The following is a 61662-nucleotide window of genomic DNA, read 5'->3' as shown; positions in this document are numbered from 1 at the left end:
TGTTCACCTAGCGACCATCTATTCCCCAGGCAGGCAGTGAAGCAGGGCCTGTGCTTCCCACTGGGGTTCGGTAGGGGTGTAAAATTGTAGTCATGGGTGTAAGATTATTGTCTTTCATCCATTTGTCCCTCCTGCCTTATGTTCTTGAATGAGAGCTGACTGGTTTCTGGCTGTGTCTGTCAAATCAAGGGAATCAGCAAGATGCATGGAAAATTAGCAAGCTGAAGGTAGAACCTGATAATAATAGTCAATAACAGAATGGATATAAGTTGGAATGATTGACTTCAACTTTCAGGAGTGGTGAGTAGGTTAAATCATGATGTTTTGCCTTTTCTTCCACAATAGTTCCACAGATCTTTTTTAGCTCTAACAATGCTGTAAAAATCTCATATTTTTGTTTCTGGTCAACTACAAAAATATGAAGATCATCGGGAAAATGAAAACTAAATGAATGTATGCCTGGAGAAAAAAAATCAGGAAAAAAAAAATTAGGCAACCCCCTACTGTCCCCAAAAATGAGGCCATCAAACTCTATGAGCTCAGGAACTGTGTCCAGAAACTGAAGTGTTAATGTATTAGGGTCTTAGCAAGAAATACATAGCCCGAACTTCTGACATTCATTCAGGTTTCTAAACATCTGCCTCAGTCTCAGAGGATCTTGCTTGTCAGACCTCTTGTTTCAAGTGACAACCTGCTTGCAGCTTCATGGCTCAGGGATATGTAGGATCTCCTCTCCCACACCAGTATGACTGTCACAGAGTTATAAAACAAATGTGATTTCACAAATGTTATCCTCAGCAATTCCAGCTCTGTTTTGTTGAGGCCTGCCTCAGTTTGGACAGGCAGAAGATCGAAGTGAAAATCAGCCTAAACTGGCTGAGAAAGCCTGACCTAGCCTCTGACTCAAGGCTAGGTTGGAGCGGCCTGAGGACTGCTTTAATTGAGGGAAATTTGTGATGGCCAGCCAGAGGCTACTGGCTAATGATTCTCTAGGCCTAAAATTAACCTACCTGCTCATTTTTGTCACAAAATGGTCAGCTGGAGAGACTCAAATATTAAAGCAAAACCAAATGGTTCCATGACAGAAAAGGTCCTGGCCCTGGAGCTTTGAATGTGCAGAGAACTGCATAGATTACCTGTATGGGTATGGTTCAAGGCTGCTTAAGCTAACAACCACACTAAAATGGTACCTGCATGTTTCACATGCTTAACTGATTTTCTCGGTAGAAATGGAATCCAACCTCTCTTCAAGTGATATGCATATGTACATTGGTTGAAATGTAGTCAGCACTTTCTTACAGTTTTTGTAGTCTGGAATATGTATATATGTATACATATATATATATATAGAGAGAGAGAGAGGAGATTGGCCTCTCTATATCTGATTATAAAATCGGCACTTATTTTAGCTTAGAGATGTTGTATTCTTGCAACTGCTCTTTTTCCCCAAATATTCTGTATTACACATGTCCTAATCTTTCTTTAGCTACTCTTCCTTCAGCTGTTGAAGCCTGGACCCTGGATGTTGACTTGCTGTCTTTATTCAAACTTTCAGAAAGTTAACCTAGAAAATGTTAACCACAAAGAGACCCATTAGTAGGCCACAGCAAAGACATAAATGAGAATATATTCTCTTCTGTAAGATGTCATAACCCTGATCTTTCACTGTTTCCAACAGTGGGAAATTTGCCAGTGACTTTAATTATGGAGATTTGACACTTACATCTTGAAAATAGATTTGGTGGTCTTTTTCACACTTTTTTATCTGTAAGGTCACACCTACCTAAAGCTGGCACACCTCTACAGTCAAAGGAATGAAAAAGAAAACTCTCTCTGTTGCATGAAATTAAAAAAATGTGGAGTCCTATTCACATCACCTCCTTCAAGCCATATTTGTGTGCTTTAGCAAGGAAGCCTTAAGACTAATGTCAGATGGATTCCTGGGATGGTTATTACATTCCCCATACCATGGGATCAGAAGAGTCTGTGTAATTGCCTTTGGCTCTGAGACAGAAAACTCTATGGCATCGTATCAAGAAAAGGAAGAGGCAATAACAAGGAAAACGAAGAAATGACTTGGCCAAGTCAGAAAATGTGAAGTTAGAGCCAAGCCAAAGCCAGCCCTGTGACACATTTCTCAACTGTGAGAAGGCCTGGGGCAGCTGGCATGTTGCTCACCATGGGCTGGAGGGTTTGCTCTGCTGCTGGTCTGGGGGTGCCTGTGCATCTCCTCCAGCTGCCTTCACTCAGGGAAGGGGCTTTGGGCACCAGTCCTAGGCGAGGTGGAAGCTGAAAGTCAAAAGGGGAGAAAAAAAAACACTCAATAGAGTTTATGGGGGTATTTGATTGAATTTGAATTACTCTGACAAGTGTGGGGTGTCAGGACTTTCAGTGCATGTGATGGAAAGAGTGGATATTTGATTTTGGGACTTGGTGGACTTCTCCAGTCTCTGCAAAGGATGATGAGACCTCTAAGGATCAGGCCCATGGCTTTCTGTGGGTGAGCCGGTGAGAGGAAGCTTTGGTGAAATCCTGCTGCTCTGTGAAAAGAAATGCTATTAAACAGGAGAGCTTTAGATAACGTCACTACTTGCTGTAGCACTCTCCAGCCTCTCTCTGTAACAAAAAAATATCCCTGTCAGAGATTGGGGACTAACTGGGGGATTATGGGTTCTCATGCTGAGTGTTTTAAGGGTCTAATCCAAAGCCATCTGAAGTCTTTATGTTGACAGAAATGGTCAGTGGATCCAGCTTTTATATGACAGTGCGTTTAATATGAGTTATACCAAGAACTTCATAGTGATGTGTTGAAAACATCATAGCATCCTCTGAGGCTGGGTTTCATGAGGAAACTGCCTTCCTAGCTCAGTTGCTTTAACCTATAGCTCATATTGTTTTCTGTACTGAAAAGGGAAGAAACTATCTGCAAATCCAGGTTCTGTGGGCTCTGTATAAAGCTGGGGAAAAAAATGAAAATTTGAAAACCATTCCTCTTAATCTTCTCTCAGCTAAATCCAGCTAGATCATACTTCTGTCAGTCTGTGAGCATGCCTACTGGATCACATGCAGGTGAGACCAGCCTGAAGACAAGCAGAAGTAGAGAAAGGAGATGGAGGTGGGTGTCACAGTACAAAGGAGGATCGGAAGGCAGTCTGAGGGTGGGCTGGCACCAGAAAGGCTAGGAGAGGGACTGCATCCCTCAACAGTGGCATGTTTTGGTAGGAATTAGCATGGTACAGAAATGAATGTGGCATGGAATAACCAGGCTAGACATCTAAAACAGCCTGTTCCCACCTGAGTAACAACCTCACTACTCATCATTTTAAATGCTTTTATTGTGCGGCACAAGACCTCACTGGCTGGCAGAACTGAGATGGAGAAGCCCTCACAAAACCCACCTTGCCATTACTAAATGCCTGAGGTTTATGGAGTCTGAGAAATCAACATTCCCCCTTCTCTGTGGCTGATCCTTTGCAATTCTTGACAAATAGAGGTTATGATTTCAAATCCTGTCCATTTATTTATACCAAATACTAAAACCAAACAAGCTAACTCCAAGATAAATAGGAAAGCATTGTTATAAATCATTTGGTCATGCCAAATGAGAAGGGAAAAATGTCTTCGTATAACGTACAAGCTTTTTTCACCTACCCATTCTCTTTTCTCTGCCTGGATTCCTCCAGGAAAAATGTAAGTCTTCCATGTGAATGTGAGGTTTTTCTCTTGCTGTACATTCACAGATTCAAAATTGGTCCGTATTGAATCTTAGGGAGCCAAAAATGCTAGCATCTGCATGTGATCTAGCTAGCCTAGCTTGCACTTCAGAGAAAGGATCGTACCCAAGGTTGCATGCACAAACATGAGAGGACCTCTCCCATGCAGACAGGGCCTGCCTTCATTCAAAAGAAAAAAGGTTCCTTCTTAACCTGAGTAACCTAGCGGCATAGAGTCCTTGCCAAGACAGCGCATGAGGTTAGTGGGACTGGGCAAACTTATACTCTGTCATAGTCTTTAGTCTGATCTGCCACTTTGGGTGGAAACTACAAACTGCCAATTCAGTTTAAAGTTCTGTGCAGTCACATCTAAAAGATGACAACATGTCCCTTTTCTCACATCCTCACCTGCTGATCCCCATATTCTTATGGTATTTGAGCTTCACTGGGAAAAGCAGGAACTTCAAGGTCCAAAATCCAAATTAAAGTCTGTCTTCTGTGCTGATGCGATTTTTTTCTTCCCAGTCAGCTGATGAGAAAGATCCTGTAAAGACCAGCTGTATGAACAGAAGAAATATATATGCCGTTAGATATTTTCCTTTCATATAATAGAAATATAGAAAATAGAATAGACCTAGGGGTTTTCAGGGTGTCTCTGTTTGACTATAGTAGACTTTCAGCTGCATGTGCTTTTGGCAGACCCAGACCACAGATCATTGCAATGTACACAATGTACAGCTGTCACTTATTACTAGAATTCCCCTTTGATATGTTAGTGGATCTGTGATCCTTCTGAAAACACTCATTTGCACAGCAACTGCAAGCATAGATAACTGAAAGAAATGGTGAAAATTAGCAGCATTTACATTATGTCTGACCAGTCTTTAAAACAGGAAGTTCAAAAGTAAATTATGAAAAGATGGTGTGTATATGCATGAATTAGGATCCTTCAGAAAAAGAAATAGAGATACCTGTCAAATAACTTTAAATTCATAAGCTTTTTCCACTTGCATTTCCACAAACTGCTCCAGTCTCTAGTGTGGAACAAGCTGCTGCAGCAGTCATTTAAAATTCTGCTAAATCATTCTGTGACTCTCTAACCAGTACTAATAGCTTTTAAGCTGACTGGCAGCCTCACACCAATAGGAAGCATTGCATGGGCTTCCAGGCCATTTGTGTGTGTGGGTGAGAGAGAGAGCACGCTGTAGATTTAATTTACTGCCCTTGGTGGCTTTCAGTAGAATATATATTAATCACTTGTGACTTCTAGTTTAAGGGGGGATGTTCATCTGGAGTAAAGGAAAATCAAATGAAACTCATAAAGATGAAAGTTGTCTTGATTTCATTTGCTGATTTTAAACAGCAAATTGTTTCTTACCCATCCTTGCATGATAATTGGTAAATGTACCGAAATGGGTTATTTGAGTTTCAATGGACTCTCTGGGTAATCACACACTAACTGGAGTTCAGAATGTGCCCTGTAGGTACAATTGCTAATCACATTTCTCAGATAATTTCTGTATGGGAGAAACACATTATATTTTGAAGCTGGCATCTTGCAATGAGAAGGCAGGTCCTTCCCTAGCTGTGTCTGGCAGGGGGGTCCCAGAGCAGGAGAGAGGCTATAGCGCAGCCTTGAAAGCGTAAGCCATCAGCCCAACTGCAGCGAGCAAGAAATGCGAGTAAATTGTGTGAAGTGAATGAGACTCCGTAGGTCTGTAGGCACCATTACTCTACAGACGAGCATCACTTCATCTAACATTAGGCTTTGAAAGTTGCACTTTAATCCGATGAGTAGTGTGTTGCCTAAAGAGAGACAGAGGCCTTCAGAGAGCAATTTATCCTATGCAGTGCTAAAGATACGCATTTCCAGAGTGTCATTTGTCTACTTTTCAGTAGGTAGGATAGCTCACCTTCTGCAGGTGCCCTTGAGAGAAGATGGGGTGTAGATGGCTGGTTTAGACTTGCACACCTGACTTTTAGTGGATCACAGTTAGGATTAGAGTTGCCCCACCAAAGAGCTTAGTTTGATCCAAGAAGCTCCAGGGCAGAATAGCCTTGGGAAGCAGTTTGGTTGTCAGAGGCTAAATCTGGAGTGAGGATGAAGCTCCTTGAGGTCTGTGGCAGTGTGGCAGAGAGCAGATCCTGCCAGTAGTCCATAGATTACAACAGAGGGGGAAGTTTAGTGATGCTTGTTATCGAACAGCTACAGAAATCAAGGAGCAACTGTGTTAAACTTATTGAGTGAACTGGAGTAAAAATAGTTTAAGTGAGATCAGGCTCCCACTAAGGAGCCAGCCGCTTTGGCCCTGGGAGCGCCCCATGCTCAGGACTGTGTTATCGGTACCCGCAGGACTCTGGGCAGAGCTGCAGGACCCAGGGCAGCATTGCTGGGAGAGGGGCATCTGCACATTTCCATCTTCTAGCCCAACAACAACAGGGAATGCACTACATTTGGAGCACCTCTACCACAAAAAAGGAAAAAAAAATAATCACCCGAGCACAGCTGGTGTCTCTATCCTCCTCTCCCATATAGCTGCTGTTGCCATGGTAGCAGTCATTTCCACTGGAGGATGCTCTGAACAGCCTCCTCCTCCTCACTGGCTGTTAACACCACTCCAGGCCCTGCTGGCTTCTCCTATGGAGGAGTCAGTCACAGGTTTTCTCACTGCCCTCTCCCGAGAGCACTTCATCCCCACTGGCATGGGACCTCTCCAGCACCACGCAGCGGCAGCACAATAGGCTATTGTAGTCATGCCAGGTGCAGAGTTACTTCCCGAACTCACAGTACAATCCTGGGCATATCACTGCTAAACATATTTTTGCACTTTGCATGTATAATAGCAGTTAGCAGTGTGACAGCATTTTTTTCATGGCTCCCCTGTTCAGCTGCAGAGAACAAGTTTTCTATTCCTCTAGGTGTGACAGTGCTGAAATCTGCCTGCGTTTCCTCATTTTTATATCTTCATCAGATGGTGGGAGTCAGTAAAGGATGTGCACTTTAATTCTCCCAGTCCTTCATTGTGAGTGCAGTGACTGTTTGCTATTTGAATTGCTAAGCTGTATTATTGAATTTGGGAGCTCTGACAGCTCTCAAACACTGACATGCCCATACTTAAAATATTTTGATGGAGTCTGCTCTGCAGCATTTAGAGTGTACGTGGCATGGATGGTACTTATGGACCACCCAGCCCATGCCCTGTTCAACGTAAAACAAGGGAAAACAAGTGTTTTTCAAGCTATTTCTACAAATCACTTCTAACTTTTTTCTTCTTTGCTAACTTGCTGAAGGGCTGAGCCAGAGCTCAGTATAAGTGTAAAGCAGACATATAGCTGTGGATACCCAGGGCCTTAAGGGCCCTACCAGGCAACTGACCCAGCGCTGGTATCCTCTTCTTAGTCCCTTCTCCTATGGGTTGTTCTCACGCACAGGGGGCTAGAAGAGGGTGACCCAAAAGCCCTGATGGCATCTGTACAGCAACCAAAGGTAAGTCCATATCGGAGAAATTCTCAGACTTCTTGTTTTCATGTTGAAATGTATTCGTCTGTCTGCCCCCATGAAAATCTTCAGCTTTAATTAAGAGTAATTATAGAATTTGATGTTATAAACCCTGACTTGGTTTAAAATCAATATATTTTGGAAAATATTTTACCGTTTGAATCCAGACTAAAGCTAGACTGTCCATCCTATGCAAATTTCAGACTAAAAAATACCCTCAAAACATTCTGAAATTCCCTCTGGAAGGGTTTTTTTTTTTTTTTTTTTTTTTTTGAAGGAAACAATTGCAAACTATCAAAAATGTCTCATATCAGGACTTTCAGAAGGAAGCATCACTGGGGAAGTTCAGGCTCAGGTTCTCAAGGCATCCAGCTTCCCCCTGCGGGACCCTATTCTGCTCGAGGACCCCTGAAGCTCTGGGAGTCCTGGCTGAGCTGTGGCCATGAGAGCTCTTGAGCTCACACTCCCTGTCTGGGGAACTAGAAGCTTTTTCAGCCCCCAGGACTTTGATAATTTCTAAGCTTGGCAGAGAGAGGGGAGAGGGTGAACTGGCAGGAAAGCAGATGGTGCTCTGTTGAAGCCCCGCCTCTGCTCCCCTGCAAGGTGAGTAAAAATCACCATCCCTTTTGCTGAACTGGCAGTTTCCAATGGAAAATTGTTTTGTCAGAATTTTTCTGACCAGATCCCTCCTGTGCGATTTTAGTGTCGGTTCTCCATGCCCCGACCCTTCCCTGTGGACCTGGCATCCTGCCCAGACTGCAAGTCTTATGGACGAAAGCCCATAAGACCAGTCCATGAGATAATCTTGCAGACCTCCGTTCCAGAAGCCTGGGGATGTGGTACATTGCGGGAATACGGGGGGAAGCAGCCTAGAGTTTCCTAACGGGAAGTGGGAGTTATGAGATGCTCGTCCTCCTGGGCCCAGGAGTCACTGCACCAGCACTGCCAGAGAAAATAATTTGGGGGGCTGGACAGGGATGTTGTTCAAAGGTTTCATTTTCTGCCTGAATGGTGAAAATTTTTCAATTCTGGAGTAGTTGCTTTTTCTTGGGGAAAGGCAGGTATTTTTCATGACCATTTTCATGTAGCTGATAATCGGACTTTCCATCAAAAAGTAGAAACAAAACAGTTTGGATTAAGATTAGTTTAAAATAACCATATGGAGGTGGACTGGATATAGCTTTCACAAAACAGATAGTGAATCTTTAAAGAGAAACTTTGTCTTTGCAGCAGCCAGGGCTGTATGTCAATAATATTGTCTTGTGTTGAAGCTAAATAGGATTTAGACGTTATCTGTGCTGGGATTTCTGCTGCCAGTTCCAAGCTGAACTATGCCATATTGGTGCAAGCCATAATTTGCATTAACACTTTTTTTTATAGTGGGCACTCTATAAGTGTTGCTACATCAATTCAGTAGTAGATGAACCCCACTGCCAGTAAGTAGTCGTTTGAATAGGAACCCCAGAAATACTGAAATGTCTTAAGCCAGAAGCCTTTATTGCTGCCCTTCACAGTGTTCAAAGGAAAAAGAGGCTCCACAGTGTAATGCCTGTGGTCACATAATGTTCCACCACAGTTGTCACAATAGGGTTTTCTCCCTCTATCGTCCAGAAATTCTCCCGGCAGTTCCACTGCACATTGTTCTGCATCTCCTGCTGTGTGCTGTTAGGAAGCGGTTTTACCCCAGGAATGGAAGGGATGGTGGTGGTCCGAAGGGTGCCAGTGTATCCTCTGCCTCGCTCATACAGGACTGGTTGGTTGATTCTTAAAGGAATTATTCTGAATGTTTCTAACATACTCCATGTTCTGTGGATGGGTGATGTAGCAAAGTATTACTAAAGTTAAATGATTTAGAGAGCTAAAGCACATACAGAGTCTCTCACGTCACCATGACACCAACATTATTGTGGTGCATTTGAGAAAAATCAATAGCATTATTACAAATATGCTGATACTGAGAATTGCTAACATATACGGCAAATTAAATATACATTAAACTCATTGATTGTACAAATTAACCATTTTATTAATAACATTAAAATGAGTTTGATAAGAGCAAAATTAAAGAATAGCCCACTTCAACTGATGTTTTTAATTCTAAATCAATAGTATTAGTGATCTTATCCTTATTATTAGGACACTTTCTGTACTAATTCTGCTTTGGAGGAGAAAAAGGAGGGAAGCAATCCAGCATATTGTAAATAGTTAAGGAATCTTCTGCTTCTTTATCAGTCTTCTGGACTTTCAAATTTAGATCCATCTGAGGAAAAGACTGGAATAGGCCAGATCATCTGGGAATCAATAAAAAGGAAGACACTTTTAGTAGCCTAACAAATAGCAAAATCTTCACCTGAAAGAAAAGAAACCTACTCATAAATTCTCAGCTAAGGCAGAAGTGTTCATGCACAAGTATGGAAGCAAAGGAGGTCTCAGAAGAATTATCCCAGGATAAAGGAAATAAGCATACAAGGTATTAACATTAAGTGTTCTCCTTTGGATCAGCCTTTCAAGCAGTTACATTTTAAAATAATAACTGAAAAAATATGGCTCATAAAAATCAGCCAGCCTGCTTGTGAACACAGTTTTAAGACCCAACTGATTTATTTTGTTTACTTAACTTTGTTATATTAATTGGTTGGTAATAGTCTGCTAAAGCGAATAATGAGCCACTTGATGAGAATAAAGCATATTTGCAAACCCGTAAACTGTTAGATTACATTTAGTCACTAAGATCAAGTCAGCCCAGGCAGATTACACTGGAGTATTGAACATTCAAGTATTTGAGACCAAATCCTAAACTGGGGGTAATAGCATTACTCTGCATAATAAGTAAGACTTCTGCATGAATCCAATCAGCTAGTCTTGGAAGGAGCAATGGTAACCAGTAGCTGGCGTGGGAGATCAGACAGAAGGGAGAAATGGGAGTTAATACAAATGTTTAGTTTCTTACCTGAACCGTCTCAATTGTTATGATGCTGAACAACACTGGACATGGCAAAAGTTCTGTTCTGAGCCCCTGAATTGTGGTTTAGGTCTTAGACATTACCATTAATTATTGAAACTCAGAAGGCTGCAAAAACATCTTGATTCATTGGCAAACTGACAAACATATGGTGTGTTTTGCAATCCTCTAGGTTTCTGTTCAGAGGAGGAGAACATTAATTGCATACAAATTCTACTGGGAGTTATTAAACCAGACGTCGTTAACATTGTTAGGTGTCGTATCTGGGAAGCTCAGTGCATTTTAAAATCCAAGTTCCAAATTAGAGCATTTTTAGAGCTTTAGAGGATGAAAGTGCTGAAGTGTAATGAACTCAAAGAGCACTGAAGTATCTGACAAATTTGCTTGTTGATTGATAGTCTGGATGGCATGTAAATATTTGTCGGCATGGGGAAACTGGCATCAGAATTTGTTGTTCCATGTTGCCTGTGGTCTCCTACCGATTCTACTTTGGCTATTTGATTGTCAGGCTGACTTCTGAAATCCTATGAATGTCAAGACTTCAGATCTAGACTCACTGAGCAGAGAGTTTAATCAACACTGGCAATGGGCTTTAGATAAAGGAGGTTGTGCTGTGATTATTGACACAACACAGAAAGCCTCACCAGCGAATGCTGCAACACATCATGTTAAAAGTAAGCTACAGATGCAGTACCCACTTTTTCATCCAGGTTATGGTATGGCTAGTCTCTGCAGTCTGACTCTCTGTTTTGGAGATTCTACAAAGTTTTTGTTTAAAACTGTTCATCAAATGTCACACTAAAGTCCAGCAGTGTCCTGGGATCTACTGTTGCTGCTGCTATGGTCACTTCTTCAGTATTTGCCATAGCCAGAGATGCATCATGAAACAAGTATCACCTAATTTAAGGTGATACCTGTTCATCAAGATGGTGGCTCTTGTACTTTAGATTTTCTGCTTCTCTCTTCCTGGATCACAGGAACATACTCTAATTGCCTGAAGACTTGATGAAGAAGCATGCTGTCAACCCAGCTCTCTGTGGATGGATACATGTCAGAATAAATAATTACAGAGGGACAAATTTACTTGGGCTGATGTGAGGGCTTCTGATTTGACAAAGGGCTCATGCATGGCGACATACCCAGAAGATTTGCTGCGCTTGCATAAAAGAGGCTGATAGAGCACTCACTGCAGGCCAAAACTCCCAGGAGGGTTATTCTGTTGAGGCATGACTTCAAAATCTGGAGTGTTGGGAGCTGTGAAGCCCCTTCCTGGTCAGGCCAGGTGACCTGTGTGCTTGAGACTAACTCTGCATAGGAAATCACTAGCACACAGCACAGAAAAACACTGGGCCATGCCGTAACACAGGGCTGGAGAAGGACCTGTCTCCTGCACCAGCTTATTCCCCCACACCAATGCCTGTTATTACCTTCCCAGTTTTCAAATGCCTTCAGTGCCTCCTCTCTTTCAGAAGGGTTAAATTACACGTTGTTTAGTAACTCGTACATAGCCCTAGCAATACCCTTGCTAAAGGCTATCACTGCTCTGTTCAAGCCTCATATTTCAGTGCCAGTGGCCAAACTCCAGAAGCAAAGCAAATCTCATTGTACTTATGTGTGCACCCGCGAGAGCACTCTTCTGCAGCAGTCTTTGAAGCTGAGACTGCTGGGTGGATTTCCTTGCTTTCATCTTCCATCTCACATTCTTTATGTGTGTAAAATAGTTTAAAACTGAGCCCCAGTGTGCTTATAAAATGCCAGGTCATTGACAATAGTAGCGCTCATTTGCTGTGGTCAATTTAGTACTAATAAGCTGAAACTGTGCTACAGGGATTCTTCTACATGGAACATAAACTTCTTTTCCTGCACTTAAGAACACTTTCCTATAAAATGATTGCAACCTAATAGTTTTTCTCTCCATTTTAGTAACCAGTCTCAGTCTCTATTAGTGCTATTTCCCCCAGCAGCTTTCCCTATAAGCTCTATTTCAAGGCACTGAATCAATGATTACATGGTATGTAGTCCATTGAACTGTCCATCCTGGGAACCCAGCATGTAATACAGCCCCTAATATCCTACAGCCATACTAAAAGTAGAATTTACTGCAATAGGCTAGATTCAATGTTCAGACTCTTTTTTTCTTCTTTCTTTCTTTTCATCCTGATATTTTAAAGCAGGTGGGACATCTTCCCAGCTGCCTCTTAGAAACGTCGAGTATGCACATGGGTTTCCTGACCCTGTGCAAATGCAATAGCAGCAGCAAAAAAGAGGTTTCACACTCTCTTAAAGCAATTATTCACTCAGCTCTGAAGACTGCAATCTGCATATATTAATCAGCCCTGATCATTGCATTTCTTTCCCTTGTTCCTTGTCCTGTCCTCACATCCAGTTGGTTTCCCAGGTATATGCTCCTTTGTCCGTACTGGTTCTTTCTCCTTTTGCTTTCCCTGTGCTTTTGATTCTTCTTATTGCAGTAAATCATTCTTCTATCCACTTTACTCTGAATCCCTTTCAAGAATACCCTCTATGCTCATTCCTATACCGATTTGGGGTTTTCCTGAAATCTGTAATAAAAGAGCTAAATAAAACTGTAAACACACCCCAGTCACCACAAATGAATGCAATTCATTCCCTAGCTCATTCTGGTCATTCTGTCTCCATCACTTTGTTGTCTGAGCAAGTTGTCTGGCTAGTGCAACTTCATATATATTGTTGGAATTATACATATTTTCACCAGCTGCTGATCAGATTTCCCTGATCATATATTTTGTATACTCTCAGTCTCAGCTCAATGGGGCTCAAACCTCTGGTTTAATGGAATTATTATTAATAATACAGTGAAAAGCTTTCCAGCAATGAAGTTACCTTGTCTGACATCTCTTTTACAGCATAAGTGGAGTCTCTTGCCTACTTATACTCCAGGAAGAGGACTATATCATTCCCTGATAAAATGACTCTTGTAATTTTATCCCCAATAAATTACTGTGTGACATCATTAACTTCCCACACGTTCTGTGTGGCCATAAATAACTGCTACCTCCAAAGAGAAAATGGAGGAAGCACCATCTTCCTGACAGGCCATGTATCGTTATGAATTAAAAAAAAAAAAAAAAAAAAAGAGAGAGACATATCAATTTTATATGAATTAAACTAGCATTGTAACAATAACATCATTGTCCCTATGTTTTCTTTAGCAGTAATCAGATTCCCTGATTGTGATAAACTGCCCGGCCTTTGGCCTCATAGCTTATCCACTTGGGAATTGAATTATTGCTTCATAAAACAGAGGGTTGATTATATAATCACTTAATTAAATGTTGTACTCAGTCATTGCTGAGCTATTCCTGAAATGCGTTTGGCATCTGTACTCAATAGGCAAATTTAAACATTGGAAGAGTTATTTTTTTCAGATGTGCTTCTTTAAAGGTTATTATTTCCAGTGTTCCTTTGTCTGTGTGGTCTGGTTATTTTCCATGTGTCAGGCTCACTCCTAATCACAAAGGAGATGAAATGCTCTTTGTGTTCCTATCTGACTTGCAGATTGCAGTCAGATTCTTACTGTTATCATTTTGGAAGCATTTTTCTTGCTTCTGTCTGCAAAGCACTCAGAAGTAAAAGAGCCCTCAGTCATCTCTTCTGCAACTCAGGTCTGAGCGGATACTCAGGACCTTACCAGAGATCACTGAAATTACTACAGTGAGCTTTACATCAGGCTTTTGAAAGAAAAAAGACAGTATTTGCCACAGCCCCAGGTGAATCCCCTCTTGCAGACAAGTACTGGAGAGACAGCAAAGAGCAGTGCAAAGGAGAACAAACCGTTTATATCCTATATACAACTTCATAACCTATATGAGACTTTTCAGTTATCATAACAGGGACAGGTTCCAACACTAGCATACATTCGTAGGGTACGATCCAGCTGCTGTAAGTCCGAGGATCACAAAAGACCACGTATTCCCCTTATAGCTCCGATAGCCTGTCCCAGAGTTTCACCTTGACTGGATTGTTGTTTCACCCTTCAAGGGCTCAGTGACAGAAAGGGCAAGTAAAACATTGGCCATGAAACCACACTTCTAGATCACATGAACACTCACAGACCAAGTATAAGTGAAAGGCAGATTCATGAGGACAAAAACCCCCACATACCTGCAGATACAACAACAACTCATTTTCCTCGCTTTACCTGGAGAGTTCTTCAAGTCTTAGGTGATAGGTGCAGTGCAGAGTTCATCAATAAACCATTTCTGCCTGGACATTTTCATCTTCTTACCTGTTCCTGCCTCCACCAGGAGGCGAGACACTCGAGAGTCTCCCCTTACATTTAAACACGGTTCATGAGTTAATGTGACCTCACGCATCAGCCATGTGGTACAGATGCATAACTCTGCCAGAGGAGAGCAGTGGATAAAAAGAACCATCAGCAATCAATACTCCTTGCAAAGAGGTCCCATAGTCTTGCTAGGATCAGTTCAGTTGCTCATTTTCCGTAAGGGCTAGCCTTAAACACAACTGCCGGTTCTTTCTCCCCCACCAGGAGAGAGATGTTCAACTTGTCTATGTTCATAAAGCTTTCTGCTCTGTCCTTTTCCAGCTTGGGTTTTGCCCTGTGATCCAGCCTATGAGTTGAGCTGTACAAACCAGGAAATCTTACCTCTTTTTATCATCACAGTCCCACTTTTGTGTATATGATACCAGGGCGTGACTCAGTCCCCTGCCAACTGTTATCATCTGTGGGAGCAAGATTGGATCAGTACAAGGAAATAGAGTAGAAAGCACAGATTGAATTCAACTTCATTTGCATAAAAAGGGAACACAAGAACCTTTGCTGTCTCTGTTCCCATCCTTCTTGGAAATAGATACGTCTAGGACAGTAGGAGGCAGTAATATAATTAAATCTGAAACGAAACTTGAGTTTCCTCTCACATGTTCATTTTATTCAACCATAGGCAGATACAGCCACAGAAAGAACATGATCTCATTGCTGAATTTGACTCAGTATTCCTCTTTCTTAATTCAAAGAATTTCTCTAGATTGCAAGACTTTTTGAGTGAGAGGATGAACTTCCATTTCAATAAGCTGAATCAGCCATGTTTTGGCTAAGCATTGTACGTTTTCAAAATCTGCATTTCCTGTGGATCTTGTTTAACTATTTCCATGGGATTAATGAGTTCCCATTGTCAGTGTGTGTTGTTTTCCTCTGCAGGAAGCTCTACACAGAGCAGTATGTCTTCTCTTATTATCTATTTGCTTAGAATATAAATTGCTTTTCAATCAGATCTTTGCATTTCTAACAACATCTTCTGTATTGCAGCAGGTGCCTTCCCTAGTGGTTACTTATATGGACTCTAATGGCATGTCATCTGTCTGTGCAGCCACTTCTCTGCCAAATATGTAATAGAGGAATTTTCTAGTAGCAGAAGCTTCTGGTAATTTTGGTTCTTTAAAGCCGAGACTTTTAATGTATTTGTACATAGCTCATTTCACTAGAGCTTAAATCAGCTGAATTAGGAAGCTTTAAAAAGTCCTGGAAGCCTGACCTCATCTCATATCAAAACCCTTCCTTTTCCTCAACTTGGCTTCAGGAGAGGGTAAAGAAATGCTTTTTTTCTGACTTTTTTTTTTACAAAACAAGCCAGGTTCAAAAGAGAACTAAACGTATTTCTGGTGAATAGGTCTGTTCGTGGCTTTTAAACACAAATGACCTAGGTGCAGCCTCTGGTTCAGCAAATGCCCAATATCCTGCCAGGTGGTAGCAGGGGACAAGGAAAGGGTGGGATGAGATCATTCTGCCCTTGCCCTTGTACTGAGGCTCTGTAAGCCTCCTCTACAGCCCAGTCTTCAAGACTGGATATTGGGCTGGATGGTCTGCTAGGATGCTGACTTAATATAGCCCAGGGATAGACAGCAGTCTGAGGAAAAGAATGACTGAAAAATACTTAGGAAAATGGCAGGAGCAAACAGCACAGTTAAAGCCATGCTCCAGAAACTATCTATGATGGTTAGCACATAAGAACGGAAAATGTTCAAGCAGTGCTTGATAACGCACATACTGTCAATGCAGGAATTCAGTGTAGTGCAGGTTTTCTCCTCTCGTTGGTTTTTGGTGCCTGAGCAGCCAATGCTTCCTCTGCTCTGCTGCAAGAACCAGCCGAGGGAGCCTCTAGAACTCATCTGAAATGGCGGAAGTCATTGAAGGTGTGGGAAAAGGATAGGACCTAAGGATAGTCACTGGGCCTGGAGGTAACCTCTTATGGAGGAAAGCGAGAGCTGCCTCTGGACCTGGTACACATGCCCCTAGGTTTAGGATGCAACCCGAAAGCTGTCACCTTGGTGGAGCAAGTGTGGCTGTTGAATGAAGCCAAGGGTCTGCTCTCCTCTGGACAAAACAAGGTGCAGTCCTGAGGGCACTGCTATCAAAGTGGAATGAATGGTGTGTCCTCCGCTAGACAACTTCTTTCTCCCATTGACTTAAGTTTCATTGGTTTTGGGGACATAAACTTACTGGTCCTTCAGTTAATCAAACTAGTGAACCGATCATTATGACAACGCACAGCGAGAGCTGAGGTCATGGACTCTGTGATAGTTTATTTGTGTGACTAGAGGCAATGGAACAACTGCTCACTTGCTGTGGTATAAAACCCATTTCCCCACTAGCAAACAGAGGTCTACAATTCCTCTAAAATCCAAAGTGATCTTACTGAAAATATTGTTGCTTTTTGTACAGTTTCAGTAGATGAAGAGATTATTTTTTCTGTTGGGATCACTTCTGATCCTGAAAAATGCCTTAAAAGGAAAAAAAATAGTAGACGTTTCTAGGGAGGATGGGAGTAAGGCTGGGAGAGGAACAGAAATAACAAAATAACAGAACAGTGAGTGCCTGTATGCCTCTATAACATCTCTTATATACGAAATGGAATGAAAGAGTTTATTTTGTTCACGATGTGATGTCAGTAAAGACCCTTGCCCTCTTTCATCCCTGCGCTCTGCTGCCAAATCTCCTGCTATGCCCAATAATATATTTATACAATAGATTTGGTCTCTACGCAGAATTTCAGCTGCTGCAGGTAAGTTGGCAAACAGGGAAAACAAACACCAGCTCTTTGTAGCATTAGGTATGCTTTTTTAATCCATGTATATGAGAGTAACACACAGTTGCTATGTACAGTGGGAGTTAAATAAAAGTAGAACCACTGGGAAGAAAATATTCTCAGCCCATCTGGGGCACAGTTGTCTCTCTCCCCCCTCACTGTGCAGGCCCCACAGGTCAGAGGCTGCTCGTACTCATAGGAAGGAATTTGTAGGCTCTGGTCTTTAGCTTTTGCCTCCTGTCTCCTTTTCTTGTGGTCTTCTGGAGGACAGCCAGGGGCCGGGAGGAGAGTAAGGAGAAAGCGTGGCCTCATTTCTGCAGCGAAGGTGACGACCACATTGTCTGCCAGTGATGGGAGAGCCGGGTGGCCGGGGGATATCTTGCTCCAGAGTCAGTGTCCGATCTGACGTGCTGCTTTTCTCCTTCCCAAGTTGGCAGCCGGTTGTGACCTGAGTACATCAGGGCACTGCGAGGCTGTCCAAAGGCAGGCAAGACTGAGCCAACACACGCGGTCCTAACCTGTGTGGAGGTTGATACTGCCACTGTGGAGGTTGTCAGAGAGGGTGTTGCTGCCCGCTGGCTTTCCCTTGGCCAGGTCTGGTCGAAGCCATCAGCAGGGCAGCACTGGCAGAGCCTTTCTCTGAAGGGAGACAGTCAAAGCAAAGCTGAGTGTCTTGGGACAGTGACTTCAAAAGACTTTAATGGGCTATAAAACAACAGATTATGATGGGACACTTACAAAACAAAGATTTCTCTTAGTTCAGAGTCAGTTCTGGCATGAGACAAAACAGCTGGATATTATCACTACTTACCTGCACTGCAGCTTTATGTTATAATGAATGTCATTTCAAAAACATCATCTTACTTATAGAAAAAAAAACCAAAACATAAAGTGTATAAAACCCAGTGTAATAGGAAGAAAAGCAATTCTAGAAAACCCCAGGTGGTGGAGCTACTTCATTGCCTGTGACAATACGGCACTGCATAACAGTTTTATCTGAAGAGCTCTGCAGAAAGGAATCAGCAGCAGCATAGAAAAAAATCCCCCAGATACCTCTGCCATCTCATCCCACATTTCCTCTTTTCTGACTAAAGAGCATGGATTGTTTTATTAGTAATTCTTTAATTCCTTATTCAGTACATAGTGATAAATAATTTATTATAGTTTCTCTGATGACTACATAGCTATTGCATCAAAACTTTCCTTAATGGCAGTTTTTAAAATTTTTGGTGGAAAGAGGATAGAGTTTGGCTCTAATCTATTTATACATAAGAACTAACAACAGTGGAAATATGTATTAAATTATGCTTTAAAACATTCTGTATCAGAATGCTTTTAAGGGGAAATCTTCCATCAAAATAATTTTTACTCTGGCTGCAATCCTAGGAAACAATGACAAAAAGAGACAAGTTGGCCACTCTCACTGCAAACTCCCTCAATTTTAGTCTTTTAAAAAGCACAGCCACTGGTGTCTACTTGTAAATGTGCAGTGCGTGTACCATCAGAAACTACAGGCTCTGTTACCATCAAGGGGAGCTAACTGCAGGGGCTCCTGGAGAACCAAAAAGAGATTAAATCCTTAAGACAACACAGGTCAGGTTAGCTCTCTGCACGACACAAAGATCCGGTTTAGCTGGGTGCAGGTGTTTTACTAGGTGCTGCGCTTTAAACACTTGCAAAGCAAACAGAGGAGGGGAAAATGACTCTTATTACGCCTGAGGAAGGGTTAGGTGGTGGGGAGGCGGGAGCGGGTGCATTGCTCTCCCGGTCCGTGTGCTGGGAGCTGCCGCAGTGCTGCACGAAGGGCCGTGCCCGCTCCCGCCGACTCCAGCAGTGACTTCCCCAGTGCACCAAGGGACCGCTTTTCCTTCCTCAGCTGTCAGGCCTGGAGCCATCTGTCCAGCCCACAGCCATCCCACAGGCAGCTACCAAGGCTCCCCCATCCGTGTCCCGAGAGGCACGTCCTCTGCAGTAGGGTGAGGTGGAGGCAAACACCGTATCATGGGGTTTTTCAGAGGACCGGCTGAGATACCACATCATAGCAGCAGCTCTCTGGAGGCAGCAGAAAAGGCGGGGGTACCTGTCTACGTCGTCTTTAGCTGTTATTAGGATTTATATAGTCATTTAGGGAACAGGCCCAGCTGGCTCTGGGGATTGGATGTGGGATGTGAGCTTTCCATCTCGAGGTCATCTAACAGCTGCTGGATGGGCCCATCATGTGTGTGACATGAGTGATGGTCTGCGTAGGAGACAAGTGTCCACATCACACGCACATGCACACACACATAAATGCCCGTGCAATTAGCACTAATTGGCACTCCCATTGGAAACCACCGCCGAGCAGCCAGGGACCAAACGGCCATATACGGAGGCCTGAACCGCTGCACATCTCTCTTAATAAAACTTGGGTATTTGGCATGAAAAATCCATTTTGGAGCTCTTGGACTGAAAAGGTTAAGCACGCCCTGGAGCCAATTTCATGTCTTCCTTTAGTATCAACATTTGGAGAATCAAATAATTGGGCAAAGGAGGACTGGATAATTTCCAGTGAGCTTACAGGACAGATGATCTGAAAGCATTCTACCTCCCCCTCAGGCTCCCCTGCCATGTATATAAAAATGAACAGATACTAGTGCCAATTAAAAAAAGAAATAAAACCCCCAAGATTCCACTGTCTTGTGGTAGATATCTGGGTTTTGAAATAGAGGATAAGCTGTGTATTAATTCACAAAATAACATCCCTCAGAACAGCTGGTATATACTTACTTCCAGACTGCATTTTTCCACCTTTCCATCATTTTCTGATGAGGTCGCAGAAGTGGTCAGGCTGTTTTCTTTTCACCCCAAACCTCATGCGCTCGTGCGCTGGTTGGGCAGAGGCGGTTCCCAGCCTGACCCAGCCCAAGCTCCAAGATTCCTGCTCTGTTCCAGTTCCCAGGGCTTCCCAAGGCCCTTCAGCTAGTAAAGGGGCGGTTCATTGCAAAGGCATCTGATGTAGTCCAGCATTTTTAAAAACCAGTGTGTAGGGAGGACGTTCTCTTTCATGGTGAATTTGGAAATATTTTGTAGTCACTGAAAGTCAGGAGAAACCAAATTTTGAACTCTTCTGCTGAGCAGGACACTTGCTCTCTGCCCAGCTTTCTCCCTGGGCTCTTGAGTAGCTATATCACAGCACGTGCATTTTCCCAGGATGTTGTTTTGTTGATCAAATTTATCTGGCGTTCTCCTGGAGCCTGAACAAAAGCCCACTGTGGTCAGCGAAACCTTTCCAGGGAGGCTTGGAGCAGGCTCCCGCTCCGGAGAGGCACGACTGGGTCCCCGCACTGCGAACTACATCACTTTGAGCCCATGGCTGGCTGGCAGCGTGTCTGAGCTCAAACTATCCCACCCTCGGTCGGGGTCGGGGTGTCCACATCCAACAAGCACTGCATGAAATACAGGTGGAGACAGCAGCATTCGTGACTAGATTATCAGACGGGGACTCAGGAGTCCTGTGTTTTACCTCTGGCTCTGCCAGTGCCTGACAGTGCATCTTCGTCAGGTCACTGCATTTCAGAGCACATTTAATCCTCCTCCTACTTCATACCAAGGTCAGATATATCAGCTGGTAGCCTTTTGCACCAAGGGCTCTCTCTCTTTTACTGTGTGCCCCTAAAGTGGCTCCCCGATCTGCCATGAAAGTATTTTATAAATATACTCCATTAGATATTATTTCAGTTTTCATTATATTGCTTTTCAAATCAAATTAAAATATATTTCAAATTAGTACCATTAGCACAAGTAACTAACAATCTTATACAATGTTAGATACAGAACTACTTATGAAATTTCCTTAGTTCATATAAGGTGAAAGTTAATTTTAGAATTTGGTAAGAGTACCAGAGGAATTAGAATAGTATGAAAAAAAAGTTACCAGATAAGAAGTTGTTCAAAGTAAATTAAAACCACGATTTCAGTCCTCTCTTTCTGGACCACTTTGATACTAGGCTGACTTTTTTTTCTTGCCTGTATTCCTGCCAGAGCTTTTTGTAGCAATCACACTTGTTTTCAGGGAAATTATTCTTTCTTAGTTTAACAATACTTCTCGAGATACGTGAAGATACTTTGCAAAAGCAAAATAAACACATCTGATGCTCTTTTCTGTTGGTATAACTACTGATAACCCACCATATTATGATGTTAAGACAAACACAATATGCTACATTATTCTTGAATGTGTTTTTTTTATTCCCTTCATAGTGTTTTTTGTCCTTTACTTGGTGAACTTCAAAGCTTTGCCTCACAGCAAAGCTCTGCTGCAAGAATCTGAGTCACAGTAACTATTGCATCAGATTCTTTCACACACCATTCATTCATCCTTGTGAGGATACTCTTGATGCAACTATGATTCACTGGATCTAATTTAGCACGGTCAGTGCCTAGGAAATTATGAAAAATAAAGATAGCTTTATGTTCTACATTTGCTTTTCAAGAGAGCACCCACTGATTTACAATGGATTGGTTCATGTTCAGCAATTTCTGGAACCAGGCTCCAGGTTTGTCTACCTTCATTTTCTTGTTACTGAGAGGCAGAAGAGGTTATTTTGCATCACCCCTGTAGACATGATCACCATCCCATATTTTTCTGCAGTATTAAACATGCTTGTTTAACAGCAGCCACTGCAAAACCTTTCTCAAGACGCAGTTTTTATTCTCATACAGAGTCCAGGCACTTTGGCCAAGCAGGACAAATTTCAGTCTCCCAAAGTCTCCCCCGAGCAGCAGCAGTGCCATCAACATCCCTAAAGAGGCTGTACCTTTCCTTAAATCTCTTCCTAGACCATAGGTTAGAGGGGTGGCCGCCTGTCCCAGCTGCATTAGCCCCTCACATAGGCTAGGGCATGCTTTACGAGGAAAGGCTTTTTATAGAGAAAAAACAAAGGAACAAACCCAGGCCCTTGTCGAGAGATGCAAGATATTCTGAAGGTTGTTTTTTCATGCATTTGTTTTCTTGAGTTGAAAGTACACAGACTACGGAGGGATAGAATAGCCTTGTCACACGTTGGCCAACGATATTCATGCAAAGCTTCAACTTACAAGAAATATCTCTCACTAGTCAGCAAAAGCACCTGTGTCCTGGAATGCCTTTTTGCCTTTCCCCAATTTACATATCTCAACAAATAGCCTGTGCCTGAAAGTAAACCAAGTATATCCATGGGATAATTATATTCACATTAACCATCATCAGTGAATGTGCACAAATGCAGGCAACTAACTGAAATCTTCCTCTTAATGTTCACTTAGAGTCACCAGGACTGCAATATTTCACATCCTACGCAAGACAGTTCAGCAAAGCAGGAAGGACTCGATTCTCCTCCACTTTCCAGCCAATGACAGATTTTGACCATGGAATTAACTAGTTCATTTTCTCTATTTTCTCTTCACTGTGCTCTGCCAAAAAGTAATTAAACAAAGGCACTGCACACCAAGGCTGTTTTCTGCCAGAAGGCACTTTTGAAGAGACAGCATACACTGAGGTTGCTTCAGAAGCAAAGACACAAATGATGATTTAAAGGGAAACAGGTTGCATTAAGAAATGTTATGTGCTGCTTTGAATCCATCATTTTGTGTGTGCTCAGTTATTCCCTGGGTGGTTTGAGCTTTGGCAGTTATTGCCCATATTATTTTATCAAATTAAATTTGATTGGGGAAAGAAAGCAAGGGTAGGGGGTATAACGGGATTGGAAGGCCTCATTCTCTCCTTTCCCTCTCCTGCAACTTTTTGGCTGCGGCGCAGTCATTCCCAATTCAGACAAAACCCACCCTGCAGTCTGTTGCCTCCGGGGGCAATTTTGCAGCCCCTCCAGACGGGGACTCCCGTTCTGCTTAAGTGCTGCAGCGGGTGGCAGGGGCTGGCTGCTCTCATCCACCCACCCGCTGCAGGGACCTTCCCAGCAATGGACGGTGAACAAAGACCTGTCACTGGGTCAACTGGACATGGCTGACTCTGAACACCGGCATGGAGGTCTGGGATTTGCAGGAACAGAAGCTTCAGGAGAGTTACTGATGTGTAGTCTGGAATAAAATTTCAGAAAGATCGAAGATTAGGTTTTGTCTAAAAAGGTGCTTAGAATTTGCTGAGCGCATCAAGCTCTCTCTGATTTTATTCCTGCAAAGTGCCAAAGAGCTGCTCACAGGCTCGAGTTTCACATTAGCTGAGGTAACAATATTAATAAATCAAAGTTTAAGGCAGTCAAATGGCAAACGTAAGGAAAAACATGCATTGGAACCAACCATTCATTTCTTCACATATAATTATCTAAACACAACAAGGGGAGAAAACCTAATGTGTAACCAGGTCTCAAGAACCAGGTCCAAGCAGGCATGGAAATAGCAGTGTTGGTGCAGACCAGCTCCCATATGAACTAAATCTTGCAATTTGCTGGGAGAGAGAATGGAGAACGCTACTGACTACACTGCAGGATCATCGGATCCTCTTACAGATCATATTCACTTCAGCTTACACTATCTTGATAAAGTATGTTGGCAGAAATACCAAACTTCTCAATAAAACAAAGATGAAGTGGCACTTGAAGGATGAACAGAATTGTATTGTTTGGAGGACAGTTGAGGAGGAACAAGACAGAAGTGTACACAGAAAAATATGTCGAGGAACATTTTATTTTCCTGTTTGTATTGCAAGTTTCCAGCTTAGGACAAGCATTCATGTATATTACCATAGACATAAATAATTTATATGTTCTTATAGCACTGAAATAGGGAAATATTCAATTAAAATAAAACACATGAAATTTAGAAGTGGTTCTTGTAATCTAATCCAATTTGCACTTATGCCAAAGAAAATCTGAACTAATACTCCAGAAGTGTGAAAGGAAATTCAAACCTGATATATTTAACTCATAGAATATTTTAATATCACATGATCTGGTGCAAAGTTCTTAAGAATTTTTAATATTAAATATTTATGCAAACAATAAAAAGCATATGCAGTTACTCTAGCTGCGCTGGATGTTGATGACAAATAAAAAAGCTTTATTTTCAGTGTACGGATCAATTGCTAGCTGCCTGAATTCAAGAAGAAACATATTGCAAATCATTCAGTGAAAAACTTTTAAGAATTGTGAAGAATTTAGGAAAAAAAACCTCTATAGACCCCTATTTCAGTGGCCCACAGGCACGTGCTTGTAAAAGCTATAGAATTTAATAGGGAATAATAGTCTGTAGCTTTTCTGAATCTAGAACTGCATAGTCAGATTATAAGTCACAATTAAATTTCATTCGGTTGTGAAAAAGCTTTTAGAAGAGGTTCAAGATTTTATTAAATTCTAGCAATTTTGGCCACAGGAGAAGCTGGAATTGCTTAACATATAGTCTATTACTCCAATATTTATTGGAATTACTTTTCCACTGCTGGTAGCATCTTCAGTCCCCTGACTCTTGAACCTATGGAGCATTCAATTTTTGCCCCAAGCTGTGTTCCTAATGTGCAATTTCAAGACCCTCTGTGCATATTGATTATATAGGCTGATTTTCTCTTCTTTAGCACCCAATCCAACATTTGTTAAGGGCAGCAGAGGAATGTCCATTGATTTTATGAGGAACTGAGTCAGTTTCAAACCAGGATAAAATCTGCACAACTGGAAAAGAGTTTTGCAACCTTGGATGCAGCAAAGCGCTTGGAGCTACAGGAATTGAGTGCCTGAGTCCTTTCACTGAATAGTCATTGTAGACCCAGATCCTCAAAAATGTTTAAGCACCCAGTGCTTTTGTGAGAATCTGGGACCTTTCAGAGGGCTAAGGAATTGCTCACAGAGCAAAATCCTACTTAATATCACAGGCGCAGTTCTCTCCCTGTTTATGGCTTATCCTTTAGCCTTCAACATGGTGCCTGATCCTCCCCAAATGAAAGTGATTTAACAGAGATCTACAAAACATAAATTGTGCCTGCTCTTTCATTTCTCCAGCATTGGGTCTGCCCAAGCTGACTTCTCAGGGGAACTATAAGGACACCATGCCACACACTATTTGTGCAGTGTTGTAGGTCATCCATCCAATGGCTTGATACGAACCTTTGCATTCCTTTCCTGGTATTAACTGGAGGCCATTTCTCTCTGTATCAATATCCCCTGAAAATTCTCATGCCTGGAAAATCAGTGGAGCTGCGTGGGATACAGTTTTGTTCCTTTCCTAACACTGGGACAGTCTAATGGTTGTAGCACAGGACCCTACGCAAATAATTATATCAGAGCTGCTCCATGGCTTTAAGCAGAACAAGAGTGGTATAAATCAGAATTGAAAGCAGGTAGAAGGTATAACTCTGCTCCCCACCACTCTACCCCCACCACATCTCTGAATTACTCTTTTCTCCTGGAAGTGCTTGTGAGCTGAAGTGGGTCTGTAATGACAGGACAAAAGTTTTGATTAATACTCGTCTCATTCTGAGCAGAGGTTTCTAAGCAGAGACTTTCTATCAGCAATGGCAATGGGCAGAACTAGTCAACAGCAGATCAGAGCATGGGAGAGTATATCTATGATTCACACCTCTAAATCAGAACAGATTGTGTCCACACACACTCTGTTATCAATATTTCTCTCTGCCTTGCACAAAGAGAGGGGTCCCATTCTGACTTCAGTGTTCATCCTTCACCAGTTTCCACCTTCAAAGACCATGGCATCAGTGAGGGCAAAAGCAGGCTCCAGGTTTGGTCACAGCCTCTGTGTTGCTTTGGAATTGCACGAGAACTCTACATAGCTGGCAAGTACTGTTGAGCTAGCAAGAGGAAAGCCTCTCTAGGTTCTTCTTAGTTGCATGGTCCTGCAGCTAGGAAGTGGCTCCTCTTCCAGCTGCTGTTATCTTGAGTACCAGGGCAGTATTAATATGGAAAATTGGCTTTTGTTTTAATGATTGTAATTCAGCCTATCATCCCTACATCCTAATCTGCTTTTACACAGGTCTAGTCGGTGAACAAACAGTGGACCAGATCTGAATCCCCTGCCTTCCAGTGCAAAGCAAAATGCACATTCCTGTGGAGATCAAGTGCTAAAACTGTCCTCTCCCAACCCATTTTCTTAGTGCCAGCAATGTTTCCCTACTCATGCAGTCTCAGCCCAGGACAGACTGGGTTGTTCCCATCATGTAACAGATCCGCACCTTCTTTTTCATTCTGCTCTGTGCCCATCCTGTTTATCTCTTCTGAACCGCATATTGTTCCCACTTTAACAGCTCCTGCCAGCTGTTTTCTTTTGGTACCCTTTACTGCAGATAGAATTTCAAGGGCTTCCAGGGGGAAGCTGCTGAAAGCACTGTAGCTCTCGGACTCACTTCAAAGCAACTTTCATCATTTTTCACGCGCTGTTTTTAGGACTTCTCTTCTGTTCTTTCCCCAGAACAGATTCTCTCAAAGATCACACTGGGAGATAGCACTATTTATGGCACTTCAGCAGGAGACATCATGTTTTTTGTCTGTTTTGGACACGTCCACTGTCCTGTAAAGGTTAACAACAGAGAGATTTCCTCCCCCTTTCACTTCTAGTTTGTTCTCGGTAGGATTTTTTCCAGAGGAACGGGTGGGAGGGAAGGTTACTGTTGGAATTTAGCCGCCAGAAGCCTGAGGGTCAACTTTAATTTAGTCAAACCTCCCATCATTAAAGAGATTGTAGCTTCTGCACTGGACCAGGTGGACTCATCTGTGGGAGGCCCTGGCTTCACACCAGTGCTAATTGTGGCTCAATTATTCTTACAAGCTGTGAGGCTTTGTTGCTGAAGTTAGAGGAGAGATAGCCCATCAGTTTCTCAATTATTTCAGGCTGGAGAACAGGAGGAAAAAAATGTTCCTGCCTAGCCCATGCCCTTGAGGAGCAGCCCACAGTCTTCCCCATGTGGCTGCACCTCTCCCTGCCAGGCTCAGGACTCTGAGCAGGACTGGCACTGCAGGACTCTGAGGAACTGCAGGCTACATCCTGAAATGTGGTGGGGAAAAAAGGACAGTAAGTCCTGAAAATAAAAGGTTGAATGGTTATGTTGGACGGGAGTACCAGATCCAACTCTGATATAAAGGCCTGTGACTCTGAGGAATTCAGTGCAGATGCACTCCTCCAGCAGGGCTGCATTTGGCTCTCTTTCAGAAAGACAAAATATGGATAAGAGATGGGTCTTGAGAACAGCTTGTGGTACTATGTACCTTCATATGAATCTTCTTGGGTAGCTCCTCACAGTTTGAGTTAGAAAAAAACCAAAAGCACTCTCTATAGGTTTCAGTAGTTCAGTTCTTGCTCTTTTCTTGGACAAGTTTTGAAAACTTATCTGGGCAAGGCCTCGACCAGTCTGATCTATCTTTGAAGTTGGCCCTGCTTTGAGCAGGCCATTGGACTAGGTGACCTTCAGAGGTCCTTTGCAATCTAAACTAATCCAAGACCATATGAGGACATCCATTTCCTAGAAACGCTATTTAAGACAACAAAATTCTTCTTGGAGAAGGAAAGATGTTATAAAGGACCAGGACTCTTTTCCCTTTTGTTTTCCTTGCGGATGGGTAGCTATTCTTCATCTGCTTTCCCTCTCATCTTTAAACAACGTATAACTCCACTGAAGCTCCAGGAGTACAAAACAGAGGGAGACTAAGGCTGGCATGGTATGTTTGTGAGAGCTATGACACCACAACCATTAGCACAGCATACAGAAGGTGGCAGTGGTGGTGAAAAGTCATAATGCTTAGCTTTCTTTCCAAGCTGTGTTTCCAGCACTTGACAAGGAGTCATGAATTCAGAGTGCAGTCCCACATCCCGCTCCTGAACATGCATGGCTCAGAATATGACAGTAAATACTCCTCTCTGCTCCCTGCAAAGCCAGGTATCAATTTCTGCATTTTGTAGTGCAAGGCTTTGTAAAGGCCACTCAAATCCAGTCATGACAAGGAGGGCAGGACTGAGGTAGGACAACCCAAGGGCTTGTCTTGCTCACTCTTGGCATGAGGAGCCCTTCACAGCTGCAGCTTCTTCTTTGTTCAGAATTAGCGTTTGCAAAATTGCATAGCTGCCTCCACCAGCTGCATGGAAGGTGGTAGCCAGAGGTGCAAAGGGTTGGATGTGTTGGGGTTGGTTTGCTCCATACCTCTGTACTTAAAGCCATGAATGCCCCTCTTTCAATCCTTGTATCTTAATCCTTAAATAAAGAAAGAAGTGAAAACTGGCCTTTATTTGTCTCTGCCTGTCTGCTATTCAAAGAAATGAGCTTAACAATTACAGAACATCTTGTTGTTACAGCTACCAAATGTTCCTGAATGATATTGCCCACACACCCAAATGGATGACTGCCAAACATATAGGTAATTTTTTTCTTAAGTGTACAAGGCTGAAGGTCAAGTTGAAGTTAGTTGCTGGATTTGTTTGTGCCTTTGGGGCACTTTCTTCAGGTCTTTTGAAAAGCGAAGACAAATGTCCTGAATTACAGCTGTACCGAGTAGGATTAGAAAGGTGAGCTGAATTTACCTGAAGAGTTTGAGATGGTTTCCCAGTCATTTGCCAATATGAGGAGGTGGCGTTTTGAAGTGATAATGGAGAAGAATTTTAAAGGAAGTCCAGCTTGCTCCATGGGTACCGAGCTCCTGGGCTGTATTTGAAGCCTGCTGCTGAATTTCTGTGTAAGAAAGTCTCTTTCTGGACCACCTATTCTGCTGATTGAGAATATTATTTTACAACCTCTTTTGTAAAGCACTTAAAAGTTGCCACCTATAAATCTCAAACAGTGAAGAGTTTTTATGATCATTAATAAAGCTCTGAGAACTGCATCGTTCTGAGATTTTTCTTGTATAAACGCAGAGTAGATCCACAATTTGCTGGCCATTAACTAGTCTGAAAAATCCTCCTTCAAAAACAATGATGAACCTTTGGCAGAAAAATACTTTTCTTGCTGTATAATCCCTATATACTGTATAGGACATAGATTACTGCAACTCTTTTCTTGCATAAATAAATAGCTGTGGGCAAAATATTGCACAAAAATTAATGAAATTCACAGAAGCTGTAAAAGCATATTAGAACTAATGGAGGCTTTTCCCAAGGATAGGTGGCAGAAGTGTCATACTAGCAAATCTATCACATCATTGAACTATGAATGTTATAAGAAATATTCTAGGATACACTAGTATAATAAAAGAGGTGGCCTGTGGCAACTGTAGAGACTACTAGAGCTTGTAGCCTAAGGCTTACTCTGATTGCAAGGAAAAATGATCTTGTCTTCAATTTCTCAAGATACAAACCAAATGCCTTACAAATTGGTCACATTCCATTTAACTCATATTAATCTACATCATGTTGCCTGAGGGGTCAAAACCATGTTTTTGCTGTATTTTTCTTTTTTTCCCTCTAGACTCTCTCTTTCTTTTTGGCTGTAAAATATGCTGAAAGCTGTACAAGAGACATTCACAAATACGCTTCTCATTACTGCTATACTCTGTACAATAATGCCTATACAATCACGCTAATGTGCTTTGCTTCAAGTTCATGTAAATCAGACTCTGGATTAGCCCATTCTAACTGTATTAGCACAGTGAGAACATTTGACTGGGAAAAGAAATGATAGTGGACATACTAGTAGTGCATTTTCTGACTCAAAAGATACAGAGATCCCTACAACAAGGAGCAACAAGCTCATTAACTACAGTGTATAGTAATGCAGATCGTGTGTGGTGCCATAGTTCAGCCTCCAAGGAATAGTCTTTAGGACGAGAAGGTAAGCACTTTTCCTCTAACTAGCTTCCCTGTGAAGCACTGCAAAGGAGTCACTGAAAGCCGAATTAAATTTTTCAGACTAATAAGAAAGGCTTTAAGCCATTTCAAGATTGAACTGGGCATATTTTGTATGCTTAGGGGAAAATTTTGCTCTCATTCATGCCAGCGTAAACAGAGCGAACCTCCTAAACTTGTCTTTTGGCCTATAAATATTTGATACAAGGAGGCCAGCGCCTATGCCCTTCCTGAGGAAAGCACTACCTCTTGCTGTACCAGCTGGGATTTCTCTCCAGGGCGGTCAGAGCCGTGTGGCCAGAGCATGCCCTTGCTCTGGAAATCTGAGGCTGGAGATACGTGGGGACAGCAGAGCTCACTGGTGCAAGCTTTCCCACACACCTCTGCTTGGAAAGGCACCATCTAATTGTACGTGCAACAGCCCATCTCAGCCTCCGTGGCCTTCCTTAGTTACCCTTTTCAAGCCTCTGCAACCTGCTACTACTAGATCCCCTCTTTATTGCAGCAGGATGGGTTTGCTGTGGAGGCGGAGGGCAGGTGGGGATTGCTCACGTGGGCACGGCCCTGCTGACGTGCCATTGTCCCCTGTGGGTGGCTCCCGGGGACAGAAAGGGGGGGGCTTCTCTGGAGGGTTGTGAACCCACTCCCCCGGAGCAATCCCCGAGAAATAGATAGCTGAGATGCACACCAGTCTTTGCACACCTGCAAACCTGTGAGCGAGCCCCCCGAAGTGGCTCGCGGGGGGACAGGTGTAGAGGTATGAGGCCATGCAAGCTCAGTACATTGGTGTGATCACTCAGGCCAGGTGTCCGGTGTGCAGGGGAAACAGGGCATCCTGGAGGGACCCTACCTTGTTTTATTGCAGGCTGTTACAGGTTTATTATAACACATCCTGGGAGAAAAAAATCTGTCCCGAGGACCTCACCGTCTGAAATCCCACGTGGATGCCCTGCACCGCCGCCTCCCCGGCAAGTGGCTCCCCGCGCGCCGGCACAGCCTGGGGGAGAACCGGGCTTGTCATCTGCAAGCTCCATCCCCCAACGTGACGAGATGTATTTGCCTTTAACCCAGGCAAAGGTTTCACCTGCTCCCACTGCTTCTTGATAAAACAGTCGGCACATGAAGCCGTCACCGTGGATATGAACAGACGCAGAAAGGGAAATGGGAACAACAGCAAAACAGTATGTTCCTCCCAGAGCGGTGCTCCTGTCGCTGCCATGCCACATCTGTGTTTTTGAAGGGAAATGTCACAACACTGCTAATCAATAGGAAGAGTGACGGGACCATTTGTCAAGAACGAGCAGCGCTGCAGCTGCTGTAGCCACCATCTCCCTCGGCTTTGCAGCGAGACACCGAGGGAAGGGCCGGAGCACTCGCCCGCGGCAGCCCCAGCGCTCTTGTGGCCATCCACTGCACGAGGATCGCTGCGACGAGCTCACTAACGCCCTGCGCGAGGCTTGCGGCAGGGGGGCTCCACCAGCACGCAGAAAGCCCGGCGGGAAGTGTAGGGTTTCTCACTGCATGTTGTTAAAGACACCAGACACCCTGCGAGGGAGAGCCGGTCCCCGGCATCGGAGGAGTCTGTTGACCTTTAATCCCGCGGCGGCCGTTGCATATGCATCACGCCCGAGCTGCAGATGTTGCTCGCTGCTCCGCCGGCCAGCAGGACAAGCGGTCCATCCAAACGGGAAGGGCTCGCGGAGAGCGGGCACGGCTCTCCTCCTGCGAGGGCAGCCAGGCACGCCGCGGGGCTGTTGGCGGAGGGGACGCAGCCAAGCTGCCCTTTCCCACCCCGTCAAGACAATTTTTACATTGGGAAATTTATCTTAATCTGATGGCCTATCTGTGGGTTGTGCTGCCACAGATTATGCTTCACCATTTTTCTCCTAGGCAGCTCTGGCTAGTACACAGAAAACAAATACACATCGAGGTAGTAAGGCACGCGGAAACACCTGCTCTCTTTGAGAAAACAACCTGTCTTTTCACAGGCAGAGTTTGGCCCTCAACATGCTCCCCACAAGGAAAGAAAACTGCCTCCTGCAAAGCTGAGATCTGCATCTCTGTACCTTAAAAAAGCCAATTAAAATAAAATCCACATGTCACTTCTGGTATCAGCACCCAGCCGCCAGAATGCCTACTACGCTTAAAATGTTGTCGGCTCAAGCACAGATTAGACTTCTGAACTACCTAAGCTAAGACAGGAATATAATGTTGATCCCACAAGAGGTTCTTGCATTCAACGCGTTAACGTTCCCTTTTTTAACTTACACCAAGGAACAGGATCTTCCCTCAGAGTCACATCTGCAGCAGTTAAAACCCTGTGAAGGTTGTCTCCTGAAGGTCACATTCAGGTCCTGAAGCTGAAGCTTAGCAAAGTACAGCCAAACTATTTGTTTGTAATCAAAGTTTCTTCTAAGTGAAAAATGCCATTTTTCTCTTATTCACAGAGTTTTGAAAAATTGTTAGCTCTGGCAGTATTTTGTTCCCAGAACTTCTTGTCCTAAAACAAAGCATTCCTATAAGGTTGAAGTGGCCCATGTGAACATTTCTGGAGTGGAATCTTTCCAGTTTTCATTTGCAAATGATTTTTCCCACATGCAATTCATCATTGTTATTATTTTCACACAAAAACACATTGACAAATTTTCAAAGGGCAAACTTGGACCAAAATGCTTTGATTTCATAACAGCAGAAAGTTTTGATTGACCCGAGGTAACATTTTATCAGACTTCCACTTTGCAGAGAATTTCACTTGCACACAAATGTTTCCAGTTTGTTCGGGAAATGGAAAAAATATTTCCACATACAGAAAGATCTGGTTTACGTTGATCATATGAGTCCACCATGGAGCTGGGTCTCCTTCCCTGTTTATCCAGCTGACGCAGGGCTTGGACACTGTCCACCTGAGTAGCCTTCACTGAATTTTGCTGCCCTGCAAAACCAGGGCACTAATACTGACTTGAGGCGCCTCGCAGCCTCTGCCAAGGGCGAGTTCATTAATGCTGGGAGTACTGATCAGCATGCATGAAGTGCTACAGAAATGGCCAGGCTTGAGAAATAATGCTTCAAAGTATTTGTCATTTCTCATCTTCTTAAACATGCTGCAGATCTTCAGGCACTTGAATTTTGGCCTCGTGATCCAAGAAGTGGTCATATATAAGAGATGAAATTTTGAAGGAGAGAGGTAGGTCAAGAGGTTGAATTCATTTTAAAGAATGATATAGCTTCCGTAACAATATATCTATCACCTGTAATTTATAATCCAGGCTCCTATAATACCCCTGTATCCCTTTTTCTCTCTGTGGTTCCAGTTCACTGAAGAATTTGAGCACATGCTTTGATTGACAAGGCAGATAGTAATATTGTTTGCCTTTACTGTAACCCTATTATTTAATATATCTGCTAGAGTTTCAGCCTTTTTTAACAGAGTACTAGTGACTATAAAGTTTAATTGACCTTTTTGTGAATAAATAAATTGCTGCTGGTTTCAGTGGGGATTCTATTTTTATCTGTCAATAAAAAGCTGAAAGAATCCTCTTAACTACACTCCTTCCTCTTTCCTTTCCTCATCTCCTTATGCCTTTCCTCATGAACAGGATCCTGGAATAAAAAGTATCCAGAGGTGGATGAGCACATCTGTATATGTGCGAGTCAGGGTTTATGTTTGCGAAAGAAATGGGGTTACATTGGTCTAAATTGACATGCGTGATTAATCTGCCCTGTTGAAATCCTGACATCAGTTGAATTGGGATTTTTTTCTGGGGGGAAGACAGGCTTGATGCTGATCTCATTTGCATCAGGCTTACAGGCTTTGCAACTTCAGTGGCTTTGACAGCATCCTCTTGCTTCAAGCAGGTGCAGGGGAGAGCAGGATCAGGCTGAGTATATTTGAAAATGGAAATCTTAAATCAAAAAAATGTGATCACGAAAATGTTTGGAATAAGCTTGCCTCACTTTGTTTGTGGTTGGGCAGCGAAAAGAGAATACGCTTTGCAGGTTTACATTTTTACCAGGAGTACGTGATTGCATACAGGCGTTAGAGCCCAGTGAAGGCTCAGTGGAGGTTTAGATGGGACAGCCAGCTGCGCTTTACCAGAAAGTGGCTGGCGAGGCTTTTGACTCTTTTTGAATGACTGACTTTCTCTCACTTTTCTTGTCTGCCTGATTTAAAGCTATCACCTGCCAGATTTTTGTTTTCCCTCTAAGCACCTGTGGCCAAAATCATTAGAGAGCAGTAAGAAAAAACTTGGTTTGGTTATCTGAACCTTTTCGTATAGCTGGCTCTGGAGATAAGTCTATCCAAGCAAAGAAAAAGATACTATTTCTTTCTCAAAAGTGGGAATTCATTAAGGAAACTAATAGGCAAGAAAGTTGCTGAAGCTGAACAAAACGTAACTTTTGCTGGCTAGAAAAAGGCTTACTTGTGCTATCATAAACCTCTGCAGCTAAGACATTGGGTTTCCATTTGGATCGGGGGTTATTTTTGCATCTGGTTTAACTATGTGCCTCTGAGGTTTTCTAAGGGCTGGTGTTTAGGAAAGAAAATTTGTAGCTGTGTAGGTAGAAGAAGTAATCAAAGGCCTCAGAAGAGTGTGCCATGCCACCATAAAATCATATGCTCCTCTGGGTGGAATTCATGAATATTTTTGTTCTGCCAGACATCTGGCACAGTTCTAATTACTTGAGAAATAACAACAAAAAATAAATATTGCATATGCAAACCAAAGACATAAACAGCATGAGAAAAGCCAAACTGGACAGTGGAATTTTCCTTTTCTTTTGCATTGGTCGTCACCCCAGGCAAGCACAGCGCAGAGCGTAGAGCAGAACCATCATTTCCCCTTTTCTTGCCTTATTCAGTAGAATCAATTAAACCTTAAGAGTGACCTCACTGATGGTGAATCTGGCAGCAGGCTAACCTCAGTGGATGGGGCCAAGTCCAGTTATTAATGAATTTTTGTTTACAGCAATCAGAACAATACATCTTTTATGTGCTGTGGGATTTCTACATCACGTGAGATCAGAGGAGCTGTTTCAGAAGTTGCATTTTGGAGCTGGACTAGAGAATTCATATTGCACCCAACTCTGGCTGTAACAGGGACTGATCCTTCAGAAAATGATGGCTCTTACCCAGACAGCCAGAGGATACTCATTGACAGTACAATCCCAAAGAAAACAAGACTCTGACATGTTAGTATGAAAGTCCTTTCAGACATGAAAACACAGCTATCACTTTTTACGCTGCAGTCGCAATGCAGTTTCTGAGAACACTGGTAGCAAAGTCAGGCAAACAGGCAGGTATTGTAACAACACTGATTTTACTGTAGAAACCCAGCTGTGATGGGCAATACAGAGGTAGGATAGATGGACAAGCAGCCTGCTTAGCCCTGCATGCAATGACTGCACTCCCATGGCAGATGACACGGTATGTTTTGCCATTCAATTAATGGAGTAGTGGAAAGCAAACAGGGACAGTGATGGGCTGTCCACCTTGGAGTGGGTTAGAGTCCCATACATGGCGGAAAATGCAGCAGTTTTTCTGCAAAATTCTTTTCAGCTTTATTGGAATAAGTTTTCTCCATCTTTCTTATGGGCTGGGAATGATTAATCCTAAATGTTGCTATAACCTAATTAAACAGACTTGGGTAGGTATGTGGACCCCTTTCCTGTACACAGTATTGCAGAGTAAGTACCTGACCCTAGCCTATTTGTAGAAAATCTTAGAAGTTTTATTTCTTTTCTGTGGACCTGGCAGGCTTCTTTTGCTTGCAGACCAAAAATAGTAAATTTATTCCTCTGCCAGAAATAACTCATTGACTAATGCACCTTAACACACATGCACTATATTCTTTTACAGCTAGAGTCTGGGAGGAGGTTGTTGTAGCTCTCTTCAGATTAGGGCTGTCTCCTTTCATCACATTAGTTTTAATGAACTGAGGTATTCCTAAGACAACCCAGCTCTTCTTTAACAGCATATTAGCCATGAAAAGAGCCTCTGCTAAGCAGTGATGACAACGTATGAGGGCTTTTTCTCATGCCAGGGGAGCTGAGCTAGACGAGGAAACTGCTTCAAGACTGTTTTGTGAGGTTTGGAGCTCGTGGGCCTTGGTCTGCTAAAGCAGAAAAGCAATTGTTTTAACTTTAAGCACACAGGTAATTGACTTCAGTGGGACTATGCAAGCCTGCAGAATATATGTGTGTGGAGATTTTCTGGTTCTTGGAAATTACAAAAAAAAAAAAAAAATCTGTGATTTCCCTCTCCTCCAGGCTACTGATCAAAATCTCAGTTCATTAAACAGCTCCTTGTTCTGGCACGTGACAGGATGTACAGCTTGAGGCCCAGAGTCTTCAATCTTTGTCTGACTTAAAAGTATTTCCATCCTCAGCTCCCTTCACCTCTGGATGTTCATTCCTTTTGCTTGCTCTTTTCTTTGTTGGTGCGTGTTGTTTTTAGGAACAGCTCTGAGATTTGCAGAAACAATGCACAAGAACAAGAACATGCTCACAAAACTCAGCTCTTTCCCCTTGCCACTGTACAGCATTTTGCAAAATAGGCTAAAAAATTAATATTTAATCTTTTTACTTGAGTTCATTGTAATGGGGAGGAGGGAGGAAGACCTGACAAAGACATTCAAAGACCGAGCAGCTCCTAGGAGCAGCCTGTTTAGACAAGGAGCAGCATGTTTAGACAAGTCAACTCGTTTAGACGTAACAGGACTGGCGACCTCGTGCCCTTAACTTTGGTGAGACTGTGCCTGAATCTGCCACTTCTTTATCCCACTTCATCTCAGGCATGATGCACTAAAACATATGAACCATTTTGCTGTCCTCACACCTGCCTTTCACTGAGAGGCAAAACTGTTTTAGATGGCTGAGGAGCAGCTCCGTGTCTTGCCACCATGAGATGGCAAATATTGCTCTGGATAAGCATGAATTGGTAGAGGATAACTGCAATAACTTCCGTTTGTCCCTCTGATGTGTCTAGGCAGCCTTTAGGACACCACAGCCTTTTGTTCTGTGTTCTGAACATTACCCTGTGAAGTGGGATTGCATCAGCTAAGATGATCTGAAAACAAAGGTGCAGCTTTAGCAGCTTATTCTCCACAGTGAAGGCAGCAGCTCTCTGGAGGACGAAGGACTTAGTGCAGTTTGAATTTACTGTAGGCAAGTTATGGCTTTGTGCCTGTCTCCCGAACATTTCTGCACAGGGCAGGTAGTTACTGAGTTACAGGAGCGCTTATGAAATACTTATGTCAGTGTTTGCTTTCCATGGGATGATAATGTGGTGGGTAAGTTACTCTGAGAAGATGACTCAGATAACTAAAATTAAAAATATTCAAACATTTGGGCCACAGTATTTTCAGTCTTGTTACACAGGGAATAAAGCCTTAAGTGTGAGGACCACAGGGATTTGTGAATGCCAGTGTATGACACTTCCTGTGGTTGCGAGCTCTGGCTTTTAAGCTCATTGCTACTTATTGCTTAATCTGTGCCAGCTAAAACAAGGAAATCTCTAGTGACAGCAATGCTGAACACATCAGTACCATCAGCCAGCAGTTCTTCCTGTATCATCCAGCTTGGCAGTGAAGCCTTCTCCTGTTTCGATTACTGCATCCTCCCCACCCCAGGCTCAGCGAGTCCTGCAGTGAGCTCGTTTTCCACCTCTTCCATACAGTCTGGGAAGGATCCTAATTCTACATCTGCAAAGGCTCAAGTAGAAAACTCCAGAGTGTGCAAAAGGCCCCAAAGTAAAAGACATAGTAAGTAGATATTCACAACAAATAAGGTATTTCTCTTATGTCAGTAACTCTTCCCATGACCTGTATCTCGTTGTTCCTTATCTCCAGCGTACATAGCTCTCAACAGTTACAGGGATGAGATGCCTTGATACTCAGTGCAGGCAAACTGAAGGCTAAACACAAGGTAATTCTTTAGAAAAAAATGTTTTGAGCTTACATAAATGATGAGACTTATCTAGCTAAGTTTTTGCCTTTAAAAGTTGGGCATTCAGTCTAAACTAATCATCCAAACTTCTATAGTCAACAGAGAGAAAAAAAAGGTAGCTACAGAGGGCAACTTACCCCACACTAAGATAAAAAGGCTGAGGAGGATGAGTGCTCAAAATGTATGTTTGCACAACAGTGTTTTGCAGTGGCGGTTACTGAAGAGCATACACAACTTGTGCAAAGCACCTTTATGGTAATGCAGCAGTCCATCATAGGTGGGGCAATGCTCACTAATATCCAGTTGACCCATTAAGATACCATCTACAAAGATACAGAAATAAAAGAAGTTTCCAGCAGTCTGCTAATTTAAGCCATTGCCATACCTATATCCCTTTTATAATCTAGATTTTTGTAACTCAGAAGTTTATTAGGCAGCTTCTAGTAGTCAAGTCTATGTAAGGACAGGCCCACTGGGTATTTATGGGCTGGAGCAATGGGAGACCACAAGAGGCCTAAGACTACTGGATGGGTGACGTGCTGTCCCCCTCTTACAAGTAAACGGGTCTCTCCCAAAGACAGTACGGAAAATGCATCTCTCTGGAAGGATAACTGAGCAGGTGCCCTGACGTTTCGTCATCCTTCCTCAGCAGCTACCAAAGAGGGCAGCAAGGGGAGCGGGTGTATTGGAGGCACCCAGTAACACCCTGCAGTCATGGCTGTGGGTAGGAGCATCCCAATAACCATTTTCCCCTCCCTGGTATAGTCTAACATGGCCCACCATCTTATGCAGTTCCTTGACATGCATCTTTCTAGTAATTTTCTTGCCTTCCCTCTCTGGAGTCTCAAATCTTTAGGACAAAACAGCCTGATTCTCTCAGTTAGCATGGAAGTAACTTAATTCAACCAATCTCTAATCTCCCAAGAGCACTATAATATTGATACAAAGCTCAGAAATACATCCCCCATGGTTTCTGAGACAGGTTTCAGGATAAATAATTTGCTCAAACTGTCTTGCGCCTTTTCTGGCAGGCTCAGCTCAGCCATGAGTCTAAACAGAGATATTAGACTAATGGCCAGCTCCTGGGAACAGAAACCTTCTCCCTCTTCCAAATACACCAATCCCTATTTGCCTTCCTGTCCTTGCTGTTAAACAGGAATCTCAGCTGGAAATAATTGGCAGGCTGCACAGCTTCTGCTTGCTGCAGCTTTTAACCCTGAGCTTTCCTGATCAGACTCTGGGAGGTATTCACCCCATCACCTTTCCAAATAGTATTTAAACCCAGCAAATGCCTATTGAAATTCCAGGGAAAGGCAAGGGTTTGGGCTCTAGAGCTTTGCTTTTCTGTTCTAGATTTTCATACATGTTCAGGCTTATGTGAAGCCAGCATGGCTTTTGTGTGGGCCTCTTCAGGAGAGATATTGGAAGCCCTGGGCTCTGAAAGGGCCTTGATCAATTCACTTTATGAAAGACTAATCCAAACAGGCACCTCAGTAGGGAAATCAGGAATATATACTGTAAGTGAACAGGACAGAAGTAGTATAAAATTAATCCTGGTAGCAGAAATATTGTCAATGCTGGTGATAGGCAAGAAAATCAATACAGAATTATTTATGAGCACTGTGTTACTCTTGCTCTAAGTAGTAGCTGTGTCACTGACCCATTTCTTCCCCTTCAGGAGCAGATGCTGAAAGCATATGGGGGGAAGGGGAAGAACATTGGGAGGACTTGAATGGGCCTGTCTTCTGCTCGCTAGGTCTGCAGGTCTACTTCCCTCAGACTCAGGTTCTGTTCTCCACATGCCTCAGACTAACCGGTATGGACATCGGCACCCTGCTGATAATCCTGCTCCTCAAGCAAGTTTTCCTAGTCTGTAGAAACAAATTTACTTATTTCTTCTTATCATGCTATTTCAGGCTGACCTTTCAGCTACCGAAGTGCTTTCTCTTTGAGTGTAAACTCATTGGGGTGGTGCTTTATTTGGCTTCTAAATGATCACAGAAAGCACAAATTCATAAAGAAATAACAGTAGCAATTGCTTTGTGTTCTGACTTGGTATTTCTTCTTGTACTGGCACACCAGTATGCACAACTAATAGGTCACATTGGATTGATGAGGTGAGAATCATATTAAGACATAATTGACTTTTCGGCTTGAATAACTAGGTGCCTCTTCAGAGCTGGATAACATGGGAGTGACTGTCAAGACAAGTCCAAGGCAAAGCTCAAATGGATACATCCGCAGCCATAGCAAGAATCTTAAGTGCCTTGTCACCACCACCACCCACCCCCGAGAACAAAGGACACAGAAAAAATGCTTTGAGAAGATACAGTTGTGTACAAAATACCTTTCTCAAATCTTCTAGTGACTCCCTGCCTCTCAGAATGCCCAAATCTCCTGGGTAGCCATTAGGTTTCAGAGTCGCCCATGCAGTGACTATTGGCACAGGAGTGTTCCAGAATAAAAAGCTCTAGAAATACGTAAGTAACCAACAGAAAATAAAAGGAGACATATATATGTGGTTATCTCAATATAGATAAACCTTTCTCTTATAGAGCACGCCTGTGGCAATGACCCCCCAACAGACATGGCGCCAGACACTGCTGCTGAAGAGTGTGCAGTGTTATTATGGACTAATTGCATTTTTCATTTCTGTGTATTGCAAGCAGCTCCTATACAGGACAGTGCTACCCTTACATCTTCCTATGGCTTGGAGGCAAAGGCGCGTGGGTGGGGGCAGGTGGTGGGTCCTCTCCGGGAGGCAGTTCGGAGCAGGGAGGTGGGTCTGCCTGCCATTGCACCAGGAGGGGGATAACGGCTGTGGCTCGCAGGGTTTCTGTGGGACAGGGGAGGCATGTGTCTCCAGGAGATCTGAGGATGAGCTGCAATCGCAGCTTTCCCCTTGGCCAGCCCAGAGCAGCGTGTCCCAGCACAGCTTTGCCTCCATGCAGCTGAGGCGTGGGCTGCCAGCGGGAGCCCACGGACGGGAACATCCTGTGCTTCTGCCCAGGCTCGCTTTCGTCCTGCTGATGAAGTCATGGAGACACCGGGGGCAATGGGGGGACCTCATCAAACAGCTCTCTGAGGTCGGGCAAAGATCTGACTGCACTGGAATCTGGAGCAGCAGCCAGAACGGAGCAATTTCCTATTGCAGTCTGGCAAGGAAATCACTCCATGTTTTTTGTCCTTCTGCTAATCAAAAGACAACTTTATGCACTTTTATTTATATTTTCAGAAGTCTTGGTCTGGGGGAACTGTTGTATTTATTTTGCCTCATCATTAACATCATCATTATTAAGGTTATAGCCCTGGTCCGAGACGTGAGCTGTTAAGAGAAACAAAGCCTTATGTTTGAAAATAGGCTGTGCCCTCCTGAAATGAAGTTATATGATTGATCCAAAAATGGATACAATTAAAAATACAGTGATAAAACAACACAAAGACCACTGATTACCTTAGAGCAGAGACAGTACTTGTTGTCACTTAAATTTGGTAAGAATTGGGTCCAAAAAAAAAAAAAGTAGATAAGGAAAAAACTTCATGCTTCAAATATATTTCACAAAGTGTGTTTTTATTCCTAAAGTTTCTGGATAAGGTTTGAGATCACAGCTCTGATGAACTGCCCTGATGTTCCCCCAAGGCAGAATGTCTTTTGCCCTGGAGGGAAAGAAAAAGTCGACAGAAGACACTATTGAACCATTATATCAGTGCCCAGATCTAGCCAGGTTTTGAAAGGGGAAAGTATACAACAACATTAGCCTTTAAAGACTCTTGTTTAAAAAATGTCAGCTATAACAGGATGAGGATGAAGGTAATAGTGTGAAAGGATTTCACTGGAGAGAAAAGAATCAAATGTCTGACTGAAAAATGTCTGACTGAAAATACACAAAATGCTAATAAAAATAATCATGGAAAGATGATTAGGATGCTGCAAAAAGAAAATACTACACACCAATTTGAAAAGGAAAAGCAATTCTTACTTTATTAAACCAGGCTTTTATAACATATCACTGTTTCTAGATTTGCAGAAATATTTCTGTACACTTCAAATCCCATGGTATTCATTGTCTTCTATGTTTGATGAAAATTGAAAAGACCATAGTTTGCATGTATTTTTTATTTCTCATTTCACTTCGTCTTGGTGAATTGTAATAATCAGGATATTTCATCTGATTATTTTTTTCCCAGTCAGTACCATAAGTCCATTTCAAATCAAGTTTGGTATTCACTTCCTGATTTTTTTTGGAGGTCATTCAAATACAATATCTACATTGTCATCTCGTTTCAGCCTTTGAGGACAATCTATTTTGTTTGAGCCAACAGAGATCTCCCACTAAGGTACAATATAGAAGAACATTGTCCTACTGTGATTAAAGCTGTGTTCAGGGCAGCAGTTCCATTTGGCAAAGGATTTTGAGACTTTGACCTTTATCTTCTGCTCAAATTGCTGTTGCCTCCTCCCCCACTCCCAAATGCATGATTTGTCTTTGAAATTAGAGAAAAGCAAAACAAAACAATGTTTTCAGGTAGGTCGATAATCTTTTTTTTTCTTTTTTTTCTTTTTAAACAGTCTTGAAATATAGAGTTGGATGAGAATTTTATGCAGCTGATGAATACTCATCAGGAAATATCGGTGCATGAAACCAAGCCATTTCCCAGACAGGTAATACTGGGAAAGGACTTCCACTATGGGCTCTACTTGCCTGGTTTCCCACCAGTTTATTGGTTAGCTGATGGGACATTAAATCTTCCAATGCATATTCCTTCAGGGCAGCCTCACTTTTCGAGTCAACCCAGGCTAGAGAATATCAGAGTTTCTGGACCCCACCAATTCCTTCAGTCTGGGCTGTCCTGGGACAGGAGCCCTCGGGGTGCTCATCCTCTTTGGGGGAAGCCCTAGAAGTTTTAGAAAGCCCTGGCAAGGCTGCTTCAGGTCTGCAGCTAAGTATCTGGACACTGTTAAATCTTTGGCGTGTGCTAGAGCTCTGAGGGCTTCCAGGGTCTCTGCGTGAAAGTTTCCTCCAGACAGAGGTGAGAGGGAACCAGGCGTCTGCAAGCCCTGGAAGCTGAGTGAGTCAGCTGCCGCTGAGAGTACACTCTCTGGAGTGTATGTACGCTCTGAATATATGTAACAAAATGTTTAAATTATCTCTAAATAACATCATGCCTGATTTTCCACAGGAAAATTACATGACCGTATCTTTCAAACTGAAAGAAATTCCCTTCTTGCCCCAGAGTGGCTATATTTATCATCGAATGGACATTCTGACTTTTGAACAGTTGTATTTATAACATATAGCTCAGACTTTTTTAAAAAATGCCTTTTTTTCAATTTGAGACATCAAAAAAGCTCATTTAAAATTTTGGAAACGTAGTGTAAAAAATATTTCCCATTTCTTTCCCAAACCCTGGGCCAACTCAGACTAGCTTTGCAAAATGTTTCATATTTGATGAAACTGCATATTCTGAGGGAATGATACTTTGCCAAAGTTTTGGAGTCCAGCTCTAACTGCAGCTCTGACAGCCACAGCCACACTGGGATTTAAGGAGGGCTGAGCTGGGCAAGACGCCATCAGCGGAAAATCCGATAGAAATCTGTTTCTTCCATGGGATTCATCTGGCCGGTTAGAGGAAAATGGAGCTCGCTTTGTATCCAAGTCTGGGGGTTTGATTTACCTCTGCAGAACCCTCACAAATGTATTTGGAGCTGCTTTGGTTTAAGTCAGTCCTGCAAGACACACATCATTCTGGCCCCTACCCAGGAAAGCATTTAAGCACATGCTTAACTGAAACCATGTGATTAGTCCCATTGTGGGCTGCACAATGCAGGCCACTGAATGGGACTTTTCTGCAAAGTCTGGTCCTGGGGAGCACATCTGGGGAACACATTCGGATGTGTGAGCTCTTGCAAACTGCGCAGGTAGGGCTGCGTTGCAGTCTCAGTCGGGGTTGTCTCTAATGATGTACACGTATATCATCTACCGTAATGGGGCCACGACCTAGCCTAATAATTACACACACACATACAGCGCCCGCATAAGAAGAACGTTGTTCGAGTTGCAGTGTAAAAGCACACCGCAATACTTTTGGCATACCCTGACTGAAGCTACTTAATCCACTGCCAGAGGGCAGAGGAGGTATAGTGTAATAGGGGTAATTTATCTTTAGCCCAGGCAAATGAGGCACTAATACTAGGAGTCAGTCTGCCTTGAGGAAGCTGAAAAAGGGTTTTCTTTGCCCTTTTTTTCATAAGCAACCAAGAACATTAAGCCATTTTGTAAATTATGCCCATTTTTGTACACAAGAATGTCAGATAAGGAAATGCATTATATAATACGTTCTGTTTGCCAAACCACATTTACTCATATATTTTTCAGTCTCCAGTTACTAGCTAGACATACATTTCAACTGGCAATGCCCTTTCTCTCTGAGATTATGGTTTTTCTAATTTAAGCTATATTGTTACTTTGCCCTCAGCTGCACATTAAGGGGTTGTAGGCAACACGGATGAAATCAAAGACAAAGTTGTAGTGACCATATTCGGATCTGAGAATAATGAACACCAACTTCACAGTTAGTTCTTAATCCAAAGACTCTTTTGAAATAAAGGACATTTTGAACGAGGTTAATTCTGGTGAAAGTGCTTGTCTGAAGAACAAATTGGCCAACAGAAGCTGATACCAGGAGCTGATCAGAAACCAGTGGTGATGCGTGGATACCGAGCAAAGGTATGGTTACTGCTGCTTGGGTAGGAGAGTCTGCCAAAAAGACATTTGAGTCATAAAACACTTGTAATCAAATAAAGCTGGTTATCATACAAAATACTGTCACTTTTCATGAACATATACCGCCCAAACCTCTTTTGCCTTGCATTGCACATAGTCTTCTATTTACTAGGAAACAACTTGAGAAGTCACTAAAATGGCGTGACATATTGTGCTTTTTGCACTGTTCTGAGGGATTTTGCAATGCAACAGACAGGGTCATCCTGAATAATTTTTGACAAGGGATGTAAACTTTTTATCCTAAACAGCTATGTGGCATAATAGTATTTTCAGCAAGCATAGTCCTAGAGTCTCAACCAGAAACCTCCATGCTAGTAAAATTGGGATCCAAGGAACAGGACAAAAGTACTAAGGATGCCATAATTTTGTTGTAGCTTGTCTTCAAGAGGAGACACAGGTGCCTTGTAACTCTCCCAGGATCCAATCCATTTCATTTCAATATTCAGTAGATGTCTGGCAGAGTTAGGGATGTCATCCTGGCTGTTACAAAGGAACATCAACGGAGAGGCTATGAGAAATGCCTTGTTAGCTTACTGAGTCTCAAACCCAGCTGCTTGGAATTGGCTGGAGACATTTTTAGCTTTTGAAATTAATAATTTGAAAATGATGCTCTCCCTGCTCATAATGACTCCATTCTGTCTTCAGAAGCAAAAGAAACGGTTCAAAACAGCAGTTGCTACATCAAAGTAGGTCTCATTAAGTGATATTGTAATGCACAAGCACAGGTACTAGTGTCACCGGATGCTATTTTATAACTACTTAACTGCAGAAGTAACGACACAGCAGAAGGTGGGAGTGAACATTAGCAGTGATCTTTATTCTGCTTCATGTTTTCAGGTTATATGAGATTTTCTCTTTGTTTTATATTTGATGCAATGTACTACATTAAACCTCAAAAGCAAAAACTAAGAGCAGTTACTGTCACATGCATAAAATGCAGAATAGATTGGTTTTTTGTTTTTGATAAGGACAAGTTTCTAAAAAGACTATTATGCCATGCCTACAAAAATGTGGTAAGCTCTCAAGCTGGAGCCAAGCCAGTCTCTTCGGTAAAGCCTTGGTTAAAAGAAAGACCTCAGGTTGCTGGGGGGGAGGTTCTTAATTGCCTTAAATTAAGAGGTAGTGTTGAAAAGAGTGTTTCACATTTAACTTGTTCTTTGTGCAGATACAGTAAGTCCTTCCCAATACAGTGTATTAAAGACATTATTTTATAATGAGATGTGTGCAAACACAGAAGCAGAGGGAAAGACATTCGCAGAGGTTATGGGAAGAAGACCTAAAGGCTCACATGGAATTTCAGATCCACATCAAACACTGAGAGCAATAGAAAGTCCTCTATGCATATTTCCCAAACAGCCAGTAGCTCCAGTTTTCCAGTGCCCTAGGTTACGTTTCAATCCAAAGGCATAACACTCTCACTGTTTAAATAGACGATCAATCAGAAAGGCCATTCTTGGGTTCACTTACACTCCACATAGCCATGGTCAACCATTCAGTACCTTTGACCTAACCTTTGAACAGAAAAATGCAAAGACAGCAACAGCTGGGTTTAGAAATAAAAGCAACCAACAAAAAGGCAGAGAAACATTTTCATAACAATAGGAACTGTTTCATAAAATGCTGACTACAAGGCAGAAGTAGAAATTTGCCTGTTACAAGACAAAACTGCTCAAAGGAATAGTCAAATTCAAGAGAAGTTTTAATATGCAGCCACTGCTGAAAGCAAAAGCTTGCAGGGGTTAATTTACAACCACGAAAAAATTACTAGGTTAATGACTGCATGTAATAGAAACTGTCCTTCTGTTGAGACTAGGCTAGAATATTGCCTTTGCTATTTTAAAAGCAATGTTCTTGATCTGAAACTGAAAATACTGCATACATATAGCCCCAAAATATGGAGGTAATTCAATCGGTCACATGCCGGCCAGCTTTTCTTAAATCAGCACTTTGAAATGAACGTGTCTTTTAGATCTGGCATGTGTTTGTTATTTGTGTGGTTTTCTGGAGGTATTGTGATTAAAATACCTATTTGCCAATTGCCTCATTTGTCTTGGTTTATCAGATTACAAGATTAAATTACAGTCTTCCAACCTTTAAGGGAAATTGTACATAATTCACTTTTTCTCTCTCCCTCTCTCTCACTGAGATTGCAGTAATTTCTAATTCTCTGTAAACTTTAAATTTATTTCATGGAAAAGTAATCAAATTGGCTGTGCTCAAATGAAATATCTAGGAAATTATTAAGTAGACATTCTCAGTCATATGGGTTTTAGTTTATTTGGATGTGGAAGCTAGTACATCTTTGTGTATGGGGTACTTTTATTCATTTATTAATTCTGTAAACAATTAAGCTATCAGCTTTTTGAAAACCCAGATCCACAACTGCACCTTCCTGTAAGAAGGAATTCAGCAAATAGTTCAATAGTGCATATTTCCTGCAATGCTGAAACATTCATTTGCCTCTCTCTGTGTTTCTTAGTCCAGCTCCAGGGAAGCATATGATGATACACTTGTGATTATATGTAGGTGGTTTGTAGAGCTGGTACCTCCCCAAAAAAGGAAACAAAGTGAAAAACGCAAGAATGCAGCAATGCACATATCAATTTAAGATTTAATGCCATGGTGCTCAAACCATTTGGTGAAAAGAAAAGGAGCTTAAGATAAATCTTCTAAAAGTCATCTTCAACGTGCACTCGAATGTGCATGTTTTACATAGATACATATCATTGCATTTTGGAAAGGATTATTTACTTCACGCTACATATGGACTCTACTTTTATCTCTAACAGAGCTGTTATACACATGATAATCTCTACTTCATGAGATGTATTCTGGGAACCAATCTGCAAACCCTTCAGTTTACCCCCACAATGAGATACCATAGTCACTTTACCCCCAGCCTCCCCTGGGCGAGTCCATTCGTAAGTATAAGCTTGTATAAATGTGGTGCCTGAGGGGGGGCAGGCAGTCGCTGTGAGCAGCCACTTCTGCATATTCATTCCTTTTCCTTGAACAAACATATAAATCAGGGTTATGGATACAATACATTTTTGTTCTTCTCCATCTGCTCAGTATGGCCGTTTTGGCTCGGGCTTTGGCCCCGCTGCAGGCAGCCCGAAGGCAGAAGCGAAGCAAGGCGCTTCCCTCCCGGTCGGCCCCGTGCCTGCAGCGACGGCGGCTGCACGGCCGGCACTGCATGCACGGGCGCCCCGACAGGGACAGAGCGAGGACAGACACGTGCAGCCCGCAGCCCCCTTTCTCCGTGCCGTATCCCCTCTCCGAGGGGCACCCCTGGCAGTGGCTGCTGTTGGGCATCCCTCGGTGCCGGTCCCCTGCAACACCTCTTTTTTAAGGCTGCATTGCTGTTGGGCGACCCTGCTTTTTCTAGCTGCTTTCCCACAGCCAAGGCGGGGTTTTAAAGTGCTGGGTGAAGTCTCAGGGGGCTGAAGATGGTTTTCTCCACCAGCACCCCAGGGAGCTGCTGGCACTGCCGCCGTGCCCGTGTGGCGTGGGGCTGCCGGCTGGCTCCGCAGCACATCCCGGGAACGCGCCACGTAGCCGGCGGCACGAGTCCCAGCTGCAGGATGGGGAACAACACCCCAGCGCTCCCGCAGAGCAGCAGGAAGATGCATCTTTGTTTTGCGGTCTGGGCTCTTCCAAAGCCTCTGACAACCCTGTCCAAACAATCCTGCTGGACAAAAATGCAAGCAACTTCACCCACCAGAGGTCTTCTTGAAAATGCCTTTCATTTCTAGAAGGGAAAAAGATTTGGGATCTGGGCTGTGGTGAATTAACACGCTGACCTTTTATCTTGAGAGACCACTGATGTTTGAAGACAGCTCAGTTCTTGAATGAAATTGCTTTGGGTGGTCTTGCTCTGCTTAGGAAAGAAAATTTTTGTTGTGCTGAAAATAAGGGCCTGAGAGTACACAGACATAAACAATGAATTCAATCTCTCTGTGAAGCGTGGGAGGGGACCATAGGCCAAAACGATGGTGCATTAACGAGCTTACAGCAACCAAAAGAAGTGACTAAGTACCAGTGAGTTATATTGGTATTAACAGAGATTGCCGTGTATGGCTTTATTGATTTAATGTAATAGAAAATGCAGGGTGTGATAAAATAAGGTGGTAACATCCTTTTATCAGCTAAGAGTAATTTCAAGCATGAATATTTTGTTGGTGTATGAGATAGATTGAAATTCACTGACAAATTCTGGGAGAATATTCTTATTATTGGCAATTTCAAATAAAAACAGGATTGAAGATGTGTTTTGTGTCTGTGTTTGCCAAGCTCCCCCCACCAGAAACATTGCGGTACTGCAGAACTGCAGTGAAAGAGAGAGGAAAGAGAAAAACTCTGTATTAAATTCCCTGCCTTCCTTTTCTCATATTTGGCTCTCCAGAAAGAGGGAGCATTTAGGAAATAGGAATTTTCAGTACCTGCCGCAGCTCTTGGCACAACCCGAACTGCCTTCCCATGCTGCGAGATCTTGGGGGTTCTTGTCGCGTTTTCTTGCCTCCTCTTGCCCCGATGTATCCACAAAGCTATATCCCCTGGTCACATAACTTCCCACTAGTATGTGTCACTTAAAAACAAATTTTAGGAAATGTGAGCAGTACAGCAAGTCTGCAGGCTTCTTAACCAGCTTTGACATACACACAAGAAGATTTAAAGCTGTCAAGTTGTTGGATGGTTGCCATGGGATTTCAAAAGGGGAGAGAGAAATCCCCCGGCAAGATGCAGATGTACAGCTTGCTGCAGCGCAAGGCTGACCTTGCTCTCAGCGTACCCATCTGAGACTGTGCCCCTGAAGATCCTGTTTAATATTATTTTCTTTAAGCCTTTATTTACCTTCACATTTTGGGCAATGCAGATCAGGAAATCAGCATACGGTATTAGTCTAAATCATCACGTGGACAAGCACCTGAAGCAACTGAACTGCTGTTTGAACTCTCTGGCTGACCAGGGCAAGTAAAACGCCTTACCCCGGGGTAAATATACACTGCTATACACGTGGGAACTGCACATGCGTGCCCTTGCCATGTCTGCTTTTTATTTGGCTAAACGCACATGAAACTGTCACTGGCGCTCCTGCTTTGGTTGACCTCTGTGCTATTTGAACTATTTGTCTTGCCAGTTGGAAATTTTCTGAGCAAAATAGACTAATTGGCCTTGATTAACAAGCATCTGGTGTGAGTATAAATGGTTATTTGAGCAATAATGAGAAAGAACATGGGGAAGCTAATCGGCGGCCTAATTTCTGGCAATTGATCCGTTCCCCGTCCCCAGGCTACTGGATGCCTTTCCCTGGCAAAGTGGGGGCGGTGGGTGTCTGGGCACGCAGGCTGCTGGCGTGCCTTTGCAGACCAGACTCCTCGGCCTTCCTTCCCACTGCCCTGTCAGGCAAACGGGTCTGCGGGCTGGCCCCAAAGGGTACACATGGTGCCAGTGCCTGTGAAACTGGGCTCCATCGTTTGCAAACGTGCTCTTTAGAGAAAATGTTAAATACTGCCAAAGCAGGAAGAGTTTTCACCTTGTACCTGATTTTAAGTCTGTGGAACTCCTGTTCTTAAAAATGCCTGAAATACATATGCTTTGGAGGATTAAAACTTGGGGCTTGGGATGATGTAAGTAAATAAGCTTCCTGAAACTCCCAGCTATGGATAACTCAGCATAGGCTCAGAAAGGTATTTCTTATTTTCTTTAGCTGTGTGGGTTATTCCATATTCCTTCAGAAGTCTAATAACATTGCCTTTCACACATATGCACATCTACGTGGAAGATTTTTTTCTGACTTTTTCCGTGATGCTGCTGTACATGAAAGTTTTATATATTCTTTGGAACGTGTGAAGAAAAGCGTTTTCCACTGCCCTAAACTTGTATCAAATTGTCAGCAGGGGTGACATCCAAGGAGCGGATATTTGTATTAAACCTGGTATATGAATCAACCTCATAAATGTATATTAAGCTGGTCGGTCACCTTTGTCAGACAGTGTGGCCATCTGACGAGGTTTCTTACTGAGAACTGATTTCATTATGACCGTACTATGGGCACTAACTAGCGTCATTACCCCTCCTCTCGTGACAGTGGAGGCACGAAAAGGAAAAGTTGAGAAATCTCTGGCATTTTTTCTAATGGAGCACATAAAAAGCTGAGGTCTTTCTCAGAAATGCCAGCCTTTGAAAAAAGGGATGATGATTTGATTTCTTGATGAAAGCCAAAATTGAAAACTTTAAAATTTGGCACTGATGAGGAAAAATGAAGTTTTCCTGAACTGTCAGCAGTTCTAAGCTGAAGCACATCTCCCTGAGCAGCCCGGATCTCAGTGTTCTCCCCCCACAGACTCATATCTTTCATTATGGGCCAACAGACCCGTTATGAGTCTGAATTACATTTTTCTGGCTACACAGGTAGCTTTACGATTCTATTTTTCCTCACCTCTGGGCTTTTTACAGTGTGCATTTATAACACTGCTAATAAACACAATTTGCATTTCTGCTTGGTTTATTTAAAATTATAGATGAGAAGTCAGTCTGAGATGTTGCACAGGAGATACTGCTATGAGGAAGAAATGGCAAGGTGCAAACTGCAGCAAGTATTACATTTCATTCTCAAAACACTAAAAAAAAATGATTTTATCGCAATCACTTTGAAACTGAAAAAAGAAACCCAAGCCGAGGAACATCTCCAAAACAAGCTATTCTTCAAATATCCAATGAATCTTGAGTTAAAAAGCTCAGGCTTAGCATGGCAGCCATAAGGTTACACTGGAGATCAGGTTGGCATAATGTAGTTCCCACTGGTATGCATTTCTTTAGAAGTGCCTTTGAAAGGTATGTGCAAAACATGCTCTGTATAAAATTCCAGCAGCTGGAACTGAGAGCAGATTTTAATCCTACCCCCACGATTTTTGCAAAGCAAAAGCAAATTCAGCTGCTTGATATAAGCGTGCATATGCCTTAGTCCTACAGATGGAAACAGTGCATATCTTCATCACAGCATTTCTCTAATTACTGCTTTGCATGAATCTGGAATGGTGACCAGTTTCTCTCAGTGAGCAGATAAATGCAGAGGTTCCAAGTAGTTCTGCAAGCACCGAATTACACACGACAGAGTCTGCACTTACAGGGGGTGCACCATCTGGAACATCTGCATTGGTGCCGTGCAGCAGTTGTTCTGCATTGGTAAGCCAGCCTGAGGTGAGCTTTTTAATGTGTGCTAATTTGATACTGAGTTAAGCGCACTTGGTTTCTATACTATAGCATTGTAAAATTTTCCGTTCTACTGCCTCTGCTGTGCTCTATGGAAGAAGCTGACAAGTAGCAGTTACAGTGCCATATGATGATAACCTCGAGTATAAAATTGCCACGATAACGTTTAGTCATGGTAGGCCTACAAGAGACAAAAATGTGCTTCTGTGTTTGGGAGATTGCCAGCTGTGGAAGGCAGAACTGTCAAGATAAAATATCTAAGGAATGAGGTGTTTAAAAGAGAGTATGGGATATCCATCTTTCACTAAGATACATTAGGAAGCCATTAAGGGAGAGGTAAAGAAGTTTATAGTAGAATTTGCTGGAGACAAAAATGTGTAAACCCTACCATTTAAGCCTGATAATTGACAGAGCAGCACATCTGCAGCAGCTGAAAGATACCTTTCTAAACAACCATTCACTAAAGGGATGGAGGGGCTGGGAATTGAACTAAATGGATCACTTCAGTAGCAAGCGTTTTGGACCCTTTCATTCAGCCTGCTTCTTGCCAGTCATAAAGGAACATTAAGGCTTTTCAAAGAGAAAAGCCTGTCTCTCAAAAGTCTTTCTCAAAAGGCTTGAGGGTGAATCTGGTGAGTGTTTTGCAGTCAGTTCAAAAGCTAAAGGAGAGCATTAGCTTTCAGTTAGTAACTGCGCAGAAGGGGAATTTGGCCTTTCACATATACAAGACCTTCCTCAGCTTACCATATGGGACATGATACATTAATTAATTTGCTTTTGTGTACATATATACATATGTATAATATAGTATAATACTGTGTGGCAGGGTGCAAGGCCTCCTATAGCCAGCATAGACACCTCTGTGGGTAACAGGGTTTTGCCCATCCAACCCCAACCTGTCCATGTTCTCTTTATTCCCTTGCTTTCTTTGGCTCTAGCAATCTAAGTCCCCTAATACCTCACTGGACTCCATTTAGCCCGTGGATTTTGACACATCACATTTGGTTTTCATTGTTTCCTCTGACCTAAACCCTGACTGTAACCTAGTCTCAGCTGCCTTCATCAGAGACCACCTCTGTCATGATCCTACAGCCATGACTTGGACAGGGATATCTGGGCTTGACGCAAGCAGAGGAGGTTTCTGTCTTCCCTGACTCCAAAATTCACTCCCGTCTTTGAAAATAGGCCATCACAACTGAACTCCAAGACCAAGTGTTTGCTTGGACTGTAGGAGAGGGCTGAAGTAGACACTTTGAATTTTTAGGTTCCTAAAGGCTGAAATAGATCCTAAAGTTTTCTTTAAGAAGAGGAGTAAAATAATAACGTATGCATTCAAGCCACTGAAGTCATCACCATTGTATCTTGCCACTGCATAGCTGAAAAACTCAATATTGTTTTATTACCTGAGCTATGCAGTCACTTCCATTATTTAAAGAAATGATTCACAAGTCTAAAACACAAGCAATTATCTGTAGCAGAGGTCGTATGAGACCAAGAAACCAAAATCAGAGCTTATGGAGCTAATCTTGTTTATCCATGCCTGAAATACAATGAAACCTAAATAGCAGCAGGCTGAATTTTAATTTTACATTGATGTTTTCTTGAAGTTAATTATTTTTCCAGCTTCCCATCACATTACTTTTTCTTTTGGCATCATCTGGAGTCATGATTAAGAAATTGTTCTTATCTATAAATACCCTCTCTGATTACAGGGAAATGACAAAGTATTTTTATTTTTGACCTTGTGATTTTCATTTTGTTCTAGATCTTTAGGAGACTCCAGCTACCCAATGGACATCTTTCAAGTGACAAACTGCTCATCCCTCTAACTGTGTGCTAAAATATCACCATGCTGACTATTTTCCATCCATTAATTTACTGTAGTTTTCACCTCGAACATGCTCACAGGGGCAAATCCTCAGCTGAGACACACAGCACCCCACCAGTCTGCAACAGCTGAAGATACGGTTTCCCCCGAAAGATACAGCTCTGCACATTTGGCCTCAGTGTGCCCCAACGTGACAAATCATTTGAAGCCTGAAACACTAAGGGGGAGAAATTTAGGATGGAGAGGGCATCAGAGGGCATGGTTTGCCTTTGAAGGCAGGGAAAGGCTTCATTTGGATTCAGTATGTCATCATCTTTTCAAAATCAACTGAAATGCTGCAGGGCTTGCTGGAAGACTAAAAAGACCAAAGCAAAGGCAGAGACTAAGGAATGCAGCAACCAATAAACTGTCTGATAAAACAGCGGCAGACATGGCTAGTTACAGCCGTTAGCGGGACTAGTGAGAGAGGGTAATGACAAATGCAGCAAGACAGAATGACTGGAAACAAATAGAGCTGGGGAGAAGAGCCATCAGCAGGCTGAGCGAGAGGGAAAAACACCACTAGACGGAGTTACAGGCAATGAGTACATATAGCAGAAACAGCTATTGAGACCTCCCTTCTCAGCAGCCAAACGATGATGGCCTCGAATTCGGATAGTCCTGGAAACCAGACACCCTCTCCTGAGGCACAGAGCATCCCTCCCACTGGTGGGACCTGTCGGAGGCTGCAAGCTGTGCAGAGGATGGATGGGGACGGCAGTGGGATGGTTTCCTCCACAAGCACTCCCAGCTGTAGGGGAAAGCTGGCCCAGGACCACTGCTAATGCTCTCTCAGGGCTGCTCACCATGGTGCAGTCAGGCTTCCCAAATTGATATGTTATTGTCCCCCCTTTTTCCCCCTCCTGATAAAGATCTCTCTGCTAAACCCATTTCCTTAACTCACTGCTTGGGACCAGAGAGTATTTCCCACTCTTGAGAAACAAGGCAGGCATGAATTTAGCCTCTGAAATTGCTGCATGGGGGCCTGAGACAGGGCTGTTGATGTTTGCTTGTTTTTAGAAACAATCTCTAAAATTGAACCTCACCTTGCTATTGCACTTCAGGACTGCAGTGTGATATATGGCCTGTAAAACAACTACATGGTCTCACACGTTAAGAAAGATTTTAAAAAGGAAAAGCTTTGGCCAACACTCTTTAGAAGACTCTATTTACAGTCTTAAGACACAGGCCAGATCTAGACAGAGCCAGGATAAGCAGTTGCTTAGCTGGGGGTGGAAAGGAGCCTGTGTCCTGCTGCCTCCCCCGCCTTTGCCAGCGCCCTGGAAAGCCAGGCTGGCGGCTCTGCTGCTGCTGCCGCCAGGAAAGCATTTGGGATGTGAGAGGGAACAGCCACGGCTGGAGCTGAGTCAAGGGGAGGGTGAGCCCGGCACCTCCTGGCACACAGTAACTTCCCCTTCGTCTCCTGTCCCAGCTGGAAACAGCAGCAGCAGGAAGCATCGTCCTCCAAGACTTACACTGGGTGTCCATCCCGGATGTGTTTTGTACTCCTCCCCATCCATTTCCTTTGGCAGAGGTGGCCCTGCATTCAGGCTTAGCACAGCTGAAAAGTCTTGAACCAGCTCTGCATTAACCGTGGCTGAAATCTGGCCTTTTTCTCCCTACCACTGAGGGGCCAGTTCTTACATGCTGAGGAGCAGTCTCTGTTGCACACGCAGGAGCCCTCCTCCGCCTCACCACTGAGTTAAACTGGTCGTTTCATGAACTCACATGACACTGTGCTGATTGACCATCCAGAGGTTCCTGGCTGAGGGAACAAAATGAGACATAATTCTTTTTGTGAGGGAAGACTTGTTGTCCCTCCCACTGATGCCAGTTGTACACTTGAGTAACTGTATAGATTTCAGCTGAACGACTCTGTTTGCACCACTCTAAGTTAAAGTAGAACCAAATGGGGAAGTCCAGCTTTCCAGCTGCTCAGCTGGTACAAACAGAAGGAGCTAAGTTGAAACCAGTCTACCCCAAGCATGTGGTGAGCTATGATAGAGTAGGATAGGCTAGCACTGAGTTTCACATTGAAAGGCAATGTCACATTTCTTGGAAATGGGTCTGACTTTCCACCCACAGCGTGATGTATATGAATGACTTCCACATAGTAAAACCCACCAGCTTCCTGCCTAAATTGGGACAGCTCTCCAGAAACAAATATTCAGGTTATTTTATTGGAGAACTCTCCTGCTCTTTGAGCAAAAGAAACCAACAATGAAAGAAGCTAAAAGTGAACCACTGTACATAACTAGTGCAAAAGAGGAGAGCTTGGCTTTGAAGAAGCGAAAGAAGAGGAAGAGGACAGTATAATCTGGATGCCTTCCACCTCAATAGAAGAAGAAGCAATCTTTCCAGGGTGCAGTCTGGTGAGCCTGGACAGGAAAGCATTAAATTAACAACAAAAGGGGAGGACAAAAAGAGGAATAAGTGAACAGTCATTTAGCACAAAGATTAATATGTCAAGAACAAAATTAATCAAGACACCCAGGGACATTAAGAGAATAAATTCTTTAATTGCTTGTACACTAATGCCAGGGGTCTAGGTAATAACCAAAGGAACTGGAAATGATCATTTATGAACACATATTCACTTCAAGTTGGACTTAATGAAACTGGCGGGGGGAATGTTACTTGACCAGAATGTTAAAATCATTGGTAACAATCTTTTCAGGAAGGGTTGGGTTGTCAAAAGAGGCATTACAAGTTCTGAATCAGTGACATCTCAGCAGCAAAGGATCTTTAATGTCTATAGATCAGTGTTCTGAGATGTAAAATGTGAGATACAGCATAAATTGCAATTTATTACTGATCATGATATCACACTAGAAAACAGAGAGCCCTTAAGCTTACATCTATACTGCTACACTGAGGAAAAAATGGTATTATAACAAGAGACATTAGCCTGAGAGACACAGACTAAAATTTTCTTGTTGTAAATGCTGTGGTGATCATAGAATTTATAAAAACCTCTCAGTTCGATAAGTCTTTCTGCTTGTATGGGATAGCTCTGCTTTAGACGTAATTTGGGGAAATGAGGAGGAATCAATCACAGAACTGCTACGGAATTGATCTTACCTGTTTTTATTTTAAAAATAGTGTCTACTCTACATGTGTCTCAACTCCTTTTACAACCAATGGATGGAGCTAGATACCTCCGGAGATGATTTATCCCATTTTAAGAGAGGTCCATCTGAAGACACATAGGGCGAATTCACTCTGGAATGACCTACCTTTTTAGACTCAACTATTGGTAGAGCCTTTCAATTCACTGGAGACAACCAATCTTCAGAAAGCAAAATCTGGAGGAGATAAATCCCTTTCAAGCAGCCCCACACGCCTGGATATGAGGAATCAGTGACTTCGCTTATTTCTAGTGGGACTTTGTCAGGATTTGGTTTAAATCCTGCTGTGTTGATATCATTATTAATGACCTGGAAGAAAATACAAAATCCTTAGTGAGTGATCATTTTGTCTCTTTCTATGGGCTGACAGGGAGCTTTGGTCCCCTTACTCTTACATAAGTTAGTGTGACAGATAATAGTCCTAGTAGCTAAAGTAGACTGTCTCTCCAGAGCCTAGAAGATTTGTATACTCACACTTTTTTTCAAAACTCATCTGTTAAGATCAAAACTTTCTTGTGTTAAGAACATGACTTAAGAATAACAACTTTTCTGTAACTCTTTGGAAAGATTTTTTTCTTATCATTAAAGACAATTTTGCTATATTTCTTTCTTGCTACAAAAGCCCAAACCCTTTTCTGTGGCTTGATGTTTTACTGATAAAGTAGTGCACTTTTTACCTTAATGCTGTTCTCAGAAATGAGGCGAGTCATTTAGCTGAGAAGTTAGACGTCATGGCAAATTTTGGTCCTCTGATTTCAGCATTGGGCAAAATCCCTTAACGAGGGAAAGTAGCACTGTGTAAGAGGGACTGACTGGTTGCACATAGCCGTCGGGGCACCTGGGGATCTTCCCTCCCCTCACTGTTGGTATCTCAGAGGAACCTGAGAAGGGTTAAGGCCCCTCTTCTCCATGATACTATTTAGTCACTGCTTTGGCCCCTTGTTTAAAGCTGGTCAGGAGCAGAATAACAGGCAGGCTGCCCTCAGGCAGGACAGACAAGCTGCCCAGTGCTGCAGCAGGACCAAGGGGGGACTAAGATGAGCTTTATACCATATCTGTACGCCGCCTTGCTGCTGAAGATCAGAAGCTCCACAGGCTCTCTGCTAACGGAGCAGCGCCGTTCGGTCACAGTGGACTCTCAAATCAGTGCTTAATTTTCTGTTTTCTTTCATCTTCACATGTTTGATTATCTGCCATGCCATGAGTCTGCTTTATTTTTGCTCTCTTTAAGAGAAACAGGAAACAAACATAAAAGTGCATATGTAATTGGTATAAAAGGAAAAAAAATGGGATTTGGTTCTCATAAACTCTTGTTTGTTTTGACTACTGAAATAACAGAGGCCTTTTATGGATGGGGCAACAGACCTGCACGTCCGCAAAAACCTTGCTCCTCAAAACAAATGAACATGTTATTTTTGTGATGGTGGAAAATTCAAACAAGCACCTGGTTCCACAGTTATCTGATGAGACAAACTGAGGCACACTTGTCTTTCCATCTGGACTTTCATCTCGACTTTCATCTGGACGTTTCAATTTCCCTTTGAAGTTTGTGGTTGTGTCTTGTGATTTGTAGTGTTTGAAGAGAAATGCCACTGTTGTATCAAATGATTTCAGGGAGGGAACAACACAGCGCTTGGGCTTATCATCAGTTCAATAATAGCAACATCACTCACATATAACTTTGTTTTGCTGGCTGATATTAAGAAAAATGGTTGCTTGCAGAATGATGCACAGGTCTGTCAAATATACACACACATGCCCTTTGGACTGAAAATGATTTTGTTTTATAGCACCAATTCAATGATACAAAGTTCATAAATTTGTGTTAGGAATGTGATTGCATCATTCTGATCCTGTGGTGTGAAATCACAAGAGTAAAGAACCCAATTACTGCAGAAACACTGGAAGTTTTGCGTAAAAATCAATGGCAGGATATGACCCATAGTTTGAAAACTTTAAGCATGTAAAAAGGACTTAAATCTTTATGATGAAGATTATGGTTCTGGCCTCTAAAATAACAGCAACTATTAACTGCACCATCGCAACAGTTTTATGAGACAATAATCTGGTTCTGAAGTGGATAAACTATGAGGTCGAAGACTGAGTAGTTTATCTCGATGAGAGAACTGGAATATTGCCCACTAAAATAGAAGGACTGGTAGTATTATCAACTGAGTGTAATAAACATATATTAAACTAAAATTTCGAGTAATCCAGCAGGAGCGGCCGTAGGAAAAGTAGCTGTAATCATTAGAGCAGCCAGAAGGGCAGCTTTCTGGTTTTGGACTCCAAGCTGAAAGAACAGTAAATTTGTAAACATCCAATAGGCAAGAGGCCACACTATAGAGCTGATTTATTTTAGTCTGCTATAATGCCCCAAGTTTGTCTTAGCCTGCAGAAAATATTGGGGTGTAGGTGATGGATATACTCCATGTAAATAGAGGATTAGAGGTCATGAAAGGAAACAAGTAAATGATACCTATGTTACTAATTTTCTTTGTCATGCTGTAGACAACACAATGCCTTTTTTTCCCCCTCTGGGTAGCACCCCCCTCTGAGTCCCTGAAGCAAGCAGGATTCAATCACTGAAATGATTTCAACAGAAATTCCCAAACAGAGGGAAACCTTAAAAATGAGTTTGAGGTAACAAGTGGTTATGCTCTGTGTGAGTAAATCTCTCATAACATTTCTCTTTTGTGGCTTGAAAATATAGTAAGTATTAAAAAAAAGAAGAAGAAATGACAGTAGAAGTGCTGGAATAAAACTTCTTACTGTGAACTTCATAAGACTTTTTACTTCCTGCTAGGTTTTGCCTTTGTGCTTCCTTGCCTGCAGACATGTTCTTTACATAAGGAATGTAATAAAAATAAGTTTAATGAAAAGGAGCAGTAAAATTCCTGAGAATGCTGGATGTGCAGCAATAATTGGACACAACAAAACCACAAAACCTTCTGAAGGTGTGAGAAGGGCCATGAATTTCTTTCCAGTATGTTGAAATAAACCAGTCCTATTTTATTGCAGGAGGAAAATAACATCTAAAATGGATTAATGTTGTTTTTCAATTTAAAGAAAAGTATGAGGCAGTGAAATGAAAGGGAACAGGACCTGGTTCTGCCTGTGCTGGGGAGTCCGTCCTTGGCTCCATTTAATGGGAGAAAAGCCATTTTCGCCATCTCTCTTGCTGAAGTTAATAAACATGAATCAGAATAATGAACAGCAAGGATCAGAAGAATCCTGCCTACCCTCTCCAGCACACCCTGAAAAGGCTGCCGTGCCTTAGGGGGTCCTGGTTGCAGTCCTACAGAACTCACGTATCCTTCCCCTGCAAAGATCTGCAATTAAACGCACGCTTTTATTGCTTGTTATACAAAGTTAAGCACTGAGAAGTGTTTTGAGCAAGCTGTTCTTTCTCTCTGAGCAGAAAAGTGCTGCCCCGTCCCAGTGATTGCTGCTAAGGCACAGCAAAGGGAGGTGCAGAGCAACAGCAGTGGCTCTTCTCAGTCGTGCTACAGAGCCCCGAAGGCAAAATGGGATACTGGCTTGCAATATTAATAGCATCATTCGTGTATAAGCAGAAGAAACGAGGCATGGAACAGCAGCACAGCTTTGTTTTGCCATGCCTACTAATTAGCTCCAGTGGTGGATTAAATGCTTATGATTAAAAAAAAAGAAGGGGGGGACCTTGCCCCTTTCTGTGATGGTTCATTCCAGGTAACACATTACTAGGAGCACCTGCTGGCATAAGCATTCCTTGGCATAAACACGGATAATTAAGCCTGATACCAGCCTGCCTCGTTACGCGTTTGTTAACGTATTTATTATTTTCTCCGTTAATATCAGTGAGAGTCCCATCTGCACATGGAGAGAAGAACAGACCCTAACTTGAGTCTACTGCTTGGCAAGCCTCCAGTTAAGTTAAACTTCAGAATTTGTCTTCAGACTGATATGTGACAACACATTCAATAATGACCAGTTTCAGCTTCAGAGTGAAACTGAGGTTGTACAGCTGCATTCCCGGCATCCAAAGAGCAGCTCACATGTGCAAAATATATTAGCTGCAATCATAGGAACTACTTACATTAAAGCATCCTGAAAGCTATATAGGAAACCCTTCCTCTAATGTTAGCAAGATGATTTATATATGTATCTGCAATGTGTCTCTAAGTTCTCTTTTCAGGAATCAAAGTGTACTAAAGTTTCACATTCCCAAGCTCCTTTTATTTCAACATGAAAGTGATTAAAGATGTTTATCCGAGCCAGAAAACCTTAAGTCTGTACCGCTTTCATTGTAGGAACGATTAAATCGATCCCAGAGGGACCTCAGTCACACAAGAGAGGTATTTGAGAACTCTCCATTAACCCACTTTCCATTTTCTTAACAAGAGCCCCTAATGCATAAACAAATAGCATAAGTGTGACAGGAAATACAACTGAAAGGACAAGAAGATTTGCTAGAGCAATTGCTTTCCTGAGTTTAGTGACTATGTAGGACTTTATAAGGAAGCGTTTTCTCCCTTTCTTATGATAAACAGCAAGTATTCAGCTTTTTAGTTTTAATATGAAACATGACTTGGTGGTAATTAAAGACACTAGCTTGGCAGGCAGAAAAAATGTATCTGCAGCTAAATTATTGATTGTGTGTATTATATTACAAGAACAGAATTCATCAGTTTTGGCCATAACAATTAAAAGGCCAAGTCTTACCTACTGACCCAGGCTG

At 42.6% G+C, this 61662-nt stretch overlaps 1 long non-coding RNA gene across 1 annotated transcript; it reads right to left on the bottom strand.

Moving 5' to 3' along the window:
* Positions 1-9031: 9031 nt before the first annotated feature.
* LOC135327469 (uncharacterized) lies at positions 9032-14793 on the bottom strand. Its single transcript, XR_010387631.1, has 2 exons — positions 14318-14793; positions 9032-9503 (listed from the first exon to the last, which is right to left on the bottom strand). It is a non-coding gene; the product is annotated as an uncharacterized LOC135327469 (long non-coding RNA).
* Positions 14794-61662: the final 46869 nt, after the last annotated feature.

This window comes from Dromaius novaehollandiae, chromosome 2 (genome assembly GCF_036370855.1).
Source record: "Dromaius novaehollandiae isolate bDroNov1 chromosome 2, bDroNov1.hap1, whole genome shotgun sequence".
Taxonomy (NCBI): Eukaryota; Metazoa; Chordata; class Aves; order Casuariiformes; family Dromaiidae; genus Dromaius; species Dromaius novaehollandiae.
This window is presented reverse-complemented; position numbering and strand designations above follow the sequence as displayed.